The 51,839-nt window shown below is 42.5% G+C and overlaps 1 protein-coding gene across 2 annotated transcripts; it reads left to right on the forward strand.

The window, feature by feature from the left end:
• Positions 1 to 10,431: 10,431 nt before the first annotated feature.
• Positions 10,432 to 29,515, forward strand: CHST10 (carbohydrate sulfotransferase 10). Of its 2 annotated transcripts, none has more exons than XM_034060124.1 (6): positions 10,432 to 10,541; positions 16,559 to 16,690; positions 19,479 to 19,576; positions 22,216 to 22,450; positions 25,101 to 25,206; positions 26,921 to 29,515. In XM_034060124.1, exons 2-6 carry the CDS (start codon positions 16,579 to 16,581, stop codon positions 27,456 to 27,458), a joined length of 1,089 nt encoding a protein of 362 aa, XP_033916015.1. In that variant the 5' UTR covers positions 10,432 to 10,541; positions 16,559 to 16,578; the 3' UTR covers positions 27,459 to 29,515. The 2 variants fall into 2 exon arrangements, with proteins under 2 accessions (XP_033916015.1, XP_005151428.1); XM_005151371.3 differs by lacking the exon at positions 10,432 to 10,541 and adding an exon at positions 14,379 to 14,401.
• The last annotated feature ends 22,324 nt before the right edge of the window (positions 29,516 to 51,839 follow it).

The following is a 51,839-nucleotide window of genomic DNA, read 5'->3' on the forward strand; positions in this document are numbered from 1 at the left end:
CCTCCCACATAGCCTCTACTGAGAAGTGCATCTCAGCCTCAGTAGCTATTTCTCTCTACACCTGAATCCCAGAGCCCTTCGTGCAGCACATATATGTCCCTTCCTAAGGCAAATTGGAAAAGATCTGCCTGGTCTGCTTGTAAGCAGATGGCCAGAAAAGCAACTGGCAAAAAAAACCACCAGGCTTTCCTTCAGAGGGGACTCTCCATTTCACAGCAGAATGTCTTTTGCAAAGCTTTTAATCTCCTCCTCCAATAAATTTGAATGCAAGTTTTGGTTTTGGTTTGTTTTTTTAATTGTTGTCCTTTCCCAAAGGTCTGTTTGCAGAAGCAGAGTGGCTTTTGTTATAGGCATAGAATTAAGGACAGAATTCTTACAGAATTTGGCTCTATTAGCACTCTATTTACACATTATCTTTTCAAGTTTAGCTGTTCCATGGAGGCCAAACCCTGAACTGAGAGAGGTCTCCCTGCTCAAGGAAGGACTCCATGGAATGAGCCCTTCTGCTCACTTGGTTTCTGCTCTGGGGCCTGCATGTTGCTTAGCCCCTGCTGAGCCCAACAGGGACCAACATTTCCAGTCAAAGATCCAGACCCAGTGTTAGACATAAATGTTTAGGAAATAAGTTCCTTTAATATGACACAGTGGCCAGACAACACAAATGAGGGAGAATGATAAGTGTGGCAGCAGGAATACAGTCATTTTGAAGCTCCTAGTCCCCTGTCTACATTTACTTTCTCTTCTTTCCTGCTGGCAAAACATTATGTGTGTGATTGCTCTTGTGGACCACCTTTGGCAAAATAGCCTGGTAAAACAGGAATTCCAGTGTGAACAGCATGCCCAAACTGGTGTTCCTGAGGAGGAAGATGACCATCAGTGGGGTTTAACAGTAACCAGGGAATTAGAGTCTTCTGAAACAAATGAGTGAGCTTGAAAAGAAGCGCGAAAGATGCACTAACAGAGGGTAGTGCCCTAGTGATGGGAACAGAGTGGGGTTTGCAGTGCTTATGTGGCTTCACCACACCACAGACCCTGTCCAGCACCGAGTGCAGCATCCATGTGGCCTGGGGGACAGCACCCAGCAAGGGTGACCCAGTGGGTGCAGGGCAAAAGTGAGAGGTCACACAGAACAAGAGCAAACATATCTGTCACTGCATGTGCAGGATTTGAACTTTGGGGAATTATAGAGAGGTATTCAAAAACTTATAGAAGTTCAGTAAGAGTTTTTGAGTGTCTAGTCTTGTGCTTTATCTGTTGATACTGATCTTGAACATATTATTACCATTATCATTATCACTATCACTGTCACTATTATCAATATATCATTATTCACCGATTTCTGATTAATCATGTGCTATTAATAAATCAAGAAATCTCTTCAAACCTGATTTGGTTTAAGCTAGAGCAGTTTTTCCCTATGATAGTTATGCATCTGGATGTCCCTCAACGTTAGCAACATTGTACATGAAATGCTCACCTTATAGGTGAGCTTTCTTTTCTGTTTTACAGTAACACTTCTTGAGAATACATCTGTCTGTCTTAAATGGTAACTGCTGCACTTTTGCTTGTTCTGAAGGCTCCAAAATAATTACTCTAAAGTCAAAAAAGAAGGGGAGATATTTGAGAGAGAATAAGCATGACTCAAGGGAAATAATGACAAAGAGAGGAGAGCTAGGTTTCTTGGAGTGACTCTCCAAAGAGAAAACTAAGGATACTCAGCAGAGGAGCAAGGTATCCTTCATACTCTGTCAAACACAGTACCTGCTTATCTCAGCCCTGCTATGGGAAACAGAGGCTGGAGCCTCTCCAGCACTCTTGTCTGCATGTAAGTGGAGAAGACAGACTTTTCTGCTGTAAGATACCACTCTTAAAAACAGGCAGAGTACTTAGGGCTTTTACCTGAAAAAAAAAAAAAAAAAAAAAAAAAAAAAAAAAAAAAAAAAAAACTTAATTGCTAAAGAAGGAGGAAAAGCCCAAAGTCAGAGAGAAAACAGGCAACCACTTTCTTCTAAGTACATCTTACTGGGGAGAGGTACTAGCAGAGATGACAGAGGGAGACTGCATCTCATCAATTGTTAACATAAAATGATATGGCGCAGTAACGGGTGAATCCTGTTTGGTTTATCACCACTAACCTCAGAGATTTGAGATGACTGCAGTTATCTGACTCTCATGAAGTCATGTGAAACTGGAGATTATGTTGTGCTTATTTAGTTGAATAATCTTGAGACAGGGGAATTAACTGCATGCAATTAAAATGTTCTGTTTTCTTTCTGTTGACATAGGTATCATATTCCTGGCCAGCAATACAGTGCATAAAGAAGATAGTGTTTCATGGAAGAGTGAGGAGGGGTGTAAAATTAAAAACCAATCTATTTATGGTGAAATGCAGTAAGATATATGAGTACAGCATTATAAAATACAATAAAGACTATATTAAAGATTCATGGTGCATAGCTAAATTTCAAAAACAAATTATAAAGAATATATTGGATATATTTCCAAAATACAAGATATCAAATTTATTTTTTTAATGTTCTCTGTTCTACCTGAGAAACATATCTGCATATACAATTTCTGCTGGTTTTACGTTAAAAAGAAATGACCCATCCACTTTACAGTGAGCTTGACAGGTTCTAGTCATTTGCTGAGATTTTGGCACATAACAATGATGCTACTACACTCCATGATCTTCCCTGCAGCTCTGAAAGCAGTGCTGAAGTAACTTCAGTAGCAAACTACCATTAACAAGCATTTTTAAAGCAGCTTTATTTTCACCATGTAATCAATAACATGCTGCATCAAAAGAAGCGTGACCAGCAGGTCAAAGGAGGTGATCCTGCCCCTCTACTCTGCTCTTGTGAGACCTCACTTGGAGTACTGTGTGCAGTTCTGGTGTTCTCAACATAAAAAGGACATGGAGCTGTTGGAACAAGTCCAGAGGAGGGCCATGAGGATGATCAGAGAACTGGAGCACCTCCCATATGAAAATAGGCTGAGAAAGTTGAGGCTGTTCAGCCTGGAGAAGAGAAGGCTGCATGGAGACCTCATAGCAGCCTTCCAGTATCTGAAGGGGGCTTATAGGGATGCTGGTGAGGGACTATTCATTAGGGACTGTAGTGACAGGACAAGGGGTAACGGGTTGAAACTTAAATAGCAGAGGTTTAGATTGGACATAAGGAATAAATTCTTTACTGTGAGGGTGGTGAGGCACTGGAATGGGTTGCCCAGGGAGGTTGTGAATGCTCCATCCCTGGCAGTGTTCAAGGCCAGGTTGGATGAAGCCTTGGGTGATATGGTTTAGTGTGAGGTGCCCCTGCTCATGGCAAGGGGGTTGGAACTTGATGATCTTAAGGTCCTTTCCAACCCTAACTATTCTATGATTCTATGATTCTCTTACCCAGCTGTAAAATGCTGATGAAGAAAAAGGATTTTTCCTGGGGGAAGAAGGAGTTGGATAAGGTGAAACTTGTGTGCGGTGGCTTAAGGTTAACCTCATACTGACTCCAGTGTGACAATAAAACACAGAAAGAAGCAATCAAGCAGAGCTCCCCACCTTCTGTTTGAAGAAAACGTAGCCAAAATTAATTTTCCCTATCCTAACTCCAACAATAACACTGAGAAGCAGAAGCTGATATGACCCAATAACTTCTGTCATAGGAGTGCATTTAACAACAGTGCTAGGCCTAATATAGCACCATGAGTTATCCAATAGAATGAGTCCCAGTGCACTGCTGTTATCATTCCTGGAGAACGAAATAATCTGCCCTCTTTGCATTGGCTGAATTGACGAGTCACTGCTGCTCAGTGACAGGATTTCCTTAATGAAATGAGTGTTCAAGGAAGCTGTGTGTAAATTAAGAAATAAGAATGTCTCAACAAAGCACATGTTAGCTGCTCTGATGCTTTTTTCAAACTGGGGAAAGCCTACTAGTTTTATGATGCCAAAAATAAAAGGACAGAATGTCTAGAGGGAATTGAAAGTGGGTGGATGGATGGCAGCCTCCTTTTCTGGGGATCCAACTTAAAATAGACAGTGTTGCTGAGGAAACGTGCTTAAATTGTGTGATGCTTCCAAATGCAGGGCTGGGGTGTCCATGCTAAAAAAAGAATTAGTTGTGATTCTTTAAGATTCTTATGAGCAGGGCCTGATGATGAATAGAGGACTTAGTAGTGCCCTGGAACAAGAGCTGACAGCCTAAGAAATTGAAAGGTTTGGCTCTAAATAGTCAAAAAAGATTGTATTCAATAAGAATTTATAATGTTAGATTGCAAGAGGAAGAATGTTTAATACAGCTGGTCTGGGATATCCACAATCTTTACAAAGTGACTGAGAACAGAACCATGTCAGTAGGATACATGCTCCAAGATGGTATCCTGGACTACTAAAATATCGACTTTTTGTGATAATACTTGGTTCACATTTGAAAACCACATCTTTGTTTGGCTTGGTCATCACCGAATTAATTTCATCATTTTAAGATCTGTTGTAGATTTTACAATTTAGAGCAACATCAGCTGAAAAAAACACATCCTGATGCTTTTTTGAACAAACACATTAAAAAACAATTACTTTTTTATTTTTTTTAAGTATAAAACTCACACCATCAATATTGCCATTTATCAAACACTGATTGCAGTAGCAGCAGTGATGTCTTCACTTAACTGTGCTTCATAACTAAATATCCTACTTGTGAGATTGTGAACAGACTTCTCATTAACTCGCTTTCATTTAAGTTAAATAGATAGGAAGAAGATGTAAAATCATTCTCCCTTTTTATATTAAGAAATTCCTGAGGATAAGCCATGGTGCTTCTCATGGTTTGATCTATCATGGCTGGTTTGATGAATGGTTGATGGTCAATGCAGTCCCAAAACATCAACTGCTCTTAGGATGAGCCGAATAGAGAAGTTGGTTGATGACCATCATTTATACTTGAGGAGATATTAAAGCCTTATATTAAATGTCGAAAACATCTTTCTTACACACTTCAGCCTCTTCCTTGCAGTGAGGCTGAAAGCTGTGTCATAAAACTTTCTATATTTACCCAACGCCTCATATTTGCAAGGCTATCCTTGGTGGCGGTTGCTATAACTGATTAAAATACACTCATTTTAAAAATTGAACCTTTCAAATAGCCAGTCTTGATTTTCACCAGAAACAGTCAGACATAAATAGCTCCCAAATTACTCTTGGTTGAGGACTGTGCACCTGGAGGACTATGCAACAAGGTAAAGCACAGGGGCTGCACCATGCAGGAGGACACAGGCCCGGGGCTGTGACTCCCCAAGATCAGAACACAGACTGTCTTTGCACTGCCTTGGCTGGGAGGAGAAGAGCTGAGAACTCCCAGATCTCACAGACTTGACTGTAGATTGGTGCCTGTTGTTTTAGGATAACCCTTCTAAACTTATGTTCCCTAGAACTTTTGACATTAACAATTTTTTCCTGCCTTCACAAGAGTGGTGCTGTCCCTAGCTAATTATTGGGCTACTGGGATATGGGAAACTAATGTTCAAATTCCTCCTGATACCACACCTGCCATGTCCCAAGAGCCAGCCCCAACCATCAAGTTATAAATTATTTGAAGTACTCAAGTGTCCCCGTGAAAGCTCTTGCACATAAATACCACTGATCCTACATGCATTCATCAGCAAATGGGACCTTTGTTCTGTGCCTCCCCACATCTCCATAGTGTCTCCTAATGACTCTAGAGGCCACAAGGTAGTCTTATATGGTCTTACCTTTTGTCAACCAGATCCACATTTAAGCCAGCTTGCTCAAGTTCCAGAGACAGAATCTGTTGATGAAGATCACACCCTCTGACTGGTTGCAAAACAAGGTACATGAATACAAGAGATCTCCTTTGGTGATCAGTCATGCCTCAGAAATGCAGTCATGAAGCAGACTGGTGATTTCAGTAATAATGGCACTTCACTAGAAAAACCATGTGTTCCTGCTGGTTTGCTTATGATATTTTTTCCCAAGTACTTGACACTGAACAGGTGACTTATCTTAAGGTCAGCTCTTATGGAGGCAAAGCACGACTAAGAGGGCTACCAAGACTAATCCTAGCAATTGACATTGCATTAAAACCTGGAATAATAACAAAGAGCAAAAAATAAACATAGTATAAGTTTAACAATATGTGCAAGCCTATGCTTCTACTGAACAGGATGAGCTTGGAAGATCAAGGAAAATGAGGGTGCCTTCAGTGTGATTAAGCTGGATGTGTTGACATGCAAACTGCAGACTGGATGATTACTTAACTTGTCCAAGACAGGGGCTCATTTAAACATTTGGTATGTTTAAATGCTATTTAGAATTAGCTCATGCCAAGGGCAGACAAGACAGCCTGCCACTGACAGATAATAATTTCTTAAAATGCTTTAATGTGCTCTTGTAGCTCAGGTGGCCAGGGACAAACTGGTCTTCCTGACTGGCCAAGCTGCAGATATTGATCTTTTGCAAATAAGATTTTTCAGCGAGAAAATCAAACCTGAAATAAAGATATACAAGAGTTTATTAGGACATTAAAACTTTTTTAATGGCATAAACACTGAACATGCTATTAAGATTAGATTTTGCAGTTTAGGCCAATGTCCTCAGAGAAAAATGGGTGCATCACTTGCATCTGTTTCAGCAGAGTATCTCTGAGGAAGCTGTAGTCACTCTAGAACATCCCACAGAGAGGAAGATGACTTTTTACCAGCACAACTGTCCTTTATATTGCTCTGGCAGTGTAAAACTTTAGTACTGAAAAGAACACAGACTCCAACGCTGGTTTTGCTGCCTATTTAAAGCCCTAAACCCCACTACAGTTTAGCATTACAGTAGCAAGAATCCTGTTGGCTTGAACTAGCAACTGTATAATCCAACTGTATAGTTGCCTATGCAACACATTCTTCAACTTCATCAGACACTTTCAGGCTCAGTTATAGACAACAAAGCTTATTAACTGTGCTTAGTCTGGAAAATTGGTTTCTTTTATACTTTATTAATTATTATACATGTCAGTAACAACATATTTGAAAAGTTAAAATACTTGAGCTGAGGCTAATAATCTGTCAGGAATCTGTTCCACAGCTGGAGGCCGCTTACTAACAAATCTGTGTGTGGCTGCAATTGTGGTCGTCACTCTCAACCCTGAAGAAAGAAGCCACTTTCTAGCTTGTGCAATATGCAAACTGGTGACAGCCACAGATTTCCAGTGTGCTTCACCAAAAAGGTAACTATCACTATTGCTCTTTCTACTTCACAGGCAGAGAAGGTACAAACAAACACAAAATCAGGCAGAGTTGCAATCAGAAACTTGGGTTTCTGATTACAGGGTTTTGGCCACTGGTTCCAAGCACTGAACACCTGGTTGTTAAGCATTTGCAGTAGCCTGTTCTTCCTAGGCTGACCACACAATCTATACCAAAGACAGCATCCTTGGGCTTCCCTGGTCAGGCTCCAGCATAGCACACTTTGGAATTCAGGTCTGGAAAACTATGGATCACCATACGCCTCTTAACAGGGAGGAAGGAGTGTTGCTTCTTGGTCATTCAATGAGACATCTAATCTAGCACAGAGTTCTACTACCTGGGACTCAGGATTGGAAACATGCAAGTTACATGTGTGTGTGTCAGTGAGTCTGAGAGTCAGGCTCCATATAGTGATGCGGACTATAAAATGAGAGTCTGGGAAGTAGTGAGGTATTTAAGTTAAGGTAGCCTGTTCTAACCTATGTTTCTTCTCTGTTGTTCTAGAAGAGTCATTAATTTAAACTTGCTTGTATCAGTGTTCTCTTGGACTCTCAATAAATTTTAAATTAAATTTTTAGCTGTGAAAGCATTTTAAACTCTACTTTCATTGGATTATTTTCATTAATTGGCAACCAGACACACAAACAGGAACTGCTACTCCAATTCTGTCTCTTCTGAATTTGTCCTGTCTTGAACTGCTGACTCTGATCCTGTAGCAAGCATCCCTCTGCTCCTCACAGACTTTATTAGGGTTCAAGTTTTCTGTGGCAAATCAGATTCAAGGGACTGTACATTGTTTAGGTATTTACTTATTCATACAACCATATAATTAGCAATTTTGTCTCATGCTCTCCACACAAGATCTTATAGGAAAAACAGGGTGCTGTGTAGCATGAACTGCAACAGTCCACTGCAGAGAGGACCAATGCTGTGTAGCATTGACCACCTGGCTAAAGATTCAGGGATCATACCCCAAAGCCTAAAAATCCACGTTTTCTTCCTTGTGTGATTTTCGGGACTTTTGCTACTCCCATCACTGAGCTCAAAATTACCTTATTTGTGTGGGTCTTTCCAAGCAGAGAACATACTTTGGAAGAAATGCAAAGATGGAAGGAGAGATGAAGGCTGGAAGGAAGGGCTACTCATGCAGTATGCCTGTATGACTAGTTTGAGCTGATCAACATGTCTGCAAGGTGCTGCTTATTCTGATTCTTTGCCTGAAATACAGCATTTCCCTGTGCCCTCCATTCAATTTACCAGTTCCCACTGGGAAGATCAAGTGAGTAGACCCAAAAGGAGATACTACAGAACAGTTTTTGTGCTGGACCGGGGAACAGGAGCACATCTTTTGGAGTCAAATGACATCCTTTGTGTTTGCATCACCTGGTTTCATACTGGATGACACGTCTCCAGTGCTGTTGTATTAAATGAACTTTAAAATGGGGTGGCTTTACTCTGGTTAAACACCTCCTCCAGGCACTGTCCAGAGGGCCCTGCTCCTCCACTGCAGCTTCACTCCTGCAGAGATTAGGAAACACCGCCTCAGCACTGTAACACACCCCTAGAGCCAATCAGCTGTTTAAATAGCCATTAAAAATAGACCCATCACCAGCACTAATTTTGATGGGATTTGTGAGTACTGGAGTCCTGCAGGTGTACAGAAGTCCCATTTTCAGCTGTTTGTTGTTTGGTTTTTTTTTTTAAACACCAGCATTAGGGACCCATTAAAGATATTTTTAACAGTAAAAAAGCCCCAAACACACATCTATGTGCATAAGTCCAGTGGGAATGCTGGCTGTGGGCCCCGCTGAGAATCATAGGCTGGAAAAGACCTTTCAGAACATCAAGTCCAATCTTTAACCCAGGACTGCCATGTCTAAACCATGTCACTAAGGGCCTCATCTACATGTTTTATTAACTTCCAGGGACACTCTTTTCAACACTTCCCTGGGCAGCCTGTTCTAACACCTGATCACCCTTTCCCTGAAGAATTGTTTCCTAATATCCAGTCTAAGCCTCCTCTGGCACATCCTGAGACTGTTACCTCTTGTCCTATTGCTTGTTAACTGGGAGACTGACCCCTACCTCACTACAACCTTCTTTCAGGTAGTTGTAGAGCAATAAGGTCCTCCCTGAGCCTTCTCTTCCCCAGATCAGATACCTCAGCCATTCCTCATAGGACTTTTGCTCCAGACCCTTCGCCAGCTTCTTTGTTTTCTCTGGATCCGCTCCAGCAGCTCAATGTCTCTCTTGTAGTGAGGGGCCCAGAACTGAACACAGGATTCAAGACGTGGCCTCACCAGTGCCCAGTACAGAGGGATGATCACTGCCCTGGCCCTGCTGGCCACACTATTGCTGATATATGCCAGGATGCTGTTGGTCTTCTTGGCTGTCTCGCACACACTGCCTCACGTTCAGTGGTGTCAATCAGCATTCCCAGGACCTTTTCCACTGAGCAGTTTTCCAGCTACTCTTCCTCAAGCCTGTAGCGTTGCATGGGGCTGTTGTGACCCAAGTGCAGGACCTGGTACCTTGCCTTGCTGTTTACTATTGGCCACAGCCCATCGACCCTGTCCAGATCCCTCTGCAGAGCTTTCCTATCCTCCAACAGATCAACACTCCCAGCAAACTTCGTATCACCAGCAGATTTACTGAAGGTGCACTCATTCCTCTCATCCAGATCATCAATGTAAATATTAAACAACACGGGCCCTAATACCAAGAAACACTAGCCACCCTGTGGAACCTGGGAGCCACCGCGGCGGGGCGGCCGGGGCCTGGGTCTGCGGCGGGGGCTGAGGCCGAGCAGAGCCAGCGCCGCCCTCCTCGGCAGGGGTCCCGGCGGCTGAGACACCCCGCTCCGACCGGGACGAGCAGCCAGCTCTTCATCCATCCATCCATCCATCCCTCCCTCCTGCCAGCCTCCGGGCTGCCGGCTGCGGTGCTGCGCCTCCTCTGTGCCGAGCGGAGCCGTCCCGGCTGCGGCCTCCACCTTTCTCGCTTTCCCTGCGGCGGGGCTGGGGGCGCGACCGAGGCCGAAGCCAGTCTGCACCGGGAGGAAGTGGAGGCGGCAGCGGCGGCCGGGCCGGGCAGCGGCAGCCGCGGTTGAGCGGGGTTGGGGAGGAGCTGCCGCTGCCACCGCCCGCACGCAGGCGGGGATGCAGCAGCGGCGGCAGCGGCAGCGGGGGCCGCTTGAGCGGGCCGGCCGTGCCGCCGAGTGAGGCGGGCCCCCAGCGGGAGCGGCTCCGCGCCGCTGGGGGCCGAGGCTGCGAGGGGCGGCACTGGAGGGACCGGTAAGCCGGGGAGAGGGCCCTGTGAGGGAGGCTCGCTAATGCGGGGCGGGGCCGGGCCGAGCCGAGCCGGGCCGCGCCGCAGGGACAGGCCTGGTGCCCGGTGGCCCTGGGGAGAGGCTCGTCGGCGGGTCGGGCAAGGAAACCGGTGGGCGCCTGTCTGTACCTGCCGGTGTGGGTGAGGGGGAGCCCACCCTTCCTCCTCCGGAACGGGAAAAGTTTACGCCTGTTCAGCCGAGGTACGCGCCAGAGCCCGGCTTGTGGGCTAGGGGTTGCGCTGTGCTTCGGCTCATCGCCTGCCGGTCAGACCACAGCCTTGTCCAGTCCTCTTGGCAGGGACCCCTCTGTTTTTACTCCCTCCTTTGGGCAGCCCCGATGCTGCGGAAGGAGGAGCCGCTGCCTTTGCCACCTGCGAAAAGCATGGGGTGCCCTGTGGAGCTGGACCTGGTGTCTGTCGAACAGGACACGGGAGGCAGGGTCCCCTTCCCAGCCTGGGAGCCGTGGGGCTGGCACGTACTGGGGTGGGGGGTCTCGCGGCTGTGACAGACTCTGCTGCTCCCGTAGCTGGTTTTCTGCCCGGTGACAGGTGAATGGTGCGTGTTCGGGGAGGACTCCGCGCCCCAGCAGTAGCTGCTAGAGCAGAGGCTAGGCCTGTTCATGCCTGCGGGGTAGTGGGGAGCCTTAGGAAAGAGCTAGCTTTCTGAAGTGTGTGTTATGATGTACGTTACAACATTCAGTAGCTCCACACAGCTTGCCTAAGGAGTGTGTGATAGATTTTAGTACAATTTTCTTCTTTTTTTTTTTTGTTATAAGTGTAATAAATCGTGCAGATCTGTTAACCTTAAGGTGACACAAAGGAGGTCTTGATGAAAATGGATGAGGTAGCCCAGATAGCTGTTGTTTGGCCTTTGGTACCAGTTCCATTTCGAATTACATCATTAGTCATGTGCTGATGGGCAAGCAGTTGGTAGTTTGAGACTACCAGCGTGCTGCTGTCATTCATGATGTGTGCAGGGACTGTCCTGCCTAGGAGCCTCTATCCAAGCAGCTTGAGCTGCAGAGCAGAAGGCTCTGTACTGAGTTTTAATGGTTTAATCTTATGCACATCATTCACATGAAGACAACAGCCTTCTGTGAAGTACAGGTGTTTTTTCCAGATAACAGGGTACTTGCAGGCCATGAGTTAAGCCTGCCATGCTTTGTGTCCTGATCTTTGGTTTGTGTTTGTGTATGTGTTTGCAATCCCGTTTTTCTTCTCATGCAAAAATGGCATCTGGCAGATCTAGAAGTTATGTGACTGTTTCTGGGGTAAGTAGCCCGGGAGGGAAGGAAAGAGGAATGGATGGAGAAAGAGGTTTGGAGGATCTTGTGCTCCTAAAAAACTGTAGGATTGCAATCAGAGGGAGAAGGAGTAACCTGAAAAATCCCTGCATAACATTTCATTGTGAGAAAACAGACTAAACCATCAACAGCTTTCTTTTTTTTCTACTTGTAAAGAAAAAATGTTTTAGGCAAGAAGAAGTAAAAGTCACATTTGGAAACTGAAGGAAATAAATGGGAAAAAAAACCCCAAACCCAAAACAAACCAGAAGCTAGTACATGTATTCATTAGAAAATGAGTAACAGGAGAGACAACAGAAATGCAGTAAGATTGGAGATGTAACAGAAAGTGCAATTACCCTATGTAAAAACCTATGTGAAAACAAAAGTATTAAAGAAGAAGCTAGAGAAAGGGAAGCAACATAGAACCATAGAATCATAGAATAGTTAGGGTTGGAAAGGACCTTAAGATCATCTAGTTCCCACCCCCCTGCCATGGGCGGGGACACCTCACAATAAACATGTTATTTTAAAAATGTTGCTGCATTTAAATAAACATAATGGTTAAGTTATTCCTGTATATAATTTAGACTGGTCCTGCTTCTTGAGATAGGATATGAGCTGCTGATACAAGTGTAGTTTTGTTTAGGATGCTAGACGTAACAGTGCCAGCTGATGTAATTAGGTTATGACAAATCCTCTAACAAGACTCTCACATTGATGAGTATGGTTGAAGATTTACTGTGTGCATAAGAAATGGTAGACAAAACTGCTTAATATTTTCCTCTCAGCTTCAGCGTATTGAAGGTTAATAGTGATGGTTGTTATGGGTGGGACGGCAATTCTCTTCCCTTCCTGGTCTCAGAGTCCAAGTCGTTAAGGTGAGTAAATGTACTGCTTGTAGGTGTCTTTGAAATATTGTTCTACCCCTGGAGCACAGGATCTGACAGCAGAGTCCTATATGTACTAATTGTAATTCCCGTGTCATTTAACACAACTTCTTAGAAAACCAATACGTAAATTACATAAGGGAATATAGATCAATAATCCTTTCTGAAAGGTGTGCATCCATTACCATTATAAAAGTGGGGAGACTAGCAGGGATGCTCCCACAAATGTTTGAGGCCATTTCTACCATTCTTTATATAGAATAAATAGGTTAGTGAGAAGGGTCTGGCCCAGACCATTGGATGTATCTCTGAAAAGCCTGCAGCTAACAGTTAGAAAGAGGTTTTCCTCCTGCAGAATCTTCTCTGCAAGTTTTTGTCAGTCTACTGCATTGAAGACAGATTCGATTGTATTCTGAATGTTGAACAGTTCTTATGGTTTTAGCAGAGCTACCTATAAAGTAAAATGTCATTGCGTTTTGTGTCCTGTGGACTACTTAACTGGAAAGAGGTCAGTGTTCAGGAATTCACACTGTATTACTTGCCCTTCCTGGATGACAGTTTTTTGATGTTGAAGAATAACATGTCTTGGACATTGCGTGCTCAGAGGGTAAGGAATTGCAGCAGAAAATGGGAAATGACAAACATCATTTTCATGGAGGTCACACCACCTGTAATTGTCCAAAACACAATCCATGTGTCTTTTTACCTAAATGCAGTGTTTTTAGAAGTACTTAGAAATGAAACCATAAAAGAAGGGGAAAAAAGGACCTCTCAGAAGTCAAACTGAGAAATACTGCACTGAGAAAATAAAAATAACCTGAAGACTGCCATCCTAGCTACAAATTATGAATCTTTTTTTTTTTTTTTCAGTTGGAGATATTCTGTTCTTTTCCTTCTCTCACCCATTTCACATATATCCTTAGGGTCCCAAATCAGTTTTGAGTTCTCTGCCTGCTTTCACAGGCTTTCAGCATACCCTGAAGAAGTTTCGCTTCTGCCAGCTACAGTGAAAACCCTTCCTGGAAACATTTGCATTGCTAGAAGGCAAAAGCTAGTTGGAAAATTGATCACCACCTGTAGCAGTAGTATTGACGTTGCTGGTGTACATGCTGAAATAATGTCAAAACCAGGCTCAGTTCTGTTACTGAAGCTTTGTGGGAATGAAAAAGGTGGAATACTGGTATATGACTGAGAAACTTACTGCAAATTTTGCTTAGAAGTATTAACTAGTATGTTTTTAGCATCTTAGCTGGAAATGAGGGCATCTGCTATTCCCTGGCAATTCACTCAAGTAGCTGTATGAAAAATGCTATCACAAACCATGCGGATGTGACTCCCATTGAAGTTGCATGTGGCTACTTTAGAACTGAGTTTGATCCTATTGCTAGTTATATGGGTGGTTTTGGTTTTTTGTTCTTCCCAGAGGCTACAAGCACAAACCTCACAGGACTGTTGAGAGGATGTAATCATATTAAATTTTTGTATTAGATCCTCTTCTGTTAAGCTTTCTGGAATTGTTTTGTATGTATCCTCAAAAGGAAGCATTCACTTACGTCTGCCCTCAGGTGTCTTATCTCCAGCAGCAACTGAGACAATGAGGCTTTATTTTTGCAAGATAAATATTCAAGCCTGAGGAGTGTCAGGCTTTGGTAGGTAGGTAGTGATGTTTGCTCTTAGTTTTTATATGGGTTTTTGTTTTGTTTTGTTTTTTAAGTTATGAAAACTTCAGTTTTGCAGTGGAGCTTTCACAGATACTTGATGTCTGGGTGCAGGCTTCCCTGGGTGCATTGCCCATCAGAAATTGAAAATTCAGCAAAAGATGTAACTTAAAACTTTGCCACAGCCTCTCATTATGATACACACACTTGCTGCATTTGGTGCAGAGACCATGATTTGACACGCGTGATTGACATGTTTGTGAGGTGGGCTAATACCAACCTCATGAAGTTTAACCATGACAAGTGCAAGGTCCTACACCTGGGTCAGGGCAATCCCAGGCACAGCTACAGGTTGGGCAGAGAAGAGATTCAGAGCAGCCCTGCAGAGAAGGACTTGGGGGTGTTGGTCGATGAGAAAATGAACATGAGCCAGCTTCAGTGTGCGCTTGCAGACCAGAAAACCAACCGTATCCTGGGCTGCATCAAAAGGAACATGACCAGCAGGTCAAAGGAGGTGATCCTGCCCCTCTACTCTCTTGAGACCTCACTTGGAGTATTGTGTACAGTTCTGTACAATACTCACTTGGAGTATTGTGTACAGAGTGTTGTGTACAGTTCAACAAAAGAAGGACATGGAGCTGTTGGAACAAGTCCAGAGGAGGGCCACGAGGATGATCGGGGGACTGGAGCACCTCCCATATGAAGACAGGCTGAGAAAGTTGGGTCTGTTCAGCCTGGAGAAGAGAAGACTGAGTGGAGACCTCACAGCAGCCTTCCAGTATCTGAAGGGGGCCTATAGGGATGCTGGGGAGGGACTCTTTGTTGGGGACTGTAGTGATAGGACAAGGCATAACAGGATAAAACTTAAATTGGGGAAGTTCAAGTAGGATATAAAGAAGTTCTTTACTGTTAGGGTGGTGAGGTACTGGAATGCGTTGCCCAAGGAAATTGTGAATGCTCCATCCCTGCTGGTGTTCAAGGCCAGGCTGGACAGAGCCTTGGGTGATATGGTTTAGTGTGAGGTGTCCCTGCCCATGTCAGGGGGGTTGGAACTAGATGATCTTAAGGTCCTTTCCAACCCTAACTATTCTATGATTCTATGATTTCTCTTAATAGCTGGATACTTAAATCTTTTTTATAGTTGGTTTTCTTGTATTGCATCACAACTTTTAACCATAAAAAATAGTTTGTTAGGATTGCAGTTTCTAAAATCAAGCTAAGAAGTGGTTAGAGCACTCCAGCAAACTTACAAACCTTGAACTAGGGCAGACACCATGTGTTTGTAATACTGTGCAGTATCCTTATCCTCACTCTGCTTGCATTCAGTCAGTACCTGTGGTTTCTTTGCACATTATATCCGAGGTCTCAGTCATTTGGTTAACCCTTCCTGCACTCTTGGTGAAGTCCTGTCTTTAAGACTTATCTGCAGGGGTACAGCTACAGGTAGTAGCTGTTGCAAAGAGCCCCCTTTTTACTATCTGGACAGTGCTTAGCAAGATAGCCATAAAAGGATCTTTCAGAACCTGTGGTTGATACTTTGCTGGCAATAAAAGTGACAAGATAAAAAGAGGCATTAATGTATTTAAATATTTTGTCAGGTTAAGCTTAGCTTTCTGGCTCAGTAGCTTCCAGCCTTTAATTCATGTGGGCAGTGCAGGGCAGGACTCTGCTACATGTCATGAGCGGACTTGAGATAACCAAAGATACTGTTAATGTTACAGCTTGTCATTACGGGTTAATCTACTGACTAGCTACCCAAGAGAGGGGAGCATTTTTCATTCTCCTTTCCTTTTATGGAATAAACCATCACAAAGTAAACTACACTTTAAAAAAATTGGGGGGCTTCTGGTATGTCTTCCCAAGGCAGTCAGAGAGTCAGTGAGTGCTATTGCCAGCACAAGGAGGGGGACTGGGAATGTGGACATAGGGGTGAAGGAGAAGTGAAGCCTCCCTTTAATAGCAGCTGGCATTTACACTGCCTCAACCTTAACATGGGTTAAAAACCCAGTCGAAGGAACAAAAAGTATGAAGTGAAATCTACTGCTGTATTTTGTGACACTCATGTATATTAGAGTTTTGTCATTTTGGTTATGGAAAGTATTTTTCTCAACTGGAACAAATATAATGTGTCAATCTTTCCTCTTTCAAACAGGAAACAACTTTATATGGCTCATGTTTGACAACATGCACCACCAGTGGCTGCTGCTAGCTGCATGCTTTTGGGTGATATTTATGTTCATGGTTGCTAGCAAGTTTATCACATTGACTTTTAAAGACCCAGAGGGTAAGTTCAACTTTAATGTTTGATATGAAATGGAAAATTTAATAGTGCTTCTCACAAATACTCCTTCTGTGCAAAGTAGTTCTGCTGTAGTACTGCTGTTTTGGTAGGATTGAGAACAGAACAACTAAATTTCTAGAAGTGACAGTGCTGATAGTTTCCGCTTTTCTTTGTAGAAGTCTGCAAAACTAACATCATGTCCTTTTTTTCGTGGTTAAGAACGTTTGTCAGTACTGTTTTGTGAGGTCTGCTCTTTCAAGACATTTGGTTTCAGTATCTTGATCTACTAGGAGCAGAAGTCACATGCAGTACAACAGAGCACAATTACCCATTTAAAGACAAAGGAGATTCAGAAAGAATTCAAGAGTTCATTTCACATGTTAACTAGTTTCTGTCCTCTTATGGCTGCTTGTCCTGTGGCTGCAGTATTATGTAAAATTTGTGGAAAATTCTGTTTCATTTGCAGTGCACTTAGCCTGGCAACCTCTGCCCTGCTTCTTGCATTCAGTTTTATCCTCTGCTGTTTGACTGACAAACAGCTTATAGGCTTTTGCTTAGCTTAAGTAGCCCAGATGGTATTAAGCTGATGAGGAATTTAAGCCATTTGATGACACTACACAGCATGTTACAGTTTTCTGTCTGCTGGGAGCTACTGTTACAAAGCCATCCTGCAGAGAGTTTAGGGTGAAGGTGATGATATCACTTCTGTTTGTAAGAGATCTATATTTCTGCATCTTTCTAAGATGTGCAAAAATGTGTAACTTCTGAAACACTGACAGCACTAGGGACATTTGTTTCAGTAACTTGATAGTGGATAGATATATTAGGTGTATCTTTTTAAATAGCATACCTCTGTGTGAAGATCTATTCAGCAAGTCTTACAGACGAGAACTGTAGGGTAGCTTAGCTTTCCTTGGTCCCAGCTGGTTTCGAGTCCTAGGACATCTGCAAATAAGCTGGTCTTACGCTAGGTAGTTAAATCTTCGGTGTTTCATGTGATGCCAATTCTTGTTTCCCAGCTCAAGTATCCTTTGAGTGGGTTTTTTTTTTTTACATCAGGATTTGTCAGGAGGATTAAAAAGTAGTTTTAAAAAAAAATAAAAATTACTAGAGTAAACCTTTGCATTTACTGGCTTTTTATTACCTTAGCTTGCCAGCTTTTCTCTTTTGTCTATGCTGAAGCTTCCTTCCCCTTTGAATAGTTGTCTGAGCAGAAAATTGTGTAATTTCTTAAGCTTCAGTCTTGCAAAGACATGACTGTGGTTAAGTGTATGCATGTGTTGGAGATACCAGTATTTGTACTGGGAGTCATGAAGGGAAGTAATTTGAATATACCAGCACAAGCTTGGAGAAAGTCCAAATAGGATGGCCAATCCTGGAGGAACAATTCTAGACTTTATAAAATATGGCTTGTCAGAAATTGTCCTTACTTGGCTGTGTCTACTTAGCAGATAAAACAAAAACAGCAGATGCTCAATGAATCAATGTTCTTTTGTTTAAGCCTTTTACTGATGTCTTGGGTGCATAAGCAATAGGAACTCCTTAATGAGAAGGAGCAAATTTCTGTTCATCATCTCTAGCAGCATCTGCAGGCATGCTTTTACATGGTGATAATGGTGGATACTTTTAACTGGTCTTTTATTGAAGCAGGTTACTTTGATTTTACAAAAGGATACTGTGAAGTAAGTCTGTGCACAACAATATTTACTGTATCTGATTGCTTAGTTGCTTACGTGGTTTTCAGCTTTAACTTGCTTTCCATGCATGCCCGTTATTAAAATCCAGTGGAGGCAGAGTAGAGTACTCCCTTAAGAAAAGGACATAGGCAGTTTCCAGGTTTCTCGACTATAAAATGCTAAGCCACTATGGATGCAGACGAAGACAAATTATTAATTGATGAAACTGCGTGAAATGAAAAGTAGTCCAATGTGGATGGAGATAAGTTTTCAGGGAGAAGTCATGCTATTTCTGCTGTGTGGTTAGGGAAGGCTGCTTCAAATTATTTTTGATCTTTCTGTACCATGTAAAGCTACAGCTTTGTGGACTTTTCAGTATTCCTATAGCATGCCAGTTGCAAAAGGTGCAAAGGATACTGCAAGGATACACACTTTAACTTGGTCTTGAGCTATTAGCTGTCATAAAAATAATTTTAAAAGATCAAGAGTATCAGCTGAGTTTTTTCTTTTGTTGTGGGAGTCTCTAAGGAAGGCAGTCAGTCCAATAATAAAGTATCTTGTATTTATAGCTGGTTAGAGGTGTTTACTTGGAGCACCAAATAAACAAAAGATGGTCCTTAATGACCCTTTTCTTCTGGTAATGTCTAAGAGTTTACAACAGAAGAAACCTATCTGCCAATATGAGGGGAGGCAGAAACCTGATAGATTTTTTTTTTTTTAATTCGCCTATAGTTTGGTAATTCTACTGGAAAATAAAAATGTCTTACTGTCAAACCCATATAGCTGTACTCAATTGTCTACTAATCGTGATATTTAGATCTATGATTTCTATGTCTCTTTGCAGAGTCTGTTTAAAAAAGAGCAGAATAAAAGATAATGGACATGTTTCCTTGCTAAAACTCAACTGAAGTTCCATCCAAAATTCACACAGAGTACATCCTTTAAAATATTTATAGGCTGTCTCATGTCTTGTCTAGTACCTTCCAATTTGGAAACAAGTACGATGTTTTATACACTTAATACAGAAAGTGATGTTCAATTGTGTTAGCTGTAAAGCAGAAATAGTTGTCTTTTCCCCACCTTCTGTAATGCTCTTGCCTCTCTCCCTACTTTAGGCTACAGTGCCAAGCAAGAGCCATTGATACTGACAGCTGTAACAAAAGTGGAGGAGGTACATGTGCCAGAAGAAAAACGTTGGCCTGAAGTATTCCAGGTGCTTACAGTTGAGATAAGGGTTACATGTATTAAAGAGTGGGAGAAAATAAGAGATTAAGTTCCTTTCTGTTGTTAAAGGGAATTTATAGACAGAAATTATTTATTCAGATTGTTCTATTTAGACAGAGCCAGACAAATTCATTTTAGCTTCACAAAGATACTTTGTTATGGTAACCTGCTGTCTTGTTTCATCTGAACGTTTTAACTTAATGTGTTTCCATTTTTAGGAAAAAATCATTACAGTACTCCTTTATCAAGTCAGAACAGTCATTTTTGTTATCCTTTTTAATATAATGTCTGAGTTTTTGATTACTTGTACTCTGTATTGCCATAGCCATCAGGTTTGTGATTTCTGAGGGCAAACCTGTTCCTTGTCTATTATCTGAGTTCTCTGCCCAATCCCTCTGATTCTTTTTATCAGTCTCCATTTCTTTTTCATGTTTTCCACTCTATGTGCTTCACATCTCTGCATTTTTCCAAAGTAGAGCATGAATACAATAGTATTCAATACCAGTTAATCCTTTAGATGCATAGTGCTTTCAGCAGTAAAGCAGAACAAATGTGGTACTTGCTAAACTGCAAAGAAACTCTGAAATTCCCTAGTGCAAATCTTAATTTGAGACTAGTTGCATAGTAGGCTAAGGCCAGTTTTTTTCCATTGGTTACATAAGTCATCTTAAGTTTAAAATATTTTTGTGATGCAGCATGGAAAGTAGGTTTCTGTATAAACACAACACTTTTTTGGTTTTGCATGTAAATAACCTGAACTATAAATTATACCCAAAAGACTTGTGAGAGGCACTTTTTTAGAGGAAGGCTAGCAGATCTGTGTAATGAGTATTAATATCTTCCTTTACTTGTATGAAAGAGGATAATAAGGTTTCTGGATCTGTATCTGTTCCTTCTTGACTTCCTGATAGCATGAAGCACTAATATTAATCCTGGTTTCATGCAAAAGAAATTGTTTTGACAGATAAACAATCTGTAAGGCTGTTCAGATTTCATTCTGACCAGGGGGATATTGGAGAAGAGTAACAGAAAAAGCAGAATGAGATTTTTATTTTTTTTTTCCGTATGGAGGACTGGGACAAAACATAAAATCATTCCTTTTTCATGTTTAGCTTGGACACTGTACCTAAAATCATAGAACCATATAATGGGTTGAGTTGGAAAGGGCCTTAAATATCATCGAGTTGCAACCCCCTGCCATGGGCAGCTACACCTTCCACTATACCAGGTTGCTCAAAGCCCCATCCAGCCTGGCCTTGAACACTGCCAGGCACGGGGCAGCCACAGCTTCTCTGGGCACCCTGTGCAGCACCTCACCACCCTCAGAGTGAAGGCCTTCTTCCTAATGTCTAATCTAAACCTACCCTTTTTTGGTTAAAAACTGCTACCACTTGTCCTTGTAAAATGTCCCTCTCCAGATTTCTTGTAAGCCCTCTTTAGGTACTGCAAGGCTGCTAGAATGTCTCCCTGGAGCCTTCTCCAGGCTGAATAAGCCCAACTCTCTCAGCCTTTCCTCATAGCAGAGGTGCTCCAGCTTTCTGACCATTTTCATGGCCCTCATCTGGACTCACTTTAACAAGTCCATGCCTTCTTGTACTGAGAACCAAAAAGCTGAACACAGTACTCCAGCTGGGCGTCGCACAAAAGCAGATTAGTTGGGCAGAATCATCTCCCTTGACCTGCTGGCCAGACTTCTTTTTTTATGCAGCCCTGGATACAATTGCCTTTCTGGGCTGCAAGGACATGTGGGCAGCACATACCCAATTTTTCATTTCTCAGTATCCCCAAGTCCCCGTCTGCAGGGCTGCTCTCAATCAGTACTTCCTCTAGTCAGTATTGATACTGCCAACCATGTAAATCAATCAGTAGAAGGGGGAAGATTTGTCAGTAGAAATGTAACATTTTCCATTACCTGTTAATCAGACAAGCTCCTTTTTCCTCTCTCCTCACTAATTGTGAGGCAGAGGTGGTTGTTGTTCCTGTCAGTCTCAAAAGAATGAGACATATCAAACACTTCAGCCATTTCTGGAGAGAGGAATCCTGCCTGCTTCTCTTATTTGCCATACTAACCACTGATGCTTCTTGTGTGAATTTTTGTCCACTTGCTTTTATTTCAGCTTGAATAAATGCAAACACTGAATGCCTGTAGGTGCTAGAAAACAACACAGAACTTTTACACCAAATTCTTCTTTCCCAGCCAGATAGGTCAGCATCCCTAAGCCCCATCTCAGAGATTAAAGCTTAGTTCCTGTTGAAATCCCAACCCCTTGGAAACTTTCTTACTGGCTGTTGAAGCTTTGTGGGAATTCCAGTATTTGGTCAAGGCGTATTTTATCCACACAGATAAGACCCTGCTGCTCTGCAGCAGACTTAAATTATATGGAAAAGCTCCTACTACTGTCTACTACTCCATAGTGACTTAGTTGAACCAACATTCACGGCAGCAGCACAGGAAGGAGGAAACAGCATGCTACCCCTTAGTTAATATATAGCAATGTTTTAATTGTGAATCTGGGAGTCATTAAGATACACAGCTTGGGGATTTTCATACTTTAGAATTTGATCTGAAAACTAAATTCTTACACTTTTTTCTCTCTTTTTTTTCTTTCCCCTCTGTGTTTCCTAAAGCCAACTGGAAAAGCTTTTTCTGGAAATCTGATCCGCCAGCCCCTGGTTCATATGGAAAGACTTGAGCTTCTCAGGAATGTCTGCAGAGACACTGCATTGAGAGATCTCTCTCACACTGAAGTTTCCAAATTCGTTTTGGACCGAATATTTGTGTGTGACAAGCACAAGATCCTGTTTTGTCAGACGCCAAAAGTGGGCAACACTCAGTGGAAAAAAGTCTTGATCGTTTTAAATGGTACCTACTCTGCTGTGGGTGTGTGGGTCGCTTTGAGGAGGAGGAGGAGGAAAAAGCAGAATTAGTCCAAGCGGGACAACGCAAATGGATTCTTTCCACTTTTCTGTACACTGATACTTAATTTCAGCCTTTCATTCTTCACTGTTGCTTCTAGTCCTTTCAAAACACCTCTTTTATAGCAAATACACCTGTTCTTTCTGTGAAAGTAAATATTGTTATTGCTTGGCTCAAAAGTGATTTGAGTCATGAAAGTCACTACCCATAGTGGTGGGAGGTAGATTTGTTATCCTTGAAGGGGTGGCAGTATTTTGTAGTATTTGAAACAAGTAAACTACAAAGTATCACAATTGCATAAATAGAAATAATACAAAAATTCCAACTTGAGGCCACTGACTTTTAACTAGGGGTGTTTGGCCACGAAGAAGGCCAATTAGAATTTGGCAGCTGCTGTTGGTCTGTACTACTGAAATCTTGTGTATGTGCTATCAGTGAGCTATCATAGGAGCTATAAAGATTCTGAGGTACTTAAGGCAATAGTTTGTTCAACAAAGGTATGTTATAAAAGACTGTGAAAGAAGGAGTAAAGGGACTAGTGTGTTTGGAAAACAATCTACAAGGTGAACACTGCCTACCATCTTCTTCTAATAACCAATAAGAATAACTCATTTTCTGAAGATTTTCCACTGTACCCTTACCTGCACACATAAACTTAACGTGATTGTATTTAACATCACACACCCTTGTCTGACATTAAACCATTGTGCCTGTCTGTCCGCCAAGGCTGTGAATTTGCTACATATGTCAGGTCAGTTGAGGTCCTGCTGTGGTTTTGCAGGGGCATAGCCCACCAAGATACAGGCGAAACCTGAACACTGTGGAGCCAGCTTGCTTGTTAGAAGCACCTTGTGAACAACCAGCTGCACTTGTGTTCATGTGTTTTCTTTACCCTGTGTGAGCTAGTTTGCACACCCTGAAAGAAACAGTGACAAATTGGCAAAACAGTGTCTCTCAGCAAAACCTTTGTAGCAACAAGTATGTCTTTAAAAACCTTAATGCTGGTTTCAATTTTGATGTATGGATGGGAGCTAAAAATCAAGCAAATATATGCATGCACATAGGCACACATAGGACACATATGGGCATGTGTTTTAAATACCCATGAAAACTACACACCAAGAAAGTACTAAATATGAGACTATACAAGTGCATTAGAAATACTCATTCCTATCAGAATTTAACAGAGATAACATGCAAAAAATAGCTGAGGACAGGCAGGGATGTATTGGCTGCACTGAGTGAGGATAACTTACGTCTTACCAGCAGCAAATCTTTCACCTTGAGCTTCCTAGGTTGGTATGTTGGATAATGATAGAAAATCGTTTTTACATAAATACTGGTCTCTTCTGCCTTGAGCTGCCAGTGTACTAGTATCTACTGGTGAAGACTACCACTGCATTTGATCTTTCTCTTCTTTGAATAGTTTCAGCAGGCAGGACAGATATGTGAGGGAGAATATTTTATGGTCAAATACCTAATTGGTATTTAGAGGTTCAGGGTGGAAAAACATAGCTGTAGCACCATGGAGGCACTGTGGAGGAGCTAACTCTGCTATTGCTTATACTGAATTTGTGCTCCAGGTGATTCCAAGGATTCAGTTTCTGAGGCTGTGTAATCTGCCATCTGTTGTCTACATGTAATTTATGAAGAATACAAAAAAATATAAACCCCTGAAATTAATAAAATGCAACCATCTTCTCCCCCTGCCCCGAAAGAAAAAATAGTTAGAAAATTGAGAAGCTGAGTGGTATGGATTATTCACTGCAGTTCTGGAAAAGAGAAAGCCTTAAAGGCTTTCACCCAAAGAGTCTGTTTTGAAGCATCCTGTTCTTTTTGCAGGTTGGTACTCTGGAATGATGCTGTTGTGTGAAGGCTTATGCCTAAAGCCCAAGAGGTACACATGAGATATTTCTCAAGGTCATAAAATCTTTCAGGATCCTAAAATAAGCACATCAGAATTTAGTGACATTATTTTTCTTGTCAGTTCATGTGCTTGCAGAAATAAACATCTGGAGACTTTCTATTGCTAATTTTAGTGCTTTTTAGTCTGTGTCATATTGTATGGTTGGAATTTTTGTTTCAGCAGAGCATAGTTGTTAAATGAACTTTATGGATCCTGACAGTGAAGTGCTTCTGTGTTGAAGCAGTTCCAAAAGCAACCCACAGCATTTACTTTTTGTTGGTGGTAGAAACTCAGCCAGAAAGCTGGTTCCTTCACTGGAGTTAATACTCAAAGTCTTCCTCCATTTGTATGTGTGGGCAGAGGGAAAGAGAATGAATGGGGACACTGAGGAGGGGAGTTAAAGGCTTAGACATAGTTGCTAATGAAATCTGCGTAATGTGCCTTTCTGAGAGTTTTGAGGCCATTTGGTTTTGGACCTTGATGTCACCCTAAAGAATTTTAACAGTTTTCAGCTTTGCAGTCAGAACCTCTCATCATGTAACAGTTTTAAACATAGTAACCGTAAATGCTAAAAATACAGAAAAGAGAAAGATAAAACAAAAAGGTGTCAGCCAAAGGCACACATGCTTGCTTGTACTCCTTTTTTTTCCCCTGAAGTATTCACTTGCTCATTTTCTCTGATTTGTCTAGGAGCATTTTCTTCAATAGAAGAGATCCCAGAAAATATTGTACATGATCATGAGAAGAATGGCCTTCCACGCTTGTCCTCCTTCAGTGACTCTGAAATTAAAAAACGGTAAGAGGTAGCTTCCCAGGGGTGTGAGGGGAGTTAGGAATCAGTGTATAATAAGGAATTGAGTACAGCTGAAGACTGCATCTGGAATTCTCAGTCTCAGTGTTTCTGCTCCACCATTTCTGTAATGGCCTCACAGATTTTGCTGTGACAGCCTTCCTACTGCTTTTGAAGTAGAATGCCAGCATAATTGATGATACAGTTAAGTGAGCCAACCAGCTGCTTCTGGATATAGGGTTTATGCAGTTCAGTGAATACCTAGATTTTGCATAGCTGACCTTCAGAAAGGAAGGTTTATTTGGAAGGTCCAAATGCGCTGTGTAGTAAATCTTGTGTGCCTACATGTAAGATTGTCATTGCAGGCAGATTTACTTATTGAGATGGAACCAGATAGGTTTAAAATGTTAGTGCTTCTTAGGCTGAGAGTATTGTCCATTTAGCTGAATCACTTTATCTCTCTTTTTGGGTCCTTCTGGTTCTTCTCAAAGCAGAAAAAGTACTCTGCAGTAAAACCTTCTAAATTACTTCGGATAGATTTTTGACTGTATCTTCTCTCTCTACTAGACCCTATGCTGTATATAATCCCTGTAAAGGGTGGCAGCATGGAGAGAACTGACATAAGATGACAGTGGGCACTTGTAGACTTGCACTTGCACAGTTATGGTGTGTACTGAGCCATTCTGAAGAGTCAGCCCCTTATACACGTGTCAGCTGTCAGTAGAGCCTGGTCCAAGGTTTGTGAACAGCCCTGCATAGAGAGTAGCTATTCACCTGAGAGAAGAGCCATAGCTCAGGAGTTTGAAGTTGAATGCCATTTTGGTTTGAGTTGTTGCAGTCAGCTCACCACAGTGTGCTGGAGATGCATGGGTTTGGCTGGGAATTCTGACATTATCAGGGAATTTAGGTTTAGAGAGAGGGATCATGGGGATCTGCTGATCTAGTTTGCTGACCTGTAGCCCTGCCTGGTGAGGAGTAATTCAGGAGAACCTGAAGACTGATCCAAGTTCCTGTTGAGGCTGAAAAGAGTCACGCTGCTTACATCAGTGAGGATTGGGCTCTAAATCTCCTTTCTCAGCTATTTACTGAAATAAACCTTGTTTTCACTTTAGTCCTCCTGCAGATAATCTCTGATTACAGAATATCATATATTTCAGTATTAGAATAAAATGTGAAATTCTGTTAAAAACTGTGGTCTCATGAAAATGGTGTTCTCAGCCATTACTGAAAGCACACCAAAACGTCAAATAAAATGACAGATTTTTATTTTTATTTACTTCAGCAATGATTTGTCTAACTACCTGCCAGTGGAAAATGCAGCCCTCTGTGCATTTAGCTGCACCAAGCCACTTCTTCCATGTCTTTATGTATTTTGCTTCTTGAGTTTAATCACATGGAATTACAAATATCTTTGACTTGGAGCTTTCAGTATCTTTCGTCTCCTGTTTATATGGACTGAGAGAAACTAAGCTTCTCCAGTTTGAATAAAGTGTGAAAACCAGAATGATCTATTTCCACTTTGTACTGTATACAAAAACTATTAGTATGAAGACAGAGATTGTATTTCTAGTCCTATTGATTCTAATACTGATAGACTGCAAGTGGTGTAAGATTCACATTGCTGTGTCTGTGGTCAGAGTTTATGTGCATTTTGTAAGTCTTTGTTAAACACACTTTAAACACTTTGTTAATTTCTTATATTTTTCTTTCCTCTATTTAGACTGAATTTATACTTCAAGTTTTTTATTGTTAGAGATCCATTTGAAAGACTTATTTCTGCATTCAAAGACAAGTTTGTGCACAATCCTCGGTTTGAACCTTGGTACCGGCATGAAATTGCTCCTGGCATCATTCGTAAATATAGAAAGAATCGCACAGAGACCAAAGGGCTGCAGTTTGAGGACTTCGTGCGCTACCTGGGAGATCCTAATCACCGGTGGCTGGATGTTCAGTTTGGTGACCACATCATTCATTGGGTAACGTATGTGGAACTTTGTGCTCCCTGTGAAATTACATATAGCGTGATTGGACACCATGAAACCCTGGAGGACGATGCTCCATATATCTTGAAAGCAGCTGGCATAGACCATTTGGTATCATACCCCACAATTCCACCAGGCATAACAGTGTACAACAAAACTAAAGTACAACGGTATTTTTCGGGAATTAGCAAGAGAGACATAAGACGCCTCTATGCACGGTTTGAAGGTGATTTTAAACTCTTTGGTTATCAGGAGCCAGATTTCTTGCTTAACTGACACCTGGGATAAGCTCTGAAGAAGTATCTCATGGATTAATCTAAACCTGCGTGAATACCAGCTGCAGCACTGACAGAGCTGAGAATCACCATTTGTTTTGTAGCTTTTTGGTGTTGCTCCATTTTTCATATGAAAATGCTTTCATTTGTCATATGAACAAGTAGGGGCTTACAGTTGTTTACTGACCATGTTCTCAATACATGACATTGCAATGTTTTAAGAATTAAGTCTCTGTTATCTGAAATACAGAATTCTGTTTCTCCCCTCTTTCCTTCAGGAGGAAAGAGGGAGGACAAGTGGGCTATGATCTTCCCCTCCTTTTCCCAGACAGAGTGCCTGTTTTAAAATGTTGTGAAGTATTTATAAGAAGATGGCAATTTCACTGTAGGTTAACCCTGACATGTGGGTGAACTTGATGATTCATGCTCATGAGAAAGGCATGTTGTCTCCCATGAGTTTTGAAAATGAGAGGCCAGTACAGGACAAAAAAAAATGATTAAATGCTTGTCAAATAAATCATCTAGGTTCTGTCATGTGGCTGCTATAACAACAGTAATGCTGATCTGATCCCATTGTTGTTTGTCACAAAATGAGCCTAATTAGACAGAAGCTTTAGATGTGTTTAAAAAGGGATTGGTTCCAGACCCCTTTGTATTTTGTCAGGTGTTTACTGTACTTACTACTGATCTATTGAGCTTCATAATTTTACTCTAGATTTTATTTAAGATATTATTTAACTCCTGGCTGTGTAAGTTATCTGAGAACACAGATGCAAATGGAGCATAGAAAAATATGAAACAGCTAGGGAAACCTTAAAATTAATTTCAAATGAAGTATTAATTGCATTTGTGGAAGCACATACAGAAATCGTGAGATGCTCACACACAATATAACTTGTTTTGTCTTCTAACAGTAAAGATTACTAAAGAAGCCACAAAATCTGGATATCATGTAAAAGATCTGCTAGATTTACTTGGACTACTTTTTTCTTATATCCAACCTTGCCATATGTTCAGTACCTCAGAGAACAGAAAATGTACTCCCCTTTGAAAATTCATCTCCCTGCTGGAAGGAGACAGGATCAATCCCTGATTTTTCCAGTGTTTCACTGCCATGGTGTCCCAACTCAAAAATGCTCAACATTTATGTTACCAATGGGATGAGTTGGCTACTTGCCAGGAGTTTGAATGTGGCTTAAATCTGTGTACTCATTTTATGCATTAAAAGAAAAAGGAAAACCAGAGCTGAATGGATGCAGCCATCATATTGCCTGTGCTTGCATTGTGTCTCATAAAGAGCAGTCTCTTGTTTGAGTTCACCAGCAATAAAGATCAGTACGCTGCCACCTCATCCTGCAGGCTGTGGGAGAGGGCGACCATGTACCTGAAATACAGGAGTTGCTCTGTCACGGTGAGCATGTGAAGTGTGTTTTTTAAATCTTAGTCCCAAAAGATGAATTTTCAGGTCAGCATAATGTTGCTGGCTAGAAATTCTAATGATGGCCAGTGCTATGGTATCTACCCTCAGATCCAGCCACACTATGGTTTTGACAGTTTCCTGTATCGACTCAAGGAAGCATCTTGCATTTGTGAAAAAGGACATGTGTGCCAAGCTGACATGTGCTGCTATCCACAAAAAGGAAGTCCTGTTGCAGGTGGAAATGGTTTCAGAAAGACCTCAACAGACTAATTTAAATAAGGGAGAATCATTGACTGGACATGGTTAAAAAGAGAGTAATCCAGGGGGGCAAAGCTGGAAGGTGGATTTTGTTTTCCTTTTTTTAAAGAACAACAATTGCAGTGCCCTAAATTGTTAGTTCTTAACCAATGATAAAAAGATGTTAACTGCTTCAGGTTTTCCTGTGGTTTTCTTAATATGAGAGCTTAGCAAAATGTACTGTTAAATGCATTTTGGAGCTAATGACTTGATTGATTACCTCTCTGCCAATTTAAAATGTAACAGTCAATAATGTATAGTAAATTCAGGCCTTAAAGTTTAATTCTAATAAAGATAAAGCAAAACTGTTTTCCTCTGAAAACATAAGCTACTGATCACACAGAATGCCAATGGATGTTTTTATTTTTCTTGGTAAATTACTTCATGTATCGATTGCTTAAAAAATGCCTGTGGAAAGTGCTACATAAATATTAAGTAACAATATTTTATTTTCTAATAGCTTTCTCTGCATTGAGTTCTCTCAGGCATCTGACAGCAAATGTGAACAATGCGATAGACTGGCATAGTCAGAGGCGTGTACTGCTCTTGCAGCTCCATGTTCCCACGCTTTTCAGGCTGGGACTGGAACTGGAACACTCATTCTAATTTCCTTAGCTCGAATGCAAAATTGGTCCTTCCAGTGATACCCTCCTGAGCTATATTTTCCTTCTAGAAGTGGGCTTCTTCCTCACGTGGCTCAAGTAATGATGGTGCAACTTCGTATGACTCTTGCAGAAACTTGTATACCATGAGAGGCCTTGGCAAGGTATGGTAGGGTTCTTCTTAGGTTGTTCCAGTGCAGGTAGGGTGGCCAGAGCATACTGTGTGGGGAAGGAGGCTCTTGCCCTGGTAGTTATGATCAATTAAATGCTTGTGGCTTGTTTTAGTTTAATTGTACTATACAAGGCTTTTACAAATTTAATCCCAGTGGCATGCAGGAGCATCATTTGGCTGTTTGGATGTCATTTGCATACTGCTTTCAAATTGCAGGTGATATTTGTCATATTTTGGAAACTGCTGGCCCAGATTGTTATTTCTCTTTTCTTACTACTGTTACAGCTTCAGAAAACAAAGTCACACCCTTACTTGGTGCATCTGTCTCTTTATTGTCTCTTCTCAGCAGCTTTTGAATCCTTTGGCCTATTTCAAAAACATTTTACAGAGGAAAGTTTGATGCACAGATAGACTCCACAACTAGTTAAAGTTGTAAAGTATGTATGCTTTTATTCAGCGCTGAGGTGCATGGGGATCGCTCCTCCAAAGCATGCACACCTCAGGGTTGTTCTCCCTTTACATTTATTCTCTTAAAGTATACATAGACATGAGGTTGCTCAATCTGCCTATACATATTTATTATCTATCCCTGCTTCATATTATAATGAGCCAGAAGGACCTTTGCACCTGCGCAGTGCCCCTTCTGGTCATGGGCAGGGGTCTCAGGATGAAGTAAATGAGTCTTCCTCTTGTGGGTAGGGTCTTCAAGATGAAGTAAATGAGTCTTCCTCTTCTTAAGCTTTACACCTTTTAACCTTCCGACATGGCCTTAGGGTCTGGTCGGTGCCCAGTCTGCCTCTCCCGGGCTTATCAGCAGGACCAATCATCTGCTTTTGTCAGTAGAACTAGCATCTGTTTCTTCCCCTCCAGCAGTAATAAATGCCTTGGCAAGATGGCAATGGCAGGTACTTAGGACAGACAATACTTTTGTTTAAGCAAAGAAATTCCTTTAACCCCCTTGTACAATTTCTCTGTATTACCCCCCCCCCCCCCCCCCCCCCCCGTACATTGGTTAACCCCTGTATCAAGTTGAGCTCTTAGGGGTGGTGAGTTGCTGTAATCTTCTTGAAAATAGGAGAAAATATATTCTTTGTATATCAGAGTCCATGCTGTAAGTTAGCTTTAGGGAAAGTGCAGACAGGAAACTGAGGTTTACTATTACTGCTTGTCTTGGGGCTCCTTGTTTCTCATAGACCCCCTTCACTAGTGCTCCAAGTCTGGCCCCTGATCTTGGCAAGAAAGACAAAAATAATGAATTAAAATGTGTTCCATGGGGCTGTTCATGTTCCTTAGAAAATGAACATTTTAGACATCAGCTTGCAGGGTTTGGGGTTTTTTTTTTGAGGTATTGGGAGGATTTTTTTGTGTTTCATCAGGTGAAAATGGATCCAGAACTCACTTGCTTATGAACCAACTTTAAGGGCAATGCCTGTCCCCTTTTAACTTCAGCACACAGTGCGTTATCACTGGCTTTCTGATCACATGCTATGAAGATGTTTTCCTGTAGTTAAAAATATATCCGTGGGTTTTTATTTTGGGAGCTGTTCCTTCAAAGAAGTAGCAATTCAGAATGTCCTGAAAATACTATTTTTAACAGGTAAGTATGTTGAGTTCCTATTCATGCTCAGACTGCCCTGTTTGTACAGAGGATAACAGCCTCCTGCTGCTACCACTTGTCTCTGTCCTCGAATCGAGGAAGCCATCAGACAGCTCTGGCTTATGTGTTGCATTACTTTTTCTTTGAGGTGTTAATAACTGTGCTGGCTGGGAAAACCACCTTTGATCTTATCCATGCTCCAGAAAGTTTGCTTTGAAAAGAGTGATTATATAAGGATAGCTTAAGCTTATTTTCTCAGATGAAAAAGGATGTCTTGTGCATCTGCTTGTATCTGATATCCCTTAATTGTCAGAGAGAAGGTGAATGATCTTTCTGCTTAATGGCCTTACCCTGATTTACACTAAGCCCCTGTCCTATTATTAAAGCAATGTGAAGGGACCTGGAAGGAGGGGTGAATTCAGTGTGTGCTTATTTGAACTGTGAGGCTGTAAAGGGAACTTGACACAGGAGTTTGGTCCTGAAGATTTATCGTGGTTAATGCTTGTTAACATGTCATCTGCAGAGGCTGGCGCAGTTTCTCTCAGGCCAGCGCCTGAGAGGATTTACACAAGGTAGAAAGAGGCTTGTGGGTGGTGGAAAATTCCCTTTCAGCCTAAGTTAGCTGTGCATGTTCCTGGCTACTGCCGTGGAGAAGGTTTTAGAAGGAAATGATCCTATTAGCAGCAAAGCCTGCAGTGTTGGGGCTGGCGAACAGAGTGCCTCCCTCCCAGAGGAGGAGTGAGTTCAGCTCATGCTGATGTGTGCAGCCAACTTTGGTGCTGCCTTGTATCAATCTCTATTTTTGTGTTTTTAATGCAATTGAGTGCAGCTCAGCTGTCATCTTGCTTTCCTGCATGTGGCAGTAGCCTGCGGTGCCTCATCTCATCATCACCAGAGCAGCTTTGAAGGGCCTGCAGCCTGTTTTGCTATGCAGTAGATGTTTCCCTTATGAAGCAAGCAGCACTAGGCCTGCAGTCATGCAGCTGGTGGCAACAGGCTGGTATAAGCACCAAAATGGTGCTGTTTGGGGCTAGGTACTGTAAAATCATAATTTTCCCTTTTAATCTAGGCAGGAGTGAAAGAGAAAAAAAAGATGTGTGTTTGCTTTGAAAAGGAATCATGAAAAGGAGCTGCGCTCATAGAAATTCCAGACTGGTAACCCCAGGCAAGGCAAGCTGTGGGAGAGCAATGCTGGGAACAAAGCCATGGGCAGTCCCTTTAAAGCCCCTGGGGATGCTAGACACTGTGTTGAAGGAAAGTTGCTGAAGCTTTACAGGAGTTGTCAGAGGAGCAAGTATGCTCCTGCGTATGGTGTGTGTGCATGCCAGCAGAACAGCTGCTGATGGGACAGGATGCTCATGGCAGGCTGAAAGCATGAAGCGTCTGCTGTGGGTGTCTGTTTGAAACCATGGAAAGGGAAAAAAGGAAAGTGGAAAGGAAGTAATGAGAAAATAATCCTGAAGGTTACACACCTGGAAATGCATTTCCCATCCTCGCTGCCAGAAATATGTTGAACACCCTGGATGTACAAGTAATTCCTGAGCAGTTTGTGGGACAAAAGCAAATCTGTAAATAGGGTAAACGTGGACCAGAGGGCATCTGTTCATGCTCTGGAAAGCAATTCGGTTCTGAGAACCTAGCCAAGGCTCTCAATTGTGCCTAAATAAATGGATCTCATCTAGGAAAATGTATAGCTGTGCTGGAAATATACAAGGAGAAGAAAAAGCTCTTGTGGAATAAGTAGCTCCTTCAACAACCGCATGTTGCACACCTACTGTGATTTGATAAGTAGGAACATTTTTTCTTGTAGATCTGTTTTTCCTCCTGTCTACACTCTTTCTGTTTTACTCACATTTTCTTTCGCACATCCTGAGTGATCTTTGGGTGATACAGCACGGTACGATCTGTCATTCTGCTCTTGTCGGGAGGAGGGAAGAGGCTGTAGGAAACACAAAATGTTCTCCATAAGTCTGAGGAACACAAACAGAAAGTTGAGGGAGTTGTAATCAATCACAATAGACTTGTGGTGGCTGTGAAACATAAAGATTGCATGAGCCACTCATCACTAGATTTTCCACGTGTTGGTCAGGAATTCACTTATGGAATTCTATTCTGTATTTGGCATCTTTGTTCTTATACATTTTGAATGGCTTCCAGTAGGGCTTTACAGCAAGTAAAACTGGAAATCTGGCATAGCACAAAGTTTCATTTTGGATCCACCTATTTTACTCTCATTCTATTTTGAGCATTTTGTAGAGTAAGAGTCAACTCTTTGCACTTACTCAGTTTCCTAGTTTTGTACTGTTCTTTGCAATGCTGTACCATTTGTACTTGTGAAAAGGCAGTGAGCAAGAGGACTCAGCAAAGACTCTGGAGAAAACAGAGTCCAAAGTAAACCTTTACTTCTATACCATTGTCTACTTCTCAAGCTTCTTTCATCTGCCAGTATTTGTTTTCCTTTCATTGTCTTTTCAGTCTAGCTCTTTGCTGTAAACCCCTGTTGGGATATATATTTCTGATTAAAGTTACAGATTTAGAAACATGGGAAAGGAAAGGGATTAGGAACAGAATTACAGCAAGAAAGAAAGAAAGAAGTAACACAAGGAAGGAACTTCCACACCCCCTTTCACAGTCCCACACGATTCATTCTATTTTGTATAGTTGTCTTTAGCTGCTTCTAAGACCTATGTTCTTGGCCTTTAGGCTAAGGTCCAGTGTAGAATGTCGTGTGAGTAGGTTTTTCATTAGTGTCTCACTTGAATGCATGCATGCACTTGCTGTTTTCTGGTGTAAACAGGATGGGGTTTTGTAGGCTTACCTTTGTTCTGTCAAGCATTACAGGACTGCATAGCAAAGATAGAGCAGAGGTGTTATTTCCTTGCTTTCTAAGCAGTGACAGTGTGTTGCTTTACTCCTCTTGGCTATAGACAGTATAAACATAATTTCATTTTTCTAGAAGCTGACCAGTGATATATGTTATCAGGTTTTAATCTCAGCACACTGTTTAAATACATCTCCATGTGAGAGCAAGGTATTGCACTAAATTGTAATTGTTTTTGTGGGTTTAGGGTTGACTTAATAGGTTATTGGAAATGCCTTTCTGATGAAAAACAACCTACTTGCATTGCTGCTATCTCCATGCAAGGGCCTGTTATATGATTGCTTGCCAGTTGGAAAAATCACTTCGTTAGACAGTGATACACTTTTATTGTAATCCTCTTACTGATGGATTTGGGGCTGAAAATACAGCATGGTAGATTTGCTTTGTGCACTCCTTTCCTGTTCTGACGTAGTACTGGCAGAGATTTCATACTTCTGTTATTCTGGGGTCTCTTTGCTGCAGCTTCTACTTGGAACTCTTTCAGGTTTAAACATTTTGCACTGGAAAGTATGTAAGTGGACTGTAGATAGCCCAAGAGAACAGTGTGAAGGTTTTCATGAAGATTTGTAAGCCAGCAGCGTGACACAGCTGTGAGAAAGCTACCACCCAATTCTGCACACATCCAGCAAAATATTTCCAATAGTGGACAATAAATATGACTACTGTGATTGTGGATAGGACTTGCCTTGACCCCATTTCCAGTTCTTGGCAGCTGTGGCTGGGGGGATCTAGCAGAGATGCAGAGGGGGGCTGCTGGTGTTTGAGTGGAATGAAGAGCCCACCTCCCAGGCAGTGAGCAGAACTTGTTTAGCCTAAGAAGGGGGAGGTGTTATAATTGCTGTCTAAACTGGTACGGGGGGGAAATGAAGGAGTGGGAGAAGGAGAGAAGCCAGAAGACAAGGCAGCCACAGAGACTAACCAGTCTGAGTTGGCCAGGAGCCAGCTGAGGCTGGAAACAGGGAGGAGGTTTCCTACCCTGAGGCTCTGCGTTGTCATTTTGGTGTATACAAAGGAAGCAAATAGGCTGCTATGCCACTCTCTGTTAAAGCAGCAGAGGCCTTCACTTCATAGAATCATAGAATTGTTAAGGCTAGAAAAGACCTTTAAGATCACTGAGTCCAACCATTAACCTAGCACTGGCAAGTCCACCACTAAACCGTGTCCCTAAGTGCCACATGTACAGATCTTTTAAATACCACCAGGAATGGTGACTCCACCACCTCCCTGGACAACCTGATCAAATGTTTCAGTGAAAAAATTCTTCCTTATAACCAGCCTAACCCTCTCCTGGCCATTTCCTCTTGCTCTATGGCTAGTTACATGGAAAAAGATTCTTGACTCCCACCTCACTCCATCCTCCTTTCATGTAGTTGTAGAGAGCAATAAGGTCTCCCCTGAGCCTCCTTTTTTCCAGGCTAAACAACCCCAGTTCTCAGCTGATCCTTCAGGTCCCATCTATTCTCTCAAGCCAGTGGGCTGTGGCTGTAACTATGTGGAGGAGGGCTGGTGCATGAGTGCCAGGTGATCCGACTGGAGGAGAAGGATCAGCAGAGGCAGGTGGAGCCAATTTCCATGTACATCCAGCCAAGTCTTGTATGCCAAGAAATGTGCTATAGCTGGGGAGCTGTTGCCATCTCCTGCCTCCTGTTGTGGCTTAAGCACAGCCAGCAGCTAAGTGCCATGCAGTCGTTCATGCACTCCCCACCTTCCCAGTGGGATGAAGAGGAGAATCAGAATAAACATAAAAAAACATGGCTTGCAATAAAGAACAGTTTAATAATTGAAATAAAAGTAAAATATTATAACAATAATACAATAACGATAAAAATAACAATAACAATAGGAAATATAGAGAATGAGGAAGGAATAAGCAAGTGATGCACAATACAATTGCTCACCACCCACTGACTGATACCCAGCCCGAGCTAGAGCAACGATTGGTCATTTCAGGGTAACTCCCCCCAGATTTTGTACTGAGCATGAGGTGCTGTGGTATGGAATACCCCTTTGGTTAGTTTGGGTCAGGTGTCCTGTCTCTGCTTCCTCCCAACTTCTTGTGCCCCTCCTCACTGGCAGAGCATGAGACTGAAAAGTCATGATTTAGAGTAAGCATTACTTAGCAACAACTAAACCATCACTCTGTTATCAACATTATTAACAGACTAAATCCAAAACACAGCACTGAAACAGCTGCTAGGAAGAAAATTAACTTTATCCCAGCCAAACCCAGGATACCTCCTTACCTTATTTAGCTCTTGTTAACCAGGGAAATGATGGAAAAAATGTCAAATATTGTAACGAGCCAGGTTTGTGGAGTTAACTTTTTGTTTTGTTGTCTGGAAAACTAACTGTGTCCTGTCTATGTTTGGGTTGGATGTCTGACACAAACGGAAGTGACTTGGTAGGAATCTTCTGCTCCAAACCCAGATGCCCCATCTCTAGCTGGCCATACTAAGTCAACTGTCAGGATTGCACAGTGCACACAGATGTCTCTGTGGTGCCACTACTCAGGAGGACCTCTGCAAGGCATCATCACTCTGCCCATGCTGCTCAAACCCGTATCACTTCCTGCAAATGAGTCACGAAGCTTCAATCCACCTCTCCTTCTCTATCTGTGAAGGGGAGAATAACAAGCACTTTCTGCAGAAGGGAGCTGCCATTGTCAGATGTGGATAAGCCATTGCTGGGGGATAACTTGTAATCAAAACTTCTCCTACAAGGCTGGGTGTACTGAAGATATTTGTAATATGTTTAGAGAAGGTGAAAAGTTCCTGGAGGAAACAAAGCAGGAATAAAATATCAATGGCTTTATTATTAGCAGATACCTTTAAAAAGACAATTGTGACCTCTGGGTTCAATCATGCAACGTGAACACAGCTTGTAGGCTGTCAGCACTTACAGCTAGCACAGGTAACACTGAATACTGTCAGGAGCTTAATTTGATGCATTATTTTCATTTTGCCCTGACACGCAAATGATCACAGGTGTATGTGTTTGCAGTCAGTGCAGCAGCTTAACACTCCAGACTGCAAGTGATAATTTCGTTAGCCACCTGAAACTTTACCATGTACTTGAGGGCTTTCTTTGTAATGTATCATTCTGAAACATATTGAGTCTGGTAGGCACTTCACTTGAGCTAAAGGCACAGAGAGATTTAGTTAGTCTCTGCTCTACCCGAGAGTGCAGGCATGGCTGAGACACAGCGAACCTGGGTTTCATGGGATTACTTGAGTTTTCCTTCAACACCTATGTTATTTGAGGTGCAAGTGTGACTGCATCCTAGAGCACCTCACCTTCTACTAGGAGGAGCTTAGAAGTGTTTTAGGGTATTTGGCTGAGGTAGTTCCTTTTATGGGATGTTGAGCTGATAGTGACAGCTGCAATTAGGTTTCCAAAAATGCTTTATTTATAAAACTTTGGCTTTGATTACTCCTAATTGTTTGTAATAGCTAAATGGTTATGCTACTTCTGGGAATACCATTTAAGAAAATTACTTAGTATTGTGCCCTTGATGGAGAAGAAATCTTCGTGTGCTATGCTGATCTCTTGCAATGGGTAAAAGACTTCAAACTCAGGGAGAAGGTGAAGTGTCCCTCCTGTTTGAAATGTGCCTTTTGCTGTTTGTGTGATGAAATCACTGTGGAAATGACAAATCTTTGACGAATTCAGGCCACACAAACTTGAAAAAGCCCCAGAGCTCATTGGCTAAATTCTTCATAAAGAGTATGACCTGTCCCAGCCTGGAAATGGTGACGAAGGCTCTTCCATCAATCACTGCTCCTCACTGCAACAGCCTGCTGTGGCCTTAGGTACTAGACCTGAGTGGTGAGCCACTGGGGACTAGAGGGACAAGGATAATTTGGGAGGAATCTGGGATATAGGTAAGCATAAGGAGAGTGAACACTTCAGGGGAGCTTGGGATGGAAGAGATTAGGACTGAAGTCCAACAGGGTGGGTGACAGCAGAAGAAAGGAGTTGACTGTGAAAGAAGATTTGCACTAAGAACCTGTGAAGGATGTCAGGGCTGACAGGACTTGCTTTGATTTTTGCCTTTTTGCTTTGGCTTTGGGGTTGGTGTTTTTTGGGTTTTTTTTGGTTTGTTTGGGTTTTTTTTTTTTGTCTATTTCTAGAAATTGACAGTCAAATAATGCTGAATTTGCAACAGCTGGTACAAAAGGCTGGGAAATGCTGAAATTAGGGGCTTTCTCCTGCCCTTCTCACCCATCCTTCTTAGCATAGGAATTATTCTTGTTACACTGTCACATGCTAATTTCCCCACAGAATTCATGTCTCATAAATTGTACTGGAGACATGGGGGCTCCTGACTTCAGCAGGGTCTTGAAGGAGAGGAAGATGCCTGTGGTTCTGCTTTGTTACCTCTTGCAGAAGATAGAAGATAGGTAGGTACTGGAAGAGGGGAGAACTGCATGAAGAAGAAAGATAATCTTACAGTCTGACAGCAGTTGCCACAAGTTTTGCATGATGCTAATTATATCACCTAACCCTGACTCCTCACATGTGATGCCACTTGTTATGGGTTCCTCATTCTCTTAGCCGCAAGCTTTGGGGTATGACTTGCGTGAGCCCTGTTTGTTCACAGTTGTAACTGAAGTCAGTCAAGGCTGTAGTCTGAATATAATATTAAATGAGGTTTTAAGTGCCTCAGCTCCAGAATGGGTAGGTATTTTTTCCTTAGGCTTTCTGTATCCCGTATCCCCACTTATAAAGCAGGGTTAATCCTTCACCTCACAGGCATTCTGGGAAAATAATTACTGGCTGGAAAACAATACAGGAATAGAAAAGATGGGGGTTCTCTCAGTCCTGCTCCATGTAGTGTTATATAAACATGACCTGAAGGACAAAACATAGCATGAAAAAACTGCCCAGCCATGGAGAAGGAGAATCAGGCATAACACATAGATGTGAGGGGACAAGATAGGGAGCTGGGACTAGCAGGCACATTTCCCTAGAGGCCACAGTGGCTGATATTAATGCTTGCTGTGAGGCTATGAAATGAGGGACTGTCCAGTGCATGTCTTGATACAAGCTTTATTGTGGGTCTGTGAAACAAAGCTCAGGATTGGCCTCTCCTTTGATTTTCTGGTTCAAATGTCTTGCTCGTGGAACACGAGAACCTGGCTGCTCAAATGAAAATGAGCACCTGATGTATCCTCCTGAAGGAAATCCCTTGAGCATGGACTTCCCCAGTGCCCTTGGCTTGCACATCAGCTCCTATTGGGCCCCATCTCTTTCCACTGGGGACTAGAGGGGCAAGGATAGTTTGGGAGGAATCTGAGAAACAGGCATGGATAAGGAGACTGGATACTTCAGGAAAATCTGGGAGGGAAGAGTAATAGTATGAATAAAGCCCTAGGATCTCTCTTTATAAATTCAAACCTATTTAGACCATGTTTTTTCTATACCTGATTAACATTAACCTCTCTGACATGCTTGGCATGTCAGCAAGGCCCCTTGTGGGATTCCTCACACTCAGAACCCACTCTTTGAGTCACAAATGAAGCAACACTTGCTTAGCTGTACTGTTGACCTGCTTACCTTATTTTCCACCAGCACCTTCATAGCCAGGCAATGTGATCTCCTGCTCACACGCTGTTTTCCAAGTAACATGTACTGGGTGTGACGTGCTGAGCAAGACACAAACAGCAATTTCACTTTGTCAGGAAGTTCCTCTGGTTTGGCAGCTCATGCTGTTGACACACTGGCAAGTTTTTAACTTGGGCACCACTGTGATGGACCCAGTTTTATTAGAGGAGAGTACCTCTGGCACACCTAAACAGCCCTGTGTGTGTGCTGTGCCTTTCAGAGGTACACAGTGAGTGTTCAATGGCTGCTACGCATTGCCTTGATTGAAGCTTGACACCCACATAGCAACTGGGGGGTCTGGTGTGTGGTAGGAATACAATCCACTCTGTTAATAATCCTTCTACAGCTGCAGAAGCCGTAAGGTATTTGTGTGAAAGTAATGAAATGTGCATGGAGAAAATCCACAGAGAAATGGGTAATGGTTGGCTTCCATTATTATCGCTTATTTCGCCTGTCATGGGGGCTTTTTATGGTTGTTTTATGGGTTGGGAGGGGGGTCAGACTCTGGAAACAGAGTATTTTTTGTTAATTAAGAAAAATTATGTTTGAGTTCTAAATTAAAGCAGAATACCCTTTAGCTGCCCTGCTGTGAATGCTTTTATGCAGATCTTCTGGCAGCGAGTCAAGTGTTGTCACCACTCCTGTGCCTAGTATTTGTTATTTAGGCATGCACTCAGGAATTTCTGGTGAAGACAGGGCAATATTAATGCTGCCGTGCAAGCCTCGAGTGAAACTTCACCCAAACATGGGCAAACAACTTCAAGAGAGACTTTCCAACCAGAATGAGCTCAGTAAGGCGAGAAAAAAGTTGTGTTAGGGATCCATGTCCTAGCCTGATTTATAGGTTGTACAGAGACTCCGTAATCACCTCCTCTGACTTTCTACATCACACAGCCACTAAACAATATTCCTGAATGGATTCAGTTTTGAGCACGGGTGCACATTTAGGAAAGGGGAGGTGGAAGGATTCTCACCTGTATTTACAAAGCTCATTAATGGAGAAGTCATCACAGCCCTTAATAAAATGTCTTAGTTTATATTACCTTCACAGGTAATTACCTTCCATTATCATCACAGTTAAATATTTATTATTGATTTCTTCTCTAAACTTTCTTCAAGCTTCATCTGTTCAAACTTGGGATGCTTCAGTTCACTATAGCCAGGAGATAAAACGTGATGTCTGTTTTGGCAAAAATGCTGGTGGAGGATCATGCACCTAACAATAATAATCATTAGAGGTAGGAAGAACTGGGACTGACTTGCAGGGTTTCTGCCCTTCCTAATGTTCTCATGTACGTCACTGCTTCTGTAACCCTCAACGGAATAAGGCTCTGCTCCTGGCATGCACTGCAAAAGCACTGTCAGCTTTTCAGATTCTTTGACTTGTATATCAGTCCCATGATATGTGTGTTCAAGAGGAATGAAAGGGCTAAATGTAAATAAATAAAATAAAATAAAATAGTTTTGTTTCTCAAACTCTATTTTCAGAAATTTGCTATAAGAATCAAATTAGCCTGTCTGAGCCTGGAATAGAAGAGAGGCATTAGGAGATCTTTTACTCCCTCATGGTGAAAATCTAAACCCCTAGTATAGTATCCAGAAGACAATTTTGCAGCTGTGTAGCAACTGTGTCTGTGTCTGTAGATCACCTGCATCTATTAATATTTAATGGCATATTTTGACCTGACAAACCACAGATGCAAGAATTAGATTTCCAGACACTGCAAGTGTTTTTCTTAGCAACCAGCTTGAATTTCAGCCTGAAGTGAGCCAGCTGACTGCCCAGTGAGATATGGCACACCTTGGAACCTTGAATGTAGTTTTAAGTCATCAGTGACACCTGCCTGTATTACTCTACCTGGAGCACTGGCACTGACCCCATGGAACATGAAATCTGCTGACATTATTGAATGATCAGGCTTGCTGCCCCACCTAGAAAAATAAGGAAGTTGAAAGACATCATCCAAATGATGTTTGTAGAGGATCTGAACCAAGCAGTCTGGAGAGAAGAGACTGCTAGGAGAGAGGAAAGTGGTGTGGAGTCTGCTTACTAATTTAATAAAACCAGAATAAAAACAGTCCTGTGTGTGCAGGGAGAATAAAGGTAGACCATGTAATAACATGTAATAAAGGTGTAGATTATGTATTGTGCACAGGTTGCTTGAGAGTATGCTGGGAAAAGGCTTATTCATGTGGTTACACGTAAATTAACGGCCAGCTTTAGTGGTCAGCTGTGGCTATCCCTTAACAGGACTTTATAGGGACTACCATTTAAAATACATCTTCCTATATGATAAGCTTCCCACAGCTCTTTAAAGTAAGTACCATGTGTTTCTGTGACTGAGAAACTACAAAATTTTTGCTCATGTGCTTGCACGAGTAGAAGAATGAGCTTTCATTTATGAGCTTCACACACCTTTGAAAGCCGTATCTGGTTCTGCACGACCCTGCTAGCTCTTCAGAGTATATTTTGCTGGAAAGCTTTAAGAGATCTCATTCTAAATATCTTGATGGAAGGCATTCTTAATATGGTTTTACTCATTCTAATTCCTGCTGCATTCACGAAAAAAACAACATTTTGAATGAAAATGGCTACAAACTCCCTCTGCCTGTTTTTGTACTCTTTCCATTTCCCAAAGGTTTGCTTGCATGCTAGCTAACACACAACAACTGCAATTAATCACAGATGTGTTTTTCCCTTCTCATCTTACTTCTTTCCAAATAATTAGATTTAATTGGGGAGATGGTGATTATTACACTGGCATTTACTTTCCAGTGCTCTTCTTTCACTCCTAGAGTGATTCACAAACTATCCATTCATCCATATGGATGCCAATACCTACATTTTGTTTGCGCAGTCCTTTTGATAGACAGAGTAGTTTTCAGATTCTTCATTAAAGGGGCTGATCTAATCCTTTGAAGTTTTACTATTCGCTTCCTTAAAATGTGGATCAGTCTTAAAACAGATCAGCTCTTGGGTAATAACACCCAGTGAATCTGGATGAAAATGTTGAATAAAGCAGCAGAAAGGATTATCTTTGCTGCATCTAAGCCAACCTACACACAAAACACCTTATCTTCAGGTGCCAGCTCCCTAAAGTGATCGTGGTTTTATTCAATGCATGAACCCAGTGGATGTAGGTTTGAAAAAATCAACCAACTCACCAAAAAAAAAAGCCCAAAACAAAGCAAGCATTTCTTTTTTTTCTCCTCATCTTCTATTCTCCTCCTTCTAGCCCTGTAGTCGAAGTCAGTATTTTTTGCTTAAAAATCATCTCCACTCAGAATCTTGCTCATTTCTTCAGTGTTAAAAGACATCCAAAAAGACATCTCAGCCATTTGAAAGAGCCTTTTGTGTTTCATTCCCCAGTGAACTCCTCCTGTGGAAGCTTAAAACCACTTGTTGTCTTCAGCCTCTCCTTCTCCAGAGACTCCAGCCTCTCACCTCCTTTCTCTTACCCTTTACCTTGTTCTTCCCCTCTGCTTCTCACCAGCCTACATGGGAAATGTCACTTCTTCTGTCACACCACAGAGCTATGGTCTTCCTGCCTGCTGCTTCACCTCCAAATACCATCAATGTGCTACCCAGTGCCACTGACTTTTATCTTCCTCTAATTCTACTTTAGGTCCCCTCACAGTCTGTTTTTGTCCCCTACCTAACATGTTTTGCAGTTACATCCTGTCATCTGTGGAAGCTTTGTGACCATCGCCTCCCAGTTCCCTTTCTTTCATGTTCTAATCCCTTCCAGCCTGGGGCAGAAGGATGCTGTCCCTCAGCTTTCTTCTCTGGTGTGTCTCTGAGCAGTGTTAGCCTCAAACACAGCTTCAGCTAGCATCTTCTTTCTCCCAGCAGCTAAAATAAGTCACTATGCATTCTCCTAACAGCCCTTGGTGAGTACCTAGCCATGGCCAAAATGCTAGATCTTTTCTCACTTGATCACAGCCATCCATATTGATTACTTCTTGTTACTCGGACCTGTAATCATGTTTTCCTGCTGTTGCCTAATGTTCGGGTGTTGGGTAAACATTCCTATTCCCTCCTGCACTGTATTTTCCAGAAGAGATCTTGTGTCTCTTCACATTCCTGTATTTTTAGTCCAGTCTCAGATATGTTGTTTACGTATAACTGAAACAACTGCTCTCCATCTCTGATCTCTTTTCTGATGGTGCCCATTCACGAATCAATTGTTCAAGCTTCCTTTCCTTCCTGATAGTTACTCTCTTATTCCTCCTTCAGATCCTCTTACTGCCTCATCTCTTCTATGTAAGCAGAAAACTCCCTCAGACTCCTCCATAGCTTTGTTCAGCATCGCTTGCCTGGCATTTTGGCTTCTGAGGTAATGGTGAAGGCCATTTCTCCAGTGGGGAAGGTGGACATAGTGCTGCCGCCCTCCCTGATCCCTGGCACCAACAGAGGTCCTGCCTATGTCCTGGTGGCTGAGCACGGGAAGATGTGTGCAACTGTACCTTCTGTCTGGGTGATACCATTCCAACGCTGTCATCCCTGCTGACTGTCATCCTTGCTGACTCCCACCATGTAATCTCACTCTTCATCTTAGGTTAACATCCTCCTTGGGCTGCAGGAGAGTCCCAGCACTTGGGTTTTCATTCCTGAGGCAGCAAACATCCAGTCTGCCTTTTTGGCTGAGCTGATTGGAGCCAGCTCCCTCTCCAAGTCCCCCAGTGACCATCCAGTGATCTTCCCTGAGCACATGTTTCCATGGAACGGCCCACTGAGTGGAAAAGCTGAAGGCTCTGACTCAGAAATAGTGATGCCCTGATTTGGACACACTGATGAAATTCATCCCCTCGGCCGCACCCCACTGACCTTTCCACTGAAGCAGCCTGCTCTGCTTTGGCGACCCAAAATCAGCATTTAATCAAAATCTGAAAAACCGCTGCTTTCTTCTTCCAGTACTTGCCTCTGCCAGAGAAAAGGACAAACACTCGTTGTTTAGGAGGTAGGAGGTGGAAACTTGCCTTGTCCTGTCTGCTCTTGACTGGCAAAGAACAACAGATGTGTTATTATTTTGCTATGTTCTCTGCAAATTCTATCTTTCAACCTGCCTGTGTTTTGTGGGCTGCTAGAGGTTTAGGGCCAGGGATGTCATCAGGAGGTTTCTAATGCTTCAGCTGATGATAGCAATGAAGTTCCAGGTGCTGGGTGCACTGTGCAGGCCCAGGCTGAACACCTTACCAGGAATCACTTGATAATTAAAACTGGATTTCTGTAGCATGGAATCCCAGAATATTCCTTGAATGAAGACAGCAATCAGTAATTTCCAGGGGGAACAAAACATTTTACTGCTTTCCACCTGTAGAAAACTGACTCACTGTCAGCTCTTCACAATGTTTTTCCCATCTGACCCACATTTAATTCTGTAAGCATAATGTCTGGGAGCTTTCTGAGAATGTGTCATAGGCTGACTCGCAGTAAAGAAGCAATCAAAACAGGAGAAGAAAGTTTCTTACAGGCAAAATGCTATCTCATGAATGCATCTTCAGGCATCTGAACCAGCACAATCCAAGCTGATGCTTACCAAACAAGACTGAAAAATTCCCCGACTCTATGGTAGGAAATAGCAAAGCACCCGATGTGGAAAGAGGCCTCCTTTGAATGAGCTAACTGCGTCCACAGCTGCATGTGTCAGGAAGGCAGGCACTCCCCAGCCCACCAGGCACTACTGCTGGTGTCACCGTACTGGCTCTGTAGCTCTCAGACTAGGAAATAGGTGCTGTCAGGGAAATTCACAAGTGGCCCATGCCAACTGAGGAGAGAGGCTTGGTCACAATGTAGAGAACTACAAGAATAAATATTTACTCATGTGCATGAGGTGTCCCAGACAAATTGGGGCACCTGAATATGGTTCCACACAGGGTTCTTATCCACTTCAAACATTCTGGTACATGATTTGACTAATCACTAACACCCACGCTACTGATTACTAATCATAGTAAAGCTTTGCAGACCAACAGTATTCTTTCAGCACTCTTGCTGCTTATCTATTGATCCAGACATCCCTGGAGCCAGTCTTGCTAGAGTTACTTATCTTGTCTTAGACTAGACAACGCTGGGAGGGTTTCAAAGACATGTTAGAGGGGGTAGGATGCTGGCAGTATCTTGGCTATCCTGTGGCATCCTTTATCCTTCATGGACAGCTCCAAGCTTCTAAGAAGCAAAGTCCTTATTTTCCAGGGCTGGCTGTTCTTTAGTTTGCTTTACTTAAGCATGATGAGGGATGCTGGGGAGGGACTATTCATTAGAGACTGTGGTGACAGCACAAGGGGTAAACGGTTAAAAATTAAACAGGGGAGGTTTAGATTGGATATAAGGAAGAAATTCTTTACTGTGAGGGTGGTGAGGTACTGGAATGGGTTGCCCAGGGAGGTGGTGAATGCTCCATCCCTGGCAGTGTTCAAGGTCAGGTTGGATGAAGTCTTGGGTGATATGGTTTAGTGTGAGGTGTCCCTGCCCATGGCAGGGGGGTTGGAACTAGATGATCTTAAGGTCCTTTCCAACCCTAACTATTCTATGATTCTATGAATAATACCAGTCTCCAGTAAAATTTCACTACCTCATTACATTACAGTGTATATCTTATACATTAACCAGGCTAATACAATTCTGTACTATAAAGACTGATTGATATAATAGTTAGGGAAGAGAATTTTCTTAACAGGGTTTTTCTTGGAGCAAGGAGCCGCTTGCTCTATACAGCAGCTATTGGAAGGGAATCCAGCAGTACACTTTAATTGGCTCCTTTTGCATCGTCGGATGTGTTAATGATTTGTTGGACAGTTATTACGCTGTTTAATCTTCTAGTCAGCCCATGCAGGATGTAGTTAAGAATAACGTCTTTTGTACAAGATACATGTGTGTCATGCTGAAAAGACAAGATTCAACTCCCTGTTTGAGACCTTGCAAGGTGAGAACCTCCAGAAATGTTCCCAGCTCCTGTGATTCACAGCAGCTGGGTTAACGTATTACAAGTCTTCTGGGGAAAAAAATAATCTTCATTATGTTTAATATCAATAGAACTTAGCTAGCACCATTTTCATCACTGGCACTGCCCTACAACTTTCTTACAAAAATGGTATTTCTGAAAAAAAATTAAAAAAGTTAATATTTTTGCTATTTCAGCTGGGGCACATTCATTAATCTGACAAAGACTTTAGTGGTAATAATCATATACTGACCTTTTTTTTTGAAAGCTGTAAAGCTTGCAATAAATGGGGCAGTGATTAGGGAAGGAGAAAAGCAGTTGAGTGCTGGCTGGAAGGACTGCATACTGCACTCAGCTGTGGGTTTTCTTGCCAAAGTGTAAGGCATTTACACCATGCCTTGGTAGATGGGTCGCTTAATTGTATAGCTCTCCTTTACAGAGTGCTCAAGCTGATGCCTGAAGTCAGGCTGAAGAAGTCTCAGCACCTACATTCAGTTGCACCTCAAACAAAGGAAGCTGTACTTCCAAAGGAAGTGAATCCAGAGGAAGGCCATGAAGATGCTCAGAGGGGTGAAGCACCTCTCCTGTGAAGGCAGGCTGAGAGAGTTGGCATGTTCAGCCTGGACAAGAGAAGGCTCTGGGAGGTCTTCCAATACCTAAAGAGCGCCCAGGGACTTTTGACAAAGGCATGTAGTGACAGGACAAGGGGGAATGGCTTTGAACTGACAGAGTGGAGATTTAGATTAGATATTAGGATGAAGTTAATTCACTGTGAGGATGGTGAGGTGCTGGCACAGGATGCCCAGAGGAGCTGTGGCTGCCCCATCCCCAGCAGTGTTCAAGGCCAGGCTCGATGGGGCTTGGAGCAACCTGGTCTAGTGGAAGGTGTCCCTGCAGAGGGCTGGAATTAGATGATCTTTAAGGTCCCTTCCAACCCAAGCCATTCTATGATTCTGCTTCTGAGATAATCTGTGTATCTGAAAAATCATATTCTGAAATGTCATCCACTAAATTGAGTGCTCTAAGTTAGTGGCCACTCTGGACTTGGTTCCACTATACATCAGCTTCTCAGATGCTAAAGTTTCTACTATTATCCCTTTTGACTCATGTTCTTGTTGAAAATGTAAATGTGTATTTGTGAAGTATTACAGTGCTGTACCCTGAATGTTATAGAAAAGTACACGGGGAAATTTCTCATTCTGCTACTGCCGCAAGGTATGACTAATACAAACCAAAAGGTGCAGGGGACTGCGCAGTGACCAAGGAGAACATTACTGTTTGGGTGCCCGTTAACTGAGTACCTTCTTTCCTGTGGCATGCATCCTGTAGAGAAAATAGTATGTGATTAATTAAATTGTATCAGGTTAACACATGAAGGAGACATTAAATAAGCACACACAGCCTTAATTATGCTGTATCCTACATTTTGTGTCTTTGACTTTGCAGCCTCTGTAACATTTTAGTGTTGCACGTATGTTTGCCTGTGCACTGATTACAGCCTAATTACCTTGTTCTGAAGCAATAAAAGACAGATTTCCTCCACAAGGGGGAAAATCATCAAAATGAACGGGAGTTTAACACTTCAAACTACTTTGGAATAGAAAAGTGTTAGCAGAATTAAAAATGCCCTCCAAATATGTAAATGCTGTCATTGAAAAGTTGCTTCATCTCCTGCTTTTCCCTTCAAACTTCAAGTAAAATTCTGCCCTGGGGAAAACCCTGGGAAAGATGGGCCTGGGGAAGAAGTTGAAAATTAGGCTACAAACTTAAAGAAAACCTCACATCAACCCTGAAGTGGCTCAGTGGAGTAAGCACTTCTAACTCTTCCCTTAGAAAGTGGATGGACTTCTCCATGTTGCTTGAGTGAGCATGATGAGACCATTCCTAAGTGGAAGCATACTGTTAACAGGAAAATAATACTGCTAACTGGGATCACCTCTAACAACCTGCCACATAGCGCCTAATTTGGGGTGACAAGTTTTGTGGGCATTTAAAATGATGAAGCCAGCAGAAGTTTTTCTATGGTTTACAAGGGGAGGCCTTTCATCTCCTGCAGTAGGCAGCATTTCAATCATATGCTTCAATCCTTTACCAACAGCTTTTCTTCAAATAAAAATTATAAATCAACTGTGGTGTTTCAGTGAGTTTTCAGGTCCTTTATGAAAAATCCATTGTGCTTGTGACTGTCACAGTAAGTTGCTCTTAGTTTGTCCAACAAGAAGCCATAAGCCACACCACCACATCACGGGGCACTTGGGACTTCTTGGCAGAAGTCTCCTCTATATCACGTTTGTTGAGGCATCCATACTACTGATAATTTAAGTAACAAGTATGAGCTTTTGAAGTATAGGTAATTAATAATTTTACTTCAGTTTCTTTCCCTTGTTTCTTAGGCTATAGTTTTTCCTGTAAAGTATTAACACTTCGTGGTGGCTCAAGTTGCAAGTCCACATTTTCATCATCCATCCAAGATCCATGGCTTGGTGGATTCTTATCAATGTTGCAAAAGGGAGCTGTATCAGAGTGGCATTGCTGCTCAGACAGAGGAAGAGTAGATACAAGGTCAGAGTAATGCCATGGCCAGACGTACAAATGGACCATGTTCTGGAGCAAGAAGACTTGCAAAAGAACATAGCCCCTGAAATAAGCATTGAGGAGAAGAGTGATGCAGGTGTGCTCAGATGCCGGTGCAAGCAATTCTGTACACAGGAAGAAGATGGCACTGAGTCAGTTTGAACAGCAGTGAGGTAATTTTGTTCCCTTGCAAATAGATGTCTTGGGAAAAAATAAAGGCTGCATGCCAAGAGGCTATTGATCATGATGCTAAATAAGGTAGCACTCTCACTTTGCAGTAGGTTCTTCCAGAAACACCTGCTAAGTGTTGATGAGGAAAGGAATGCAGCCCTCCCAGCATGCTGGCACGGTATGGCACGACACAAGTGCAGCAGCAAATGGAGGGTTTTAATACCACTGCCTGAGCCAGTGCTCTCCAAGTCCCCATCAGAAGGGACGACTGGAGGCAAAGGATCATCATGCAGCAATCCCAAGACACGTGTGAAAAAGTGTCATGGCAGGATGGACTTACCTACTCCTTCCTCCCACAGGAGAGGAGAAATTGCTGGGAAGTTCCAGCCAAAGAGCCTAATGGCCAGGGGAGTGGGATGGGAGCAATCAGCAGCAATGCTGCCCCTCCTTGCCAGAGTCCCAGAAACCAGAGTGTAACGCTGCGGGGGGTGGCTCAAGCAGTGAGTCTGCATTTCCATCACATGTCCAGACCCTGTGCTTGTCCTCCATTATGGCAGAGCAGAACTGGCCACACTGCTTCTGTCCACTATGCTATGAATTGTGTCCCTATGTGAGCTTGATAAAACAGCAGTGGGATTCAATTCCATCCTAATTCCAAGTGAAAATGTCAAGAGAGAGAATGATGAAAAGGTGATATGATGCTAAGGTCAGCTTCTGAACAGAAAACTTGAGTCAAGGAGGGTGGTGCAAGTGTTGGACCGGGGGACACTGCTCAAAGAGCCACAACTTAGAAACATTAACAGTGCGAAACGGGTAAGTGCTAGAACAACACATAGCTGTTTTGCAAAACACCTATACTTCTTGGATGGGGTTTTGAATGACCTGGCCTATGGCAGGGTGTTGCAATGAGATGAGATTTGAAGTCCCTTCCAACCCAAACCATTCTGTGATTCTATGATATCACGACATCATCTGCCTGATTTGTTATTGATCTAGCCATTCCTGGATCTGGTCTTGCTACAGTTTCTTGAATATGATGCCTGACTGGGGGGAAAGGGGGTGTTCACTGAGGTGTCAGAGGGCTGAGGTGCTGATGCTACCTCAATAGTCCAGGGGTATTGTTTATCCTTTGTGGATGGCTTTGGGGTTCTGAGAAACAATGTCCTTCCATGAGCCCAGGCTCATCAATACTGATGATTACTTAGGCATGACTGTGCAGTATAGGATGTAAACTGTATACATGTTAAGCAAGTTAAGTCAATTTCATACTATTAAGAAAATTCATGCAATTTCATACTAAAAGACCAATTGGCACAATAGTCAAGGAATTAGATTTTCCCAATGTGGGCTAAAAGGCCATTATTTGGGGACTTAAGGCCTAGCAGGAGAGCGGCAAAGACCAAAATACCCTCCACTGTCCAACTGCAATTCGAAAAGCAGCTGGAAATGGGTACTCCTCGTCAGACTGGCAGACTCTCCACTCCTCCGAACGAACGGCTTGTTTACAGCTGTGTCTAAAATAAACCTTGCCTACTTCTTTTTTTTCACTCCTGTTATTCCTGCGGAGCGAGTTGGATTCCTCTCTGACTCACGCATGATTAACTAACTTCCAGCTGCATTATCTTTATTGCTGCTGCCGACGCACAAGCCAGCGCTCAGCACGACTTGCGGATCCCAAGCTGAGCTGGCAAGGCTGCCGCTTACAGAAAAGGGATGTTGTTTTTTTATTTTTTCCCTACGAGAGTTGTGGGGTTTGGGAAATTTTATTACTGTATTTATTTTTTGGAGTTTTATTATTTTTCTATGTAAGAGGCAACACGTGCTCGCCTTCTGGGGGGCCGGATAAACACAACCAAACAATACCCGACAGCACGCCCCGACCCACCCCGTGTCACACGGAGGGGGAGCCCCGGTACCGGGAGGTGGTGGTGGCGAAAGCCGGCAGCGGGGCGAAGGAGGGGAGGGGGGGTCGTCTGGCAGTCCCGACGAGGAGGCGGCTAAACCCAGGCACCAGGAAAGGGGAAGGAAAAGGCTGAGCCCAGCAGGAGCCGCACAGCAGAACACATCCCCCCCCCCCCCACACACACACACACTCCCGCCGGGAGCCGCCGCCGCCGACA

Source organism: Melopsittacus undulatus, chromosome 2 (genome assembly GCF_012275295.1).
Source record: "Melopsittacus undulatus isolate bMelUnd1 chromosome 2, bMelUnd1.mat.Z, whole genome shotgun sequence".
Classification (NCBI taxonomy): Eukaryota; Metazoa; Chordata; class Aves; order Psittaciformes; family Psittaculidae; genus Melopsittacus; species Melopsittacus undulatus.

Bases quoted from the DNA above. Each gene is read 5' to 3' on its own strand.
- CHST10 (XM_034060124.1), top strand. From the start codon at position 16,579: ATGTTTGACAACATGCACCACCAGTGGCTGCTGCTAGCTGCATGCTTT. The intron at 19,577-22,215 runs GTGCTTACAGTT...TGTTTCCTAAAG, and splicing joins GTTGGCCTGAAGTATTCCAG to CCAACTGGAAAAGCTTTTTC. The intron at 22,451-25,100 runs GTACCTACTCTG...TGATTTGTCTAG, and splicing joins AGTCTTGATCGTTTTAAATG to GAGCATTTTCTTCAATAGAA.